Below are 72089 nucleotides of genomic sequence, written 5' to 3' on the forward strand. Positions count from 1 at the left end.
CAACGAATGTGTCACCGCTCCTACAATTGCGTTAACCGTCGCTTCGGCGCTTCTGTTATCACTGTTTGGACATATGCATACTTCCCTGTCTCATACCGTCAATAACACCACCTAATTAGACATTATGAGTGACACATATTATTCTAGGTCTTTTACAGCGTGAACGAGAATTCCGCCGAAAAACTTGAAAATGTGGCAGTATGGAGCGCAACGAGGAAAATGCAAACAGGGGCTTTAAAATGCATACTTTAAGAGCTATAAGCTTTTTTTCGCGACAGTACTGTCACACATATCCATTATCTTGCAGTGTCCGTGCCATCCACACTTTTGGAAGCGCTGGAACGCACGAAAAAAGGTACTAAACTTACACGTAGGATCTAAACTGAATACTGTAAGAGATATGAGCACCTGCTCAGTGAAAGAGAAGTGTTCCCTGGTAGCAAAGATGAAGAAGTGCTTATAGCTAGTAAAGTAGCATTTTTAGGGTCCATGTTCACTATAATTTTTGCTTATTTTCGTCCTTACTACCACTTCTCGGGCACTGAAAAACATAGAGCTTTCAGTGGAAGAGATTTGTCTCACAGTAGCGAAGATGAACAAGCATGCATAGCTCCTAAGGTATGCATTTTAAACCCATGCTCACTAGACGTTTTGCTTGTTTTGTCCTAAACTACCACCTACGAAAGTTTACCGGTGGAGTTCTGGTTCACAATGTGTGTTACATGAAAGTGCAGTATATTCATTCTACTCAGCAAATGCAGTCACCATCAGTGTGTCCCCTCTTTACGCAATGTCACTGCAACTCAACACTAAAATTGAATGCTTTAGTTGACGATATGAAAAAAATAATAGTTGTCCTCAGACAATGATATATCCCTCAGAGTATACTGATGCAATAGAACCCTCTTAAAACTACAAGAAAATCTATCATTAGCTTGCATTCACTTCTATTCAGGTGCTCGGTAGTCGGAAAAATCTATCAGACATCTCTGAAGACAGCAGATAAACGGAAAAAAAGGACCTCAGGCTCTCGTTAATTTAAATGTGTTCATTATTTTCTGTTGTATCAAGAATCTTTCTTCATTTCTTTCATATGTGTTAGCCATCGACGCCATGTGATCCAATAACGATAAGTGTTAGGTTTCATGTAGTAATGATTTTGACTTGGTTTTTAATAATCACGAATTTAACTAACGACTCTAAAGTTTATTTTCACTCCTGAAACGCTTATGAAATTCATGTCAAAAATGCGATTGCTTACGTGCTTCGATATTAAATTTCCAATCTGCTCTAATTCATGCACAAACTTAACTCCGAACTCTGCCTTCAGTTGGTTAATGCGAGGCAGAACTGCCATCATCATAACTTCTCTTTATCTGGAATCAGCATAAACGTTTTACAGCTCCTTACATGCTTTACAGCTCGGAAGTTAAGTGCTGTGGAGACTACGAGACTCTTTGCATCATATCAAGTTACGTTCGACATGACTGGAAAGCGCATTTGAATCTCAAGTTTCGTGTGGATAGCTATTAGGCTATCAGATGGGCCACTCGTGCTCATATCATTTGATATACTTAAAACAGACATCAGTTATACGTTCACAGAATCGGATTCGTGAACTTAATTTTCACTCAGGTATTCGCTTATGTCCCACATCTTTCCGTTGCACATTGTAAGGATTCACTACTCCTGAATATATTTCTCAAATGTGGTCAGATGGCTGTTCAAATTGTTTTTGGGTCAAAATTTTGTCAACAAAGGGACAGATATTCAGGGCATTTTTGAAGACGTGCTTTAAAATCTTCTCAGATCATTACAAAGACAAATGGTTCAAATGGCTCGGGGTACTATGGGACTTAACTTCTGAGGTCATCAGTCCCCTAGAACTTAGAATTACTTAAACCTAACTAACCTATGGACATCACACACATCCATGCCCGAGGAAGGATTCGAACCTGCGACCGTAGCGGTCGCGCGGTTCCAGACTGTAGCGCCTAGAACCGCTCGGCCACCACGGCCGGCCATTACAAAGAAAGTAAAGTGCTTACTAGGTAATTCAGCAGTCATATCTGAAGACGTCTCGAATGGCAAGGGATAAGCTTTCTCCTTCTTTTTCAATCTAATCTACATGTTAAATACAACTGTACGTCTAAATAGGAAAACATCAAACCAAGATATTGTGAAATACTGTCATGTTACGTACTTGTTTAGAAAATTAATTACTTATACTAATAAAATTTATAATTACTTTCCCAGACCCTATTTAAAAATGACACTATTTAGTAGCATTGCAGTACGTTATACAAGTATGTTTCACAATTTGACGAAATGTCATTATGTCCTTGCATGGTTCTGTTGCATTACCATAATGAGGCGTCTAATTGAGCCATCATAGTGGCTCATTGTTATAAACTGCTGCCCGGATCCAACAAAGTTTCTGCGCATCACACTTCACGAAAATGATGCTACGAAGTATTTGCGCGTTATGGAATCCTCTAAGTAGCTCTCTTTTAAAAACTAAAATCTCCGCCCAACCATGCCATGAAGACCCAAAGGTATTGACCGGCTGCTGAGCCATCCTCATCCCTCATGCGTCACTGGGTGCGGATGTGTAGGGGTACGTGGCCACCGACCACTCTCCCGGCCGTATGTCAGTTTACGAGACCAGAGCCGCTACTTGGTCAAGTAGCTCCTCAGTTTGCCTCATAACAGCTGAGTGCATCGCGCTTGCTAACAGCGCTCGGCAGACTTGATGGGATCTGGCGTTACCACTGCTGCAAGGCCGTTGGCAAGTAGCGCTTTGTCGTTGTCCTAAATAATACGTGGTGGGTATTGTTATGAAACAAAGTGTTATACCAAAATTGGATAATTCCCACTAAGTCCTTAAATTATGACGACGGTTCAATCCCGCGTCCGGCCATCCTGATTTAGGTTTTCCGTGATTTCCCTAAATCGCTCCAGGCAAATGCCGGGATGGTTCCTTTGAAAGGGCACGGCCGACTTCCTTCCCCGTCCTTCCTAATCCGATAAGACCGATGACCTCGCTGTTTGGTCTCTTTCCTCAAACAATCCAATCCAATCCTTAAATTGCGCTCAAACAATTTTACTTATCGCACCAGGTAATTTGAAAATTTGAAATACCTGCAATTTTTATGACATTGCAATTTGCCTACAGTTGTAAACGAATATCTTAATCGATCGTATACACAAATATTGTGCGCACACACACACACACACACACACACACACACACACACACACACACACATACATACATACACACACATAGATACATAAGCGCTCTCAAAAGAGAGAGAGAGAATATTTTCTGTTACGTATCTGAATACAGCATAGTGTTTTATTGATTTTCGGATGTAATGTGTATTTGATTAAAGTACCAATTTAATCTACTTTTAACTCATGATGCAACACACCAACGTTTGTGTTACCAGTATCTGGTAAGAGCGCAGGTAAAAGTAAATACAATTACTTATTTCGGCGGTCTCCGTTTTGTCGGTGTTGTGTTTGTATAAGTAGAGCTTTGTTCCACGGTCGCTATTCGTCGTTAGCACATCGACGGCACGCTGGGCATTGGCTCTAGAGGCAACTTTCTCCGGGCTCTAAATTATGCAGGACCGATTACCTGTGGCGCCTCGCCCGAAGGGCGCCCATTGAGGCGTAAACCGATCGAAAGGCGGGAGTGCGTTGTTTGCTTGTTGCTGAGCAACCTCGCAACTTCTTACACGTCCCAAGGAACTTATAATCCAGGCGACCCGGACTGCGCGACAAACCTTCGCATTACGTCAGAGGCGCCGTAATGGAGGCGAGCTACTCGAAGCACTTTGGTGAACAAAGTTTATAGGAGCAGGCAAACGCATACACTTCACATGAGACATACTAGGATGACGAAGCATTCTGTCGCGTCGTTCTTTGCACAAGACTCTCTAACGACTTCGTCATCGACTCGACGTCTCAGTCTAACTTTGCTTTCTTACCTCTTTCTTCTTCATTCAAAAATAATGATGGGGCTCCAAAATAAATACGACCATTCTTAGAAATACAACTTTAGCGTCTGAATTACTACATGATATATGTTTTATTACAGTGTAACAAAGGAGGGGGGACATTCAGATATGGGCTTTCAAACAAAAACAAATATTACAGACGTCATTCAGGACAAATATAAGTAGACTTGTCTTATAAATAATCAAAAACTTCTGTACGGGACGACTTACTCCAGGTTCAATCTCGTTCACATTCTGCTGAGTTACTCGGCACCCTCTACGAAAAGATACAGATAGGCAGCATATTTCACAATGTAAAGGAAAGAGACGAGTTTAATGAGAAAGTAGGAATAGAATGGAAGATGGCTTCTTCAGTAGGACGATACCAGAAGTCATAGACGCCAAACGCTTGCAGAATTCACTGAGACGTGTAATATATATTTCCTTGAAATCAACGGTTAGACTTAAGACCTGAAGAGCAATCGATGGAAATAAATATGAAATTATATTATGTCGTGCATTAAAGAAATTTTGTTTCTAGCAAATCGTGAAAGAAATAATGGAAGACAACTATGGTTTTTAAGATCCTTTCCGGAACAAGCCATCCGACTAACAGATGTTCAAATGTGTGTGAATTGCTAGGGCACCAAACTACTAAGGTCATCTGTACCTAGTGTTACACACTACTTAAATTAACTTACACTAACTTACAGCATAGTGAACGCATTATTCTGGCCAAGATAGACACAAAGCCCATGCCTACTACAGTAGTACAAGTTTATATGCCAACTAGCTCTGCAGATGATGAAGAAATTGATGAAATGTATGACGAGATAAAAGAAACTATTCAGATAGTGAAGGGAGACGAAAATTTAATAGTCATGGGTGACTCGAATTCGTCAGTAGGAAAAGGGAGAGAAGGAAACATAGTAGGTGAATATGGATTGGGGGGAAGAAATGAAAGAGGAAGCCGCCTTGTAGAATTGTGCACAGAGCATATCATAGCTAACAATTGGTTCAAGAATCATGAAAGAAGGTTGTATACCTGGAAGAAAACTGGAGATACTTAAAGGTATCAGATTGATTACGTAATGGTAAGACACAGATTTAGGAACCAGGTTTTAAATTGTAAGACATTTCCAGGGGCAGATGTGGATTCTGACCACAATCTATTGGTTATGAACTGCAGATTGAAACTGAAGAAACTGTAAAAAGGCGGGAATTTAAGGAGATGGGACCTGGATAAACTAAAAGAACCAGAGGTTGTACAGAGTTTCAGGGAGAGCATAAGGGAACAATTGACAGGAATGGGGGAAAGAAATACAGTAGAAGAAGAATGGGTAGCTCTGAGGGATGAAGTAGTGAAGGCAGCAGAGGATCAAGTAGGTAGAAAGACGAGGGCTAATAGAAATCCTTTGGTAACAGAAGAATTATTGAATTTAATTGATGAAAGGAGAAAATATAAAAATGCAATAAATGAAACAGGCAAAAAGGAATACAAACGTCTCAAAAATGAGATCGACAGGAAGTGCAAAATGGCTAAGCAGGGATGGCTAGAGGACAAATGTAAGGATGTAGAGGCTTGTCTATATAGGGGTAAGATAGATACTGCCTACAGGAAAATTAAAGAGACCTTTGAAGAGAAGAGAACCACTTGTATGAATATCAAGAGCTCAGATGGCAACCCAGTTCTAAGCAAAGAAAGGAAGGCAGAAAGGTGGAAGGAGTATATAGAGGGTTTATACAAGGGCGATGTACTTGAGGACAATATTATGGAAATGGAAGAGGATGTAGATGAAGATCAAAGGGGAGATAGGATACTTCGTGAAGAGTTTGACAGAGCACTGAAAGATCTGAGTCGAAACAAGGCCCCGGGAGTAGACAACATTCCATTAGAACTACTGATGGCCTTGGGAGAGCCAGTCCTTACAGAACTCTACCATCTGGTGAGCAAGATGTATGAGACAGGCGAAATACCCACAGACTTCAAGAAGAATATAATAATTCCAATCCCAAAGAAAGCAGGTGCTGACAGATGTGAAAATTACCGAACTATCAGTTTAATAAGTCACAGCTGCAAAATACTAACGCGAATTCTTTAAAGAGGAATGGAAAAACTGGTAGAAGTGGACATCGGGGAAGATCAGTTTGGATTCCGTAGAAATGTTGGAACACGTGAGGCAAAACTAACCTTACGACTTATCTTAGAAGTAAGATTAAGAAAAGGCAAACCTACGTTTCTAGCGTTTGTAGACTTAGAGAAAGCTTTTGACAACGTTAACTGGAATACTCTCTTTCAAATTCTGTAGGTGGCAGGGGTAAAATACAGGGAGCGAAAAGCTATTTACAATTTGTACAGAAACCAGATGGCAGTTATAAGAGTCGAGGGGCATGAAAGGGAAGCAGTGGTTGGGAAAGGAGTGAGACAGGGTTGTAGCCTCTCCCCGATGTTATTCAATCTGTATATTGAGCAAGCAGTAAAGGAAACAAAAGAAAAATTCGGAGTAGGTATTAAAATTCATGGAGAAGAAGTAATAACTTTGAGGTTCGCCGATGACATTGTAATTCTGTCAGAGACAGCAAAGGACTTGGAAGAGCAGTTGAACGGAATGGACAGTGTCTTGAAAGGAGGATATAAGATGAACATCAACAAAAGCAAAACGAGGATAATGGAATGTAGTCAAATTAAATCGGGTGATGCTGAGGGGATTAGATTAGGAAATGAGACACTTAAAGTAGTAAAGGAGCTTTGCTATTTAGGGAGTAAAATAACTGATGATGGTCGAAGTAGAGAGGAGGTAAAATGTAGACTGGCAATGGCAAGGAAATCGTATCTGAAGAAGAGAAATTTGTTAACATCGAGTATAGATTTAAGTGTCAGGAAGTCGTTTCTGAAAGTATTTGTATGGAGTGTAGCCATGTATGGAAGTGAAACATGGACGATAACCAGTTTGGACAAGAAGAGAATAGAAGTTTTCGAAATGTGGTGCTACAGAAGAATGCTGAAAATAAGGTGGGTAGATCACGTAACTAATGAGGAGGTATTGAATAGGATTGAAGAGAAGAGAAGTTTGTGGCACAACTTGACTAGAAGAAGGGATCGGTTGGTAAGACATGTTTTGAGGCATCAAGGGATCACAAATTTAGCATTGGAGAACAGCGTGGAGGGTAAAAAGCGTAGAGGGAGACCAAGAGATCAATACACTAAGCAGATTCAGAAGGATGTAGGTTGCAGTAGGTACTGGGAGATGAAGAAGCTTGCACAGGATAGAGTAGCATGGAGAGCTGCATCAAACCAGTCTCAGGACTGAAGACCACAACAACAACAACAACTTACGCTAAGGACAACACAACACCCATGCCCGTGGGAGGACTCGAACCACCGACGGGAGCAGACGCACGAACCGTGGCAAGACGCCCCAGAACGCGGAGGCTACCCCGCGCGGCTCCGAATAACACCTTTCCATGTACTGAAAATTTAACGGGGGAATTACTTTATTTTAAACATCTAAATACGCGTGAACAACGCATAACTGAGACTCATTGCATTATTGCCAATTAACTGGATGCGCTATTGGCGGTGAGAAAGAAGAAAACCTACTTTTTTAAAGTGAGGAACACACTTCCTAACCGCGTATGCATGTTCTATAAAACAAAATTAATTTTATATTGGAACTATATTTTATTTTCATTAGTTATTTGTTTATTATTATTGTTTTCAAATTGTGCAAAAAAATGATGTGACGTGTAAGGTTATACCCACTGTACCACAGCTCCAAGATGAAGGGCGTAATTGCGTAATGTTTATGTGATTGAATATTTTTTCATATAAAAAATGTTTTATAGCTGAGAGCGCAGTTTACACTATACAATTAAAACATGATTAGTTTCGCTTGCGTATGGCAACCATCTTCAGAAAGTATTGTCTATGCATTGAGAAACATCATCATTAGCAACAGTCATGCAGTGGCGTGCATTCGTATCATGATCCAACAAGACTAAGACACTATACTGTTAAAAGCATCATAGAGAGCGAGTCAGGTTGTAAACTATACTCTCAATAGATGCAAGTAAGAAACAAGGAAAAGGGCCAGCAGCATAGGGGAAAAACTGCATGAAATGCCCATTATATGCAATTGTACGGCAGATATTATAGTGAGACGAATACATACAACGGTAACAAGAGTTGTCAGCTGTTCCACAGTCCGGCTTATATGTGACAGTTGTTGTTAGTGCAACATACATTTTTATCACAATAATAACTGCTGCACAATTTTTACTTATGAAGTTGATCACTTTCCTTCTTTATTACCTGCACGTTGAGAGAGTACAGTTTAAAACCTGGCTCGTTCTCTATGACACTTTTATCTGAATTATATCCTAGTCGTCTTGGTCCATACGAATGCATGTCAATGTATGACTGTTGCTAATGATGGTATTTTTCAGCCCATATTCAGCACTTTTCTTACGATTTTAACGATCTGAAGATTGTTGTTGTGCGTAAGCGAAATCAGTCATTATGTTTCAGCTGTATAATGTAAACTACGAACTAGACCGTAAAACATTTCTTTTGTTTTAAAATACCCTTTTCAATAAACTATGTTGTGTCCCCTGTATCCTGCCTGAGAATGTCAGGCCTTACTAGAGGATTTTTGATTATTAGCCTACTGAGATTTTTTCATTAACTCGAATGAATTAGTATTTTGTTGGTAGACCATTATTATAGTCTGTATTGTTTCAATATCAATATGTAGAAGAGTTACTTTGTTTCCGTTTTTTAGCCTTTGTTATAGAACACTATCACATTTATACTTTCATTAGTATTTTCTGTCGCCATAGGAGTTACGAAATATTTTTGGCAGGTGTTGGTAGTTTCTATAATAAATTTTATAACGTCCTTACTTTATAGTAAATCCGGAAAAAGCACCAGAACTGCTATCACTCTTTCAGAAAAACTTTCTGCAAAGAGGATAGCGGATTGTGCTTCGTTTTACCGCATCCTAAAAAAGTTGGTCACCACTGGAAGCCTACAGCCGAAATAAATAATGAGTTGATACGTGAGGAATCTGAAATGCATAATGTCAACGGCTCGGTAACCATATCAACACTCAAAGTTCACTGCGTAGCATAAATTTCAGTAGTTTGGAAGAAAATGCCTTTTGCATGTTGTACATTACGTTTCCTGTATTTATCGTGTGCTCCCAGACGTGCCTTGCCTTAATTACAAGGCATGTGTCCTGAAATATTACAAGACTTTTTTCACGTGCACATAAAGGTTATCGCTTGGATTTATAGGTTTTAGTATTAAAACTGTTCGCTGAAGTTTTTATAGTAAATGGAAAAGTACTTGTGGATCAGCGTCTAATTCAATATTGCTAAACCAAAAAGCTTTTTCTCAAGTAGCAAACTAAATGTGGAGCATGCTAAAGGCGTTTTTATTTTGAACTAAACATTTAGAAGCTAATTGAGAGAGTAAGTAGCTTACCTGTTGAGCAAGACGTAAAATTAAAATAACAATTTGATGTACAGAGTCGAAGCTCTTCTCGTGAATTTACGACATTAATATCTGAGAAGGATGCAAATATCATGATAAACTGGATTCTGAGTTAAAATGTCCTATACAACTATCTAATACTGGAGCATCATCAGAATGAGATGCTTCAGTACGAGTTGTCAGATTAGAAGCAAACTGACTAGGAATTTCCTTGATTTGCTTAACTATGTTGGTGCACAAATTAATGGTGTAAGGAGCGAGTCGCGAGCTGTTACAGAAATTGTGCATGATATCCCATCGCTTGATTCTAGTGTAGGTGATACTTAAAACATTACTAGTCAGTTTAAAAGGATATAGAGGATGCAGCTCATAACACCCCATCGCCTAACAGTGTATCATACGGGATGGAGGCAGCTATTACGCTTTCATTTGTGCGTTTAGTGGAAAGCCTGCTAATGCATAGGCAGTTCCAAATCTTCCCACCTGATCAAAAGAGCGCACACCCATTCGTTTTCATAAAACCCTTTAGGGCAGTTTGTCCACGAGACTCAGAGGGCCATAGACACAGTTTCACGGGTGGATGCCGTGTTTCTTGACTTCCGCAATGCGTTCGATACAGTTCCCCACAGTCGTTTAATGAAGAAATTAAGGGCATATGGACTATCAGACCAATTGTGTGATTGGATTGAAGAGTTCCTAGATAACAGAACGCCGCATGTCATTCTCAATGGAGAGATGTCTTCCGAAGTAAGAGTGATTTCTGGTGTGCCGCAGGGGAGTGTCATAGGACCGTTGCTATTCACAATATACATAAATGACATTGTGGATGACATCGGAAGTTCACTGAGGCTTTTTGCAGATGATGCTGTGGTGTACCGAGAGGTTGTAACAATGGAAAATTCTACTGAAATGCAGGAGGATCTGCAGCGAATTGACGCATGGTGCAGGGAATGACAATTGAATCTCAATGTAGACAAGTGTAATGAGCTGCGAATACATAGAAAGATAGATCCCTTATCATTTAGCTACAATATAGCAGGTCAGTAACTGGAAGCAGTAAATTCCATAAATTATCTGGGAGTACGCATTAGGAGTGATTTAAAATGGAATGATCATATAAAGTTGATCGTCGGTAATGCAGATGCCGGACTGAAATTCATTGGAAGAATCCTAAGGAAATGCAATCCGAAAACAAAGGAAGTAGGTTACAGTACGCTTGTTCGACCACTACTTGAATACTGCTCAGCAGTGTGGTATCCGTACCAGATAGGGTTGATAGAGCAGATAGAGAACATCCAACGGAGAGCAGCGCGCTTCGTTACAGGATCATTTCGTAATCGCGAAAGCGTTACGGAGATGATAAATAAACTCCAGTGGAAGACTGCAGGAGAGACGCTCAGTAGCTTGGTACGGGCTTTTGTTAATGTTTCGAGAACATACCTTCACCGAAGAGTCAAGCAGTATATTGCTCCCTCCTACGTATGTCTCGTGAAGAGACCATGAGGACAAAATCAGAGAGATTAGAGCCCACACAGAGGCATACCGACAGTCCTTCTTTCCACGAGCAATACGAGACTGGAATAGAAGGGAGAACCGATAGAGGTACTCATGGTACCCTACGCCACACACCGTCAAGTGGCTTGCGGAGTATAGATGTAGATGTAGATGTAGAGTTAGATGTACCTCAGACATGACCTGAGTAGCAAAAAACTACAGTTCACTACAGGATTTATGAAGGGCTAAAGAAAACACCGAGGATTTTCAGTCAGATGAAGAGTTTTTAAAGGCGTCCTAGTCCCAATAGTTGCCTGCCTGTGTACAGGAGAGGCTTAGGCAAGAAGCCAAGTCCATCCATAGCAAGCTAAATAGTTGACATAAATACTTCGAAAAATATTTGAAACCACTAGGGACCGCTGAAAGCCACTGGACAAAATTTGACCGTAATCCGAAGCAGCAACTGGTGTTATGCTTTTCAGTATTCCTGTTTTACGTGTTCCTGTGTCTCGATCACGGGGGGATGCGGCATTAGCACATGCGCCAGTAAAGCAGCAAATGTTCCCTCTGAAGGCACCCCCTCCCCATCCCCTCCCCACCGTTCTACAAAAACCTCTGTGTCACGCGTCCACATTTATTGAGAACTACTTGATAATAATCTGCTTCGCAGGAGTTTTAGTTCCTTGTCAGTAGTTTCATAAATGTTACAATGTACAAAAAAACTGTAGTGAAAGACCTCTTCGTTACGTTTTTTTCCACTGTATCACAATAGCACGACAGCTAATTTCATTGTCCATAATTGCTACGGTCACATCGTCTGACTGAGGTGCGTTGAACCGTCTTTCTTGCTTACCTGTTGGTCTCTTGACAGCTCGAATTATTATTTTGTAGTTATCTTGGACCATTTTCTCGACCTGATTTTTGAACATACGCACCAATTCATTATGTTTGTGTAGGAAGCGTTGTAAGTCCAGAATTATAATTCGATGCAATCCAGTGATGCTCAAAGAGCGCTGACCGGCTTCATCATCTTCGTTTACAACAAAGTAAACTTGTAAAAACTTCGGCGTGTCTTTTGGAAACGATAGCAATGACCCAAATTTGTGACACACTTCTCCTTGGATTGCAAACACCGGATTAAATTTTTTCTCCTACGTTACTGTTGTTGCTCCAAATGATGGAATTTGGAGGCATGCGTTATAGCGTCCTACTTTTTTCAAAAAGTCCTTCGTTATAGTGTTTCGCCTTTCACATATTCGTAGAATTCAGGTGGAGGTAATTATAGTGCTACCAGTGTTACAATTTAAGAAGCATATACTTGTGTTTCTCCTTCAAATTTTTTCGCCTTACAACATTTACACAGTTTATTCATTCTCCCGATTGCTACGCTTGGATGTTCATTATATTTCATAGCTGAATCGTAACGAAATGTTACAGTGACGTCGTTGCCTCTTGTGCATCCAGCATGTGAAGATGTCTTCAATGACTGTGCCGCGACCTGATTTCCTAAGCGAAGGTCATTTATCACTTCTGTATTCTGTTCATCACTTTTATTATTATCTGATCATTTTCCAATTTTTCTATATATGATTGCTTTCTTATCCTCCGATCTCCGTTCTGCCTCCCTAATATTATCACGAGAAAAATTGTGTCACGAAATTTTAACCCTGGATAGATGATACCAGTAGGAACCAAAATTACTAATGTTGTGTAGGTCGACAACACACCATTTTTAAATTTAAATTACGGAAACGTGGCGCCAGGCGTTTCGATTGCCCGTGTGATTGCCCTGTTGCCGTTTGTTGGTTGATAGACAGCGCTATGATTGACGGAGCGCGTGGCGCCAAGTTTCCCTAGTTTAAAAACGGTGCGTTGTCGACCTACACAACACTAGTAATTTTGTTCCTACTGGCGTCGGCTATCCAGGATTAAAATTTCGTGACAATCAGTAGCAGCCTTTACTGCTTCTGATCAAGTTCAAATTTCATCGAATGCTTTCGAATGGTCTCTAGTGTTTCCACCTTGACAACCAGAGCAAAACTTGCGGTCGCATTACACTCCAAAAGGATGAGATCATGTTCAGTAGGGTTTCTAGCCCACGACATCCCTACAGAAGGATTGAAACGTCAGGCATATGTCAGCAGTACAAGCATTGTCAAGAGTCTTTCTTCTGATCTACAAACTGTCGTTTTCGACCTATAATGTGTGGAAATCAGCGCCCCAAAGAGAGTTGTTTCATTGAAGCCCTTTAAGTCACCCCCTGAGACCTTTAGACCTTTTCGTGTCAATTTCAAGCGGCGGTGTGACTGAAATATTTTCCTCGGCCACTCATAAGAAAACCACGTGATATGATAGCTAGGCGAACCCTTTCCGACCTCCATTCAGAGGCACCTAAAGAAGGGGTGCGATGTGGGTAAGAGGTGCTGTGACGACCATCCCATAGTATGACACTTCCACGGAGGTCTTGGACAGTATTGTAGTGAAATTTGGTGCCAGTGGGTTATCATTATCTCACTTTATACGTCAAATGAACTTCTGAGCTCTGGTCTCTTTCCCGCAAGTGTCACCACATTGCTCTCTGAAGTATCGTCGACCCAGAGAGTGACGTCACAGGGCGTCACGTTTTGCACCATTGCAGAGCAAGTGTGTTGGCCCCTTAGGACCAAATATCAAACCCGTTCCTCAGAGTGGGAGACAATAAAGTGGTTGCGAAAAGCGAACCTTTTTCTTCTGTTGACACTGTAGAATAAATGATTGTAATAACAGCTGTGTAGCGTAGCCGGTAGGGCCTCTGATTAACAGTACGCAAGGATATCAGAATCGGAGAAGAAGCCATCACGCTGGCTACTATGCGAGTACGGAAATTAGCGGAATAATAAGTCTTAATCGGTGGAATTCCAACTTAAAAAAATTACTGTCGTTCGAATGTAAATTCACCAGGGCAATAATCAAGTGAAAACCCTCGCTGGCAAAACGAATTGGCACACGTTGAATCCTACGGTTTATGTGGTTGCAGTTGCAGAAGACGGTTGATCCATTACCTCAAATTAAACAAACTGTAAATGATCCCAATATGCACTTACATGTCAGTTGCAGGATTGGATGAGTGCAACGATGCCAGTTCCAGTAACCTGTTGCGATACAAACATGGAACAGATATTTAAGGTAAGTTGTATACTGATGTTAACATGTGTAAACAGCAACTTGAAATCTAGTTCAGGTTACTGATAATTCTGTGGTGAGAAACATACCACCCAAAACTGTACTAGATACTGACTACTGCCATCGTAATGTCCCCTGATTTATTCAGTGGTATTAATGAAATGACGAAAGTTCCTACCTTGCCAGTTAATAGCACTCAAATCGTCAGTGCGAGCAGCATAATTTCAAGGTGCACACACAAGTACTTGTAATCATAGGAAATGGACACATTAAATGCACTTCTTTAATTGTAGAACGTGTAATCGTGAAATACGTCCTTGGTATTGAAATTTTACAGGACAGGGATGCAAAATTATATCTCTTTAATGGCACGTGTTACCTATGTATTGTTGGAGAGAATATTAAAATAGATTTATTGAAAACTAAAGCCAGATTTGGTAGGAAATGTCAAGATCTGTAGGTCACGTTTGTTAAGAGTTTTGCACATCGGCTGTCAGCAATCTCGTTGCATGGATACAACTCCAGTGAAGATCGTACTAGTGATAGGCTGTACAAATACAATTATCTTAATTTGCAGCAACAAGCTGAACTGGTCAAAGATGTTTCAAATTACTCTGAGCACTATGGGACTTAACTTCTGAGGTCATCAGTCCCCTAGAACCTAGAACTACTTCAATCTAACTAGCCTAAGGACATCACACATATACATGGCCGAGGCAGGATTTGAACCTGCGACCGTAGCGGTCGCGCGGTTCCAGACTGTAGCGCCTAGAACCGCTCGGCCACCCGGCCGACCTGAACTGGTCAATTTATTAGTGAAGTATACTGATGTATTTGTAGGGAAACCGGGCATCATATGAGATAATGAATATCTTATTGAGGTAAATCCTCACAAAACCTGTTGTCCTAAGTTCTACCCTATGCTGTAATCAAAGCAAGATATGCTTAGTAAAGAAACACGTAAACGGCTATCCCAGAAGATTACTGAGCAATCGTTAACGCTGTGCAGTGCTCTCTAGTAGCCATGGATAAACCTAGTGACAATTGAAGTATGTAGCTCCATTTAAAATCATTAGGATACCACATGAAGGAAGATGTGTATTAGATCCCCTGACTGAAATGAGATTAATGGGTTGTACCCTCACCAGGACTTAAGGGAATAGGTATAGCAATTTTAAGTTTTCTACACATTCAGGTTTTTATAAATACATAGGACCTCTGAGTCATACATCAGGTCGTTTGCTAATATGGGCATTGACAAAACACCTAATTATATGATTTACGCAACGAAGTACACAGATACAAGGAAGCCACAGTAATAAATACGATCTTTACTCATGTGCACTTTGATTGTATAAGACATGTGTGTTCTGTACTTGTTTCGCATGAAGTTCGAGGGGTATTCAGAAACAAAACTTATCTTCTCTCAATTAAATAACCACACATAAAAATAGTTAAGCTCTGAAGCAGTGTAAATGAGTGACTAGTTAATCTCCTCCATGTCTGCTGTATTTGGCTGTACATGCCCTATATGGTATTGATTAACCCCACGGAATAAAATTGTTTTAACAATACTTCCGGTATAAACAGGAATGTGTTATTAAAAACTACCTAGAGTGCTATTAACACCTGCGTCAATACTGATAATTGACTGTAGTTCACTGAGCTACGGACATTAATAATATTATGAAGTGCTAGTTGGTAGAATGCTCAAATTAACAACATATTCATGTTTTCAGTGACAAACGCACAAATGACTGCTGAGACAAAGGGCTGTACATTTTACTATGTACATTTTCGTATAGTTTTCAGAGTCAGACGTATCTTCCATAAGACAGTGTTCCCACTCAGATGTTAGTGCTGTGAAGAGAAACTAACCATATATAGTGACACAATATAATAGCTGTGCTCCATAAGAAATCATTGGCACACAGTGAAAGAAATATTTCTGCCACCTTGATGGTTATAACACTTAAAAGGAATGTACAGCTGTAACGCAGAATAAGTGCACACTTACAGATTCTTCGTAATTCTATATACGTATCTACGTATGATAAATTAAAACTTTTGTGGACGAAAGGCTTCCAATTCACATCTGTGGATATTCATAAGCTTAAGGGTAGTAATATTAGACCTACGTGGACTTTGAATAATCCCCTTTGGAACTGATACTAATTTGTAACTATTATATATTTTTCACTCATTCTTCAGTTAAGTCTCTTTTTTATGGTATATGAAATTAGTTTTCCCATTCTGATACAGGTATAGTAGATGCAGAGGCATATACTTTTGAAAAAATAATCAGTGATGTCCTGATCCTTCAGTGAACAAAATACGTTTATTATGGTGCGCTTGTCTGCAAGGTTCTGGCCAGAATGTGACTTCAAAATGACTCTGAGTACTATGAGACTTAACATCTGAGGTCATCAGTCCCCTAGAACTTAGAACTACTTAAACCTAACTAACCTAAGAACATCACACACATCCGTGCCCGAGGCAGGATTCGAAGCTGCGACCGCAGCGGTCGCGCGGTTCCGGACTGTAGCACCTAGAACCGCGCGGCCACACCGGACGGCCCAAATGTCACTGTCTTACAAACAAATGTATGTGACAATTTTGGATTAAAATTCTTATTTACTATGAAACATGGAAATACAATGTATATCATTTTGGTTATACTTGGAATCTTAAAAAACTATGATCTGTGGGGAGAATATTAAAACGTCTCTATACAAAAAACGAGGAATGCAAAGCGGTGGTACTAGTATTTAAGTTATGCAAAGTGAACCGTTAAGACGATCCTACGAGTGTTGCTATCAAGTGCTGACATGGGAGCCAGTCTTGTGCATAAGTAAACTATAATTTCTCACGCACCTTATTGAAGTTTATAGTGAGATGTATTTAAGTCCGTGATGCAGTTAGAGACGTCAACTCCAGACGAGGTTGATGAACTGGTTTCGTCAGCTAGCGAACGCAAGGTCACTGTGAGTGAACAATAAACGACCACTGTATCCGAGCTTGCTGTAAGCGACATTATTGTCCGTGCTGCGCCTGACTGTTGAAGCTGAATGCTTGGTACGTAAAAATATTGGCTTAAAACGTGCATCACCGGTTCTTAAACTGAGCCTTGTCATGACACTCATCAGGTGCACGTAGTGGAGATTAAAATTCATACATTCCCCTATGAAATGTACTACACGTAGTGAAAAATAAATAATAATGCAAAGCAATATACAACATGTACAGGTCGATTGACAGTGAACAGACATGGGACTGTTACAGAACAGAATACTGAGTCCCCGATAACACAATGGAGCTACACTACTGGCCATTAAAATTGCTACACCAAGAAGAAATGCAGATGATAAAGCAAGGCTGTGTGGTTTATCACTGGTAGCGTCATCACTTGATAACAGCCACGATCAAATACCGTTTCTTATTGCCAGTTACTTATGTAGTAAAGTAAACGCCAAAACAGGCTATGGGAGAAACCGTGCGCTATTGACACCTCAGGATGAAATTTACGCATTAATAATGTTAGAAGCATAAAGCTCTGTAATCACCCGCAAATGTGGACATGTCTTGTTCGCTGTTAGAGTGTTTAACTATTGTCTTTCGGCTCACAATTTATAGTTTTACACAAGACGGATGGTAGATATTTGGTTTATTCCAAGCTGAATATTGTCAGAGCACTCAGTTTTTGAGTATTTATCGGAAAATTCCTACGTCCCTCAGAGGCCTTTCTTATACATACTCGCGGTGCTTCGACATACTTTATCAAATAATACCAGGGTGATCCTGCCTATTCAAAAGGAAACCTCTGTTCGTCTCCACACAAAAAAATCTACGGTTTAACCTCACAAAGTAGCTTGTAGAACTGAATTACATATTTGAAGCGAAAGAATAGCACGTGGTGAAACCTCATAAAAGTGTCAGGCACCTATCCAACTTTATTTCTTCACGAAATGAAGAAGTCACTGCAGACTGAAGGAGAGGATTATAAAATACCTATTTTCTGAGGCTTATATCGTTTATGTTGTGCATTTTTTGTCGAGAAAATTAAAAGCAAAGACCATTGTTCAAACATTAATGATATAAAGTAAATGTGAACTACGGTTAACTAAACTTGAGGATAGCAGTAATCGGTCTGACTGCATCCAAGGAAAGCCATCATTTTTGCCAAATCTCCCAGGCTAGGTCACCTCTCCCCCTTCCCCTAAACCTCTCTCTCACTTTTCTTGACGAATTGGGTGACGTATAAAGGACGACAAATTTAAATCGACAGCGTCTTATTGATTGTATATATGAGGACAACTTCCATAGTAACTTGATTTCTAATTGTCTTATTGGCTATTATTTATAACGCTGTTTGTCGTAATTACTATAATTTAGCCCTACTGACAAAACAAAACTGCATCTATATATTTCCCTCATCTCGATTACCACGGTTTCTGACCCAAAACTAGAGACAAACATTCTGTTCCTGATGGGTAGCCTTTTCAGCGGTTGCAGGGGTAATGATTGTCTGATCTGGCCTTCTAACATCAACCAAAACGGTCTTGCTCTGCTGGTTCTGTGAACGGTTGATAGCAAGGAAAACCTACAGCCATAATTTTTCCTGAGGGCATGCCCTTCCATTGTATTTTTGAATGATGACAGCCTCGTCTTGGGTAAAGTATTCCTCAGGTACAACCGTTTGTTATTCGGACTCGCAGGTCGGGACTATTCAGTAGGGTATCGTTGTCAGAATAAACAAAACTGGCATTCTACAGATCTCAGCATGGAATGTTAGATCCCTTAACTGGGTAGGTGCATTGCAAAATTGAAAAAGGGAGGCCAGTAGGTTGAAGCTATGTATAATTGTGATAAGTGAAGTTCGGTGGCAGGATGAAGATGTCGAGTGAGTACAGTGTTAGAGGCGCAAAATGAAATACAGGTAATGAATAATAAAATAACACTGCAGATAAGCTCCTAAGAGCAGCATACTTAAGGCGTTATTACAGTCAAGAGAGACAGACAACTATGACGCACCAGAGTAGTACAAGACTATGTGTCAATTACCTCTGTGGATGAAGAAGAGATTGAAAGAATGAATAATGGGTAAAAGAATTAAATCAGTTTGTTAAGGGAGATGGAAATTTTATTGCGATGGGTGACTGAAATTAGGTAGCAGGAAGAAGGAGATAAGTAAAAACTGTAGGAAATTATGGACTGGGGAGATGGAATGAAAGAGGACGCCGCCTGGTAGAATTTCGCCCAGGGCATGATTTAATCTTCGCTAATAGTTGGGTTAAGAATCGTGAAAGAATATTGTATATGTGGAAGAGACTTGGAGGCATTGGAAAATTTTAGATTGATTATATAGTGTCACCACAGATATTTTGGAACCTGGTTTTAAACTACAAGATATTTCCAGGAGCAGACTTAAACTCTGGCCGCGATGTGTTGGTTATGAAGCATTGATTAAATCTGACGAAATTGTAACAACAGACAGGAAGTGAAGGAGATTGGATCTGGAAAAATTGAAAGAACCGGAGGTGGTTGAGAGTTTATAAAGGAGCATTAAGTAACGGTTGGCTGAAACAGAGGAAACCAATACGGTAGAAGACGAATGGGTAGCTGTGAAGGATGAAATAGTGAAGGCTGCAGAGGTTGAAGTAGCTATGATGTGACTAGGCCTGGTAAAGATATTTTGGAGTCATCGGAAATATTGAATTACATTGAAGAAAGGAGAAAATATAAAAATGAAACAATCAAGGGGAATACCAACGTCAAAAAAACTGAGACTGACAGAAAGTACAAAATGGCAAAGCAGAAAGGGATAGAGCACAATTCTAAGTCTATAGATGGATGTGTAACTGGGGAAAGAAAGACAGTACCTACAGGAAAACTGAAGAGGCCTTTGGAGAACAGAGAAGTAGGTACCTGAATATCAAGAAATCAAATGGGAAACCAGTACTAAGGGAAGTAGGGGAACGTAGAGGCAACATATATAGGTTCTTTACTAAGGAAATGGATTTGAAGGCAGTAAAGGAAGAGGAAGTAGATAAAGACGAAACCGGAGATATGATACTGCAAGATGAATTTGACACAGCACTGAAAGACCTAAACCGAAACAATGCCCCTGGCTTAGACGACGTTCTCTTAGTTGATGATATCCTTCGGATCGCCAGCCACGACAGAATTATTCCAGCCGGTGTGTAAAATCTCAGACAATCAAGAAGAATGTAATAATTCCAATTGTATAGGAAGCATGTGCTGACAGGTGGAATATTACCAAACTACAGCTTTAAGAAGTCATGGTTGTAAAATGGTAACACGAATTATTTAAGAAGGAATGGGAAAACTGATAGAAGCAGACCTTGCGTGAGATAATTTTGGCTTCCACAGAAATAATGGAACATGCGAGGCAATACTGGCCCTATGAATTATCTTGGAAGGTGGATTAAATGAAGGCAAACCACCCTTTATGTTTTGTAGACTGAGAGACTGGAATATGCTTATGTAAACTGTGAAGGTAGCACGGGTGGAATACAGGGATTGAAATTTTATATGTAACTTTTACAGAAACTAGACGGATGTTACAAGAGTTGAAAGGCATGAAGAGAAAGCACTGGTTTCTCGAGAATGAGACATGGTTGTAGCTCATCCATGAGTTTATCTATCTGCGCATTGAGCAAGGAGACAGGAAACGAAAGAAAATTTGTAAAAGGAAATAAAATTCAGTCAAAAGAAATAAAAGCTTTGAGATTTGCCGGTGACATGGCAGTTCCGTTAGAACAGTAAGTGAATGCGAAGTGCAGTTAAACAGAATGGTTAGTATCCTGAAATCAGGATATAAGAAGAACATTAACGAGAGCAAAACAAAGGTAATGGAAAATCCTTTAATTGAATCAGTCGAGTCTGCAGGAATTAGACTAGAAAACGAAACACTAAACCGAGCGATGTGGCGCCGTGGTTAGACACTGGACTCGCATTCGGGAGGACGACGGTTCAATCCCGCGTCCGGCCATCCTGATTTAGGTTTTCCGTGATTTCCCTAAATCACTCCAGGCAAATGCCGGGATGGTTCCTCTGAAAGGGCACGGCCGACTTCCTTCCCCTTCCTTCCCTAATCCGATGAGACCGATCACAACGCTGTCTAGGCTCCTTCCCCAAACAACCAACCAACGAAACACTAAAAGCAGTGTATGTGTTTCGCTGTTTTGGCAGTTAAATAACTGATGGTGGCCTACGTATTGCGTACGTGAGATATAGACCGGCAACGACAAGATAAGCGTTTATGAAGAAGATAAATTAGTTAATATCGAATATGTATGGGTTTGTTTCCACAATAGCCCCCACAATGTGCAAGTGCTCTGCCAGTGTCGGAGGAGATATACGCTAGTGTAGCTGAAATCTGGTTATCAGAGGTATTCCATTCTCGAACAGCGTATGAGTTCAACACCAAGACTAATTTGATCATTGTTCTGGGGAAGTATTTATCTGGTTTACCCCATATTCTTGCTATTAACCAATGTTCCACTGATGTTACAGTCTTCGAGACACAGCCTCTGTGCCCCCAGCATTCATCTTCCTGATTTTGAAATGTAGTTTGCTTATTGTCATAAGCATCTCTCATTCTGTAATCATTACTTCCCAATTTGACGATTGGCCAGCAGTCAATCCATTCGTCGTCCTGTTTATGTAGTGGCAATCTCTTTCCGCAATTACAAAACTTGCGGTGCAATTACTTTCGCATACCAGTGGCAGCATTTTATTTTGAGGTTCCACCAATTTGCTCTTTCTGTATTAAATTATAAAAATTAAAGTAATAAAGTGATTTTCTGACCTCTCCATCATCTCCAAGTCAAATATGTTACAGTTGTCAGCACAGCCAGACGTTTACGACAAATTTTGTCAAACGACGAGCATATTGCGTTCAAGAAAAGACTGAAGAACCCTGCTATAACACCCAAACACATAGGCTGCATTGGTGTTTGATAGAAACATACATCACCGATTTCAGAATGTGATGAAATGATCTTCAGCGATGAGATAAATCTTAATTTAAATGGGCCAGAAGAATTTCAATTTTATTGTCATGATCTGAGAACAGAGCGGCAGCTAAGAATGAGAAATTTTGGTGGCAGAAGTGTTATGATTTGGGCAGCTTTCTGCGCTAAAGGTAAATCATGTATTGTGTGGTTGAACATCACCTGAGGAAATAGATAACGAAAGTCAAATGTTTCAACAAGATAATGCCTTTGTGCATGTGTCTGCTACAATCAGAGGTGGCTTGAAGATAAACGATTTCAATGTCTGGCCCTAGCCTGTACGTAGCCTGTATATGAATCCCGTGGAAAATCGTGCGGGAACACTTGGAAGGCCTTTTCATCACAATGGAAGGCATTTGAGGCTGTATGTGATCTGAAAAATGCGATACGGAAAGAGTTGGCGACAATTTCACTGCAAGACTGTAGCTCCTGACAAATTCAACGTCGAAGAGAACTTTTGATGTAATTAGGAAGGCTTAAGGTTGGACGAAGTACTAGCAATGCAAAAACACAACAGGAAAATAAATGTCTTCATACCAGTTTCAACCCAGAGAACGAAAACGACCTTATTTTGTTACTCGTATAATGAAATAAAGTATGCAATTCCTTCACGATTGTTCCTGTTTTATACGTATCTACAACTACCGTAATAAATTCGATACGTTATGCTTCAGACGTTGTACTGTTACTTTTATAGGCCCTCTGCTTTTATATTGATTTCCATTATTGTAAAGACATGTACGCAAAACTTAAATAAAGCTGCCATCCAGCTGAAAGTTAGTGTGAACATCGCAGTGGTTTACTGTGCAAGGTTTTACTGGAGGTGGGTAACTTACGGCTTCGTCCGACCTTTGAACTAACAAAAAACAGGTAGTTGCAGGAGAGTCTTTAGCTTAACATGGAATCCATGCCATGGACCAGCTTTCAATATTCGCATAACAAATCATTACGAGCGTCAAAAAAAAAGGTGCCAAGGGACGGAAAATAATTATTTAACTGACAGAGTACTAAGTCCCGGACCTTTGAATTACTAGTGTGATACTCATAAGTTTTACTCATAACCTCGTAGATGATGTTTGTACATAAATGCGCGAAGAATTCACCAGAGACTGAGTATTATGCGATACAGTCTTCACGATCTTACTTCCCTATTTCAGGTTTTTGTGATGCTACAAAATAATGTTGAAAATTAAGTGGACACGAAAGGTAAATAATGAGGAGGTTTTCTGCACAATCATCGAGGAAAGAACTTATGACAACACTGTCAAGAAGAAGAGACAGGATGATAGAACATCTGTTAAGACATCAGGGATAACTTGCATTGTAATAGAGGAAGCTTTAAAAGGTGGAAACTTCGGAGGAACACAGATATTGGGATACATCCAGGAAATTATTGAGGACGCAGGTTGCAAGTGCCACTCTGTGATTAAAAGGTCGGCACAGGAGAAGAATTCATGACGGGCCGCATCAAACCAATCAAAAGACTGATGACTCGAAAAAAAAAGTTATTTATAAAGAAATGAACGTGAAATATGGAGCGAATGTACACTTTGGTGTACGCCACAGATCAGCCTATCATAATAACGAAGATTTCTGGACGGATACTGTCACACTCTAACCTCTAATCCCCTGAGTCACACATACTGAAGCGATCGGAAACCCGAATCTGGAACGCTTAGCCCGAACCTTCACGTTCATGACTCAAGCATCTTGACCACATATGCCGGCCGGGGTGACCGAGCAGTTCTCGGCGCTTCAGTCTCGAACCGCGCGACCGCTACGGTCGCAGGTTCGAATCCTGCCTCGGGCATGGTTGTGTGTGATGTCCTTAGGTTAGTTAGGTTTAAGTAGTTCTAAGTTCTAGGGGACTGATGAATGGTTCAAATGGCTCTGAGCACTATGGGACTTAACTTCTGACGTCATCAGTCCCCTAGAACTTTAGAACTACTTAAACTTAACAAACTTAGTGACATCACACACATCCATGCCCGAGGCAGGAGTCGAACCTGCGACCGTAGCGGTCGCGCGGTTCCGGACTGTAGCGCCTAGAACCGCTGGGCCACTCAGGCCAGCTAGGACACAGCACTTAGCCATCAAGCGGCCCAGATACCGCTTTGAGAACCGTTGCCCCAGTCGGGCCGAGGTGTTGCAGCGAATTTCTGATATATTGCGCCCCAGTCGTAATGACCTGTGACTCCCAAGTCCGGCAGGAACTGTCAGCGAAGACAGCGACTCGCGTTAACGAGGCATTAGCGCCGGCGCTGATCACCGAATGCGAGCCGGCGCACAACTATGCCTGCGGACCGCAGTACTGAGCGCAGCCGGTGCGGCGTCTAATTTACGGGAACAAATTCGTACAAGTTGGTCCGGAGGTGATTTAAACTTGTAATGGATGTCGGGGCGGGCGGCTTCTTGAGGCCGCAGTCAGCAGCTTCCCGGCTTGCCGGCTGATTACTCGTGCCCCCGGGGCACGGCCTACGCCGGCCTGGCGCTGTTAGCGCCCGCGGGCCCACAATGGGACCTCGGAGCGGCGCTGCGAGAGTTCTGCTCCAGCGAGCAGCTCCTTGTAAGAGAAGTGAATATCCGTGATGAGGTAATTTCTGTGTGTAATGCACGAAACGGGCAAGGATAAGTGGGTGGGGTGAACAGTTCTCCACTAGGCAGTGAAAGGAAAATATTTGATCCGGTGGACATTCGTAACTGAAGAACATATTTATAGAATAAAAATCCGCTTAAGTCGGTAGTAATTTTTATAAAACCGGTTTAGAGGCTTTACGCTTCATCATCAGGTGCTACCAAATAATTATGAAATTATAAATTTGTAGCGGTTGGACCAGTCAGTTATTGTGGATCACACCGACGTCAGACAAACGCATGGGAGCCCAGCGTCCACCTGCGCAGCACTACACTGAAGTGACCAGTAAAGCCTATGCTGTCAGTACTTTTGTGGAAGTAATGTAATGCTACTTCTGTATATTTATAGACTAAAAATCGGCTCCAGTTGACAGTAATTTCTTAATTTATTCCACGACCCGTTTCGAAGCCTAAGGCTTCACCTTTTAGGTGCCACCACGTCATTATGGGAACATAAATGTGTCGGCAGTCAGTCATGGGAGGTCACATCCACGTCAAACAAACGTATGGTAATGTAGGACCGGCAACCACAGCAGAAGATCCGGTGTCGTGTTGTCCGAGTGGCCACTGTGGTGGATAATCCTACGCTTCAATGCGTTTGTTTCATGTGGATATGATCCCCAGTGACTAACGCACGCGATCGTCACACATTAACGTTTCCATAATTATTTTGTGGCACATATAGATGAAGCTCCAGGCCTAGAAATCGGTCGTGGAATATAAATTAAGATAATCACTAACATGTGAAGAAAAATATTTTACAGTCACGAAACCAGGTGGCAGTTACAAGAGTCAGGGGCATGAAAGAAAAGCAGTGGTTGGGAAGGGAGTGAGACAGGGTTGTAGCCTCTCCCCGACGTTATTCAATATTTATATTGAGCAAGCAGTAAAGGAAACAAAAGAAAAATTCGGAGTAGGTATTAAAATTCATGGAGAAGAAATAAAAACTTTGAGGCTCGCCGATGACATTGTAATTCTGTCAGAGGCAGGAAACGGCTTGGAACAGCAGTTGACCGGAATGGACAGTAACTTGAAAGGAGGATATAAGATGAACATCAATAAAAGCAAAACGAGGATAATGGAATGTACTCGAATTGAGTCGGGTGAAGCTGAGGGAATGAGATTAGGAAATAAGACGCTTAAATTGGTAAATGAGTTTTGCTATTTGAGGAGCAAAATAACTGATGATGGTCGAAGTAGAGAGGATGTAAAATGCAGACGGTCAATGGCAAGGAAAGCGTTTCTGAAGAAGAGAAATTGGTAAACATCGAATACAGATTTAGGTGTTCAGGAAGTCTTTTCTGAAAGTATTTGTACGGAGTGTAGCCATGTATGGAAGTGAAACGTTCACGATAAATAGTTTAGACAGGAAGAGAATAGAAGATTTTGAAATGTACTGCTACAGAAGAATGATGAAGATTAGTTGGGTAGATCACATAACTAATGGCGCGGTATTGAATAGAATTGGGGAGAAGAGAAATTTGTGGCACAACTTGACCAGGAGAAGGGATCGCTTCGTAGGATATATTCTCAGGCATCAAGGGATCACCAGTTTGGTATTGGAAGGCAGCGTGGAGGGTAAAAATCGTAGAGGGAGACCAAGAGATGAAATCAGTAATCATAAACAGATTCAGAAGGATGTAGGTTGCAGTAAGTAGTGGGAGATGAAGAAGCTTGCACAGAATGGTGTAGCATGGAGAGATGCATCAAACCAGTCTCTGGACTGAAGACCACAACAACATCAATCACTAACAACTAAAGCGGATTTTTCTTCTAAAAAAGCACTGGAAGTTTTTATTATATTCAAATTTAAGACAAGTTTTAAGTCAGTTTACTATTACCATGGTTTTTCCACAGTACAATAAACTCTAAAGTCTGGTTCTGCAAGATCTACGGAATATGCATTTACAACTTCATAAACTTTTTCATGTGAATAAAAATATCTTCCAGTCACGAACCTCTTTCTAGGTGAATGTAGGTACAGGTCAGACGGTGACATACCTAGTGAATAGATGGAAGAAAAAGAACTTCGTTATAGGCAAAGAATATTTTTGGATTGGGAAGGATGTAGAAGCAACGCGGCTGTGCATTTACAAGGCAACCGGCCAGCCATTCATCTCGCGTGATCAAGGTAAACAGTGGAAAACTTAAATCACGATGATTAATTAAATAAAAATACTAATAATTAAGATTTTAATGCCTAGATCGCATTTTCCTATTACAAATAATGTAATATAACTAGTCTTAGTAGCTATCTGCAACCATCTTCAGATCTGTAGATAAATGGAGAAAAATTAACCTAAGCTGATTTTGTACATTCGAGTAGGATTTGTTTTTGTTGTTGTCGTCTTCAGTCCTGAGACTGGTTTGATGCAGCTCTCCATGCTACTCTATCCTGTGCAAGCTGCTTCATCTCCCAGTACCTACTGCAACCTACATCCTTCTGAATCTGCTAAGTGTATTCATCTCTTGGTCTCCCTTTACGATTTTTACCCTCCACGCTGCCCTCCAATACTAAACTAGTGATCCCTTGATGCCTCAGAATATGTCCTACCAACTGATCCCTTCTTCTAGTCACGTTGAGCCACAAACATCTCTTCTCCCCAATCCGATTCAATACTTCCTCATTAGTTATGTGATCTACCCATCTAATCTTCAGCATTCCTCTGTAGCACCACATTTCGAAAGCTTTCATTCTCTTCTTGTCCAAACTATTTATCGTCCATGTTTCACTTCCATACATGGCTACACTCCATACAAATAATTTCAGAAACCACTTCGTGACACTTAAACCTATACTCGATGTTAACAAATTTCTCTTCTTCAGAAATGCTTTCCTTGCCATTGCCAGTCTACATTTTATATCCTCTCTACTTCGATCATCATCAGTTATTTTGCTCCCCAAATAGCTAAACTCCTTTACTACTTTAAGTTTCTCATTTCCTAATCTAATCCCCTCAGCATCATCCGACTTAATTCGACTACATTCCATTATCCTTATTTTGCTTTTGCCGATGTTCATCTTATACCCTCCTTTCAAGACACTATCCACTCCGTTGAACTGCTCTCCCAAGTCCTTTGCTGTCTCTGACAGAATTACAATGTCATCGGTGAACCTCAAAGTTTGTATTTCTTCTCCATGGATTTTAATACCTACGCCGAATTTTTCTTTGGTTTCCTTCACTGCTTGCTCAATATACAGATTGAGTAACATCGGGGAGAGGCTACAACCCTGTCTCACTTCCTTACCAACCACTGCTTCCCTTTGATGTCCCTTGACTCTTATAACTGCAATCTGGTTTCTGTAGAAATTGTAAATAGCTTTTCGCTCCCTGTATTTTACCCCTGCCACCTTCAGAATTTGAAAGAGAGTATTCCAGTCAACATTGTCAAAAGCTTTCTCTAAGTCTAGAAATTCTAGGAACGTAGGTTTGCCGTTCCTTAATCTAGCTTGTAAGATACGTCGTAGGGTCAGTATTGCCTCACGTGTTCCGATATTTCTACGGAGTCCAAACTGATCTTCCCGACGTCGGCTTCTACGAATTTTTCCATTCGTCTGTAAAGAATTCGCGTTAGTTTTTTGCAGCAGTGACTTATTAAACTGATAGTTCGGTAATTTTCACATCTGTCAACACTTGCTTTCTTTGGGATTGGAATTATTATATCCTTCTTGAAGTCTGAGGGCATTTCGCCTGTGTCATACATCTTGCTCACCAGATGGTAGAGTTCTGTAAGGACTGGCTCTCCCAAGGCTGTCAGTAGTTCTAATGGAATGTTGTCTACTCCCGGAGCTTTGTTTCGACTCAGGTCTTTCAGTGCTCTGCCAAACTCTTAACGCAGTATCATATCTCCCATTTCATCTTCATCTACATCCTCTTCCATTTCCATAATATTGTCCTCAAGTACATCGCCCTTGTATAGACCCTCTATATACTCCTTCCACCTTTCTGCTTTTCCATCTTTGCTTAGAACTGGGTTTCCATCTGAGCTCTTGATACTCATACAAGTTCTTCTCTTTTCTCCAAAGGTCTCTTTAATTTTCCTGTAGCAGTATCTATCTTACCCCTAGTGAGATAAGCCTCTACATCCTTACATTTGTCCTGTAGCCATCCCTGCTTAGCCATTTTCGCTTCCTGTCGATCTCATTTTTGAGACGTTTGTATACCTTTTTGCCTGCTTCATTTACTGCATATTTGTATTTTCTCCTTTCATCAATTAAATTCAGTATCTCTTTTGTTACCCATGGATTTCTACTAGCCTTTTTACCTACTGGATCCTCTGCTGCCTTCACTATTTCATACGTCAATGCCACCCATTCTTCTTCTACTGTATTTCTTTCCCCATTTCTTGTCAATTGCTCCCTTATGCTCTCCCTGATACTCTGTACAACCTCTGGTTTAGTCAGTTTATCCAGATCCCATCTCCTTAAATTCCCACATTATTGGAGTTTCTTCAGTTTTAATCTACAGTTCATAACCAATAGATTGTGGTCAGAGTCCACATCTGCCTCATGAAATGTCTTACAATTTGTAACTGGTTCCTAAATCTCTGTCTTACCATTATATAATATATCTGAAACCTGTCAGTATTTACAAGCTTCTTCCATGTATACAATCTTCTTTTATGATTCTTGAACCAAGTGTTAGCTATGATTAGGTTGTGCTCTGTGCAAAATTCTGCCAGGCGGCTTCCTCTTTCGTTTCTTACCCCCAATCCATATTCACCTACTATGTTTCCTTCTCTCCCTTTTCCTACTGACGAATTCCAGTCACCCATGACTATTAAATTTTCGTCTCCCTTCACTATCTGAATAATTTCTTTCATTTCATCATACATTTCTTCAATTTCTTCGTCATCTGCAGAGCTAGTAGATATACAAACTTGTACTACTGTGGTAGGCGTGGGCTTCTTATATATCTTGGCCACAATAATGCGTTCACTATGCTGTTTGTAGTAGCTTACCTGCATTCCTATTTTCATATTCATTATTAAACCTACTCCTGCACTACCCCTATTTGATTTTGTGTTCATAACCCTGTAGTCACCTGACCAGAAGTCTTGTTCCTCCTGCTACCGAACTTCACTAATTCCCACTATATCTAACTTTAACCTATCCATTTCCCTTTTTAAATTTTCTAACCTACCTGCCCGATTAAGCGATCTGACATTCCACGCTCCAATCCGTAGAACGCCAGTTTTCTTTCTCCTGATAACGACATCCTCTTGAGTAGTCCCCGCCCGGAGTTCCGAATGGGGGACTATTTTACCTCCGGAATGTTTTACCCAAGAGGACGCCATCTTCATTTAACCATACAGTAAAGCTGCATGCCCTCGGGAAAAATTATGGCCGTAGTTACCCCTTGCTTTCAGCCGTTCGCAGTACCAGAACAGCAAGACCGTTTTGGTTAGTGTTACAAGGCCAGATCAGTCAATCATCCAGACTGTTGCCCCTGCAAACTACTGAAAAGGCTGCTGCCCCTCTTCAGGAACCACACGTTTGTCTGGTCTCTCAACAGATACCCCTCCGTTGTGGTTGCACCTACGGTACGGCTATCTGCATCGCTGAGACATTCAAGCCTCCCCACCAACGGCAAGGTCCATGGTTCATGGGCGGGGGGGGGGGGGGGGGGGGGAGTAGGATATAAAAACGCTGAATAAATGCTGACCACAAAACATAATGGGGAGTCATTTCTAACAGTAAAAGTGAACATTTGGCCAATCACTATAACAGCGTAGTGCAAAATATGTTAGTGCTTATCCGATAACTTAACGTTCAAAATGTAAAAAGGTTGTGAATATGCATTAGAAAGCATCAATAGCTGTAGTCACGCAATGACAGCCATCTTCAATACCAAGACAAGAACATTACGTGAGCAAGCCAGGTTGTAAACCTGTCGAAAGGATTTTAGAACAGAATTCTCAAACAGCTTATCTCTACATCAAAGGCTTGAAGTTAAACTTTCAAGGCAGGTATCTTTTTTATATCGTTAATTGGCAACATACCGCATGTAGGAAGCAAATCCTATGTAACTGCCAAATACTTTTAAAGTTATAAAAATAACAGCGAAATTAGGTGAAGAATTACAAGACAGCGAAGCCGCCTTATATAGGTAACTGGCAGCGAACCATATGTAAAAGAGAGATCATATCTGAGAGCCACATTATAAAAAACGTCAAAGTACAGTATAGCGCTAAAATTATGAATATCACGCCGTAATCGCACAGGATGACGATAAGAAAGGGAAATGGCGAATTGAATGAATAAAATTTGAGTCAAAAGCTTTGATTTTTTTTATCATTTTAATCTCACGTTTGTGATGTCTTTTACATTGGGCACGTTGCCAGGTAGCTATATACATCAGCCTCTCTGTCTTTCACTATTTGCCTTAATTTCCCTGTAATTTTTATAGTTTTATTATAATTTGGACTCAGGCTCAAACTTCTTGGATTTTGTTCTTCATTTATTCGCAATCTCCAATTACGGCGAATTTGACTATTACATACTACATGCTGCCAGTTAACGATGTAATACCTGCCCTGTAATTTTAACTTCATATCCATTATTATCTTTTAATTTTAAAAGTCGTATGGATGTAGAGATAAGTTTTTTAACAGTTTTGGTCAAAAATTCTTCCGGGAGGCCTACAACCTGGCTTGCTCACGCTGATGTTTTTAATTATATATTGTCACTGTCTTGGTGTTTACAAATGCATGTCATGGCATGACAACAGCTACTGATTCTTTCCATTACCTATTCATTGCTTTTTTACATTTTGAACAGTTTTCTATCTTATAAGCATTAACATATTTTGTACTACACTGTCAAACCGATTTGTCAAATGAATGAGATTTTCACTCTGCAGCGGAGTGTGCACTGTTATGAAACTTCCTGGCAGATTGAAACTATATACAGGTGCTACAGCACTTGTCCGCGAAAGGCAAAGGCCCGGAGTTCGAGTCTCGGTCCGACACATAGTTTTAATCTGCCAGGAAGTTTGATTTGTCAAATGTTCTCTTACGCAATTACAAATTGCTACCCATTATATATTTAGTATACTTTTGTACGATGTTCTTATATTCTACTCGATAGTAAAAATATTTCTTAGGCTACTTTTCCTCCATTAGTTTACAAATTGAAGGTCGTTGCAGATAGCAACCGAAACTAGTTATGGTACTTTAATTGTACTAGGAAAATTGAGGTCTAGGCATTAAAAGGCTTTTACGTTACATTTTTTTTAACAAACTGTATGAAGACCGCTGGCGTCTCCTTCCAGACAATATCAGGCTTTACTAAATCAAGGTGGTGAGACAGGTATTTGAATCGCTGTTTTCCAGAATGCAGGGCCTACGTCTTACCACTGCACCACCTTACTTTGTAACAGAACGAATCTTCCGACATATTGCAGTTGCCATCTAGATACACTTATAAGCGATCTGACGGACAGCGTAAGCAGCAATCAGAGACTGCTTGCTGATGGCGCTGTATTATACGGAAAAGTGTTGTCGTAGAATGACTGTAGGAGAATATAGAGTGGCTTAAACAAAATTTCTATTTGCTGTGCTTCGTGTTGTTCTAAATGTAGTTGACGCTTATTGGATAAATGTTCACCCGCTACACAAAACACTGTTTTCATTTTTCAATATCTCTGTGCCATCAGAAGTGGGTTTCCTTTATTCAAATACGTGTAGTGTTTAAGTGATAACTAATCTATGAAAAGCTATTCTAAAGGCAGTTTTCGTTTTCTTTTGTCATTCCTTAATTTCATATACTACGGTTAAGCAGGACCACCTGTACGTTATCTGTACTAGTAACTTGTCAACTGCCATCGAATTAAGCTTATGTGAATTTGCCGGGTGACTTAGCACACCACTTGGAGTTTAAAAATAATTTTTAGTGCGTTTTGCTTTGTGAGATCCGTTTCATTCTGCGTTCTCCTACGTTTTTCGGAACCACCCTCAAATACTACACATACATCCTAACAAACACTTTCCACTTTCCCAAACCACATTCTAAACGTTGTTATTGTGTGCCCAGACCCAGTCGGCGTGCACTTACTTTCATGATAGGGTGGCACCAAAACTGGACAATGTCATATCAATCTGCATTTGCATTCCAATGGATGACACGGCCAACATCATCAAAAATGGATTAAAAGAACATGGAAACACGCCAGGCACTGAAATTGATGAAATAGCAACCATAACCATAACACAAACGTACCTCGTGTGCAACAAAAGGATTTTGTCCTTAAGATGGAGGACTGCCAGTGGGATCACCGAATAGTAGCCTCACATGACCTTCGCATGTTGGTCAAGGCTCATGAATTACTGCACTCGGTCCAGTGAACTACTGAACTTCTGGTCGCTGTGAGATTAACTGACACTGGAGTTCAACCGCCTCGGATTCCTTCTTCTCATTGTACTGTTTACTGTCCTGAATGTCATCAGAATATTCGGTTTTCTTCTGTCCTGTAGTCTTGTTCTTCAAAGCTGTGAACAATATTTGCAAGTCAATATGAATATACACTACCTTTTGATCCAATAATTTATCCAATTTTTGCTATGGTCATTGATATTCCGTAACTCTCGTGAAGTTTTTTGAATAAGTCTGTATCCATCTTTTGTAAAAACTGAATTAGTATATCCTCTGTACAGAACCAACACATTTTGGATTCAGTACTAAGACCCGTAGCAACACTGTCCTCATTAACTCTGTCTTCTGTATTAATTATGTCACCATTGACTAGGCAATGTTACTCAAATATATTGCACACGCTATATATAGTCAGATTAGCTGTTCACTGTTGTTATTCATTTTCCTGCCCTACGTTGCTTGAAAATCGAGGCGCCACTAAGAAAATGGTTCAAATGGCTATGAGCACTATGGGACTCAACTGCTGAGGTCATTAGTCCCCTAGAACTTAGAACTAGTTAAACCTAACTAACCTAAGGACATCACAAACATCCATGCCCGAGGTAGGATTCGAACCTGCGACCGTAGCGGTCTTGCGGTTCCAGACTGCAGCGCCTTTAACCGCACGGCCACTTCGGCCGGCCGCCACTAAGACTTCCAAATTAACTCACCACACGCAGACGCTGGAGACCGGATACGAATCCTAAGACTGTTCCAGGATGCGACGTCCGTGTCACAGGTCTTCACGTATAACACGACCGCTGGCCGCGTGCTGCAATACCACGATGCTGCTCAGTGTCTCAGCTGCATTAATTTACTTTCATCTATTTCAGTTACTCCTAATGTCAGGAAGCGGATAATGACGAGTCCTATTAAGAACAGATCTTGTTAGAAGAGTAGGAACAATATGGTTTATTAGTGAAAACACTAATCTAAACAAACGCTTTTAAATATGTACAGTTTCGCAATATTCTGTATGACATGAAACGACACAGATCTTTTCGCACTGAAACTCTAAAGCGAACAAAACAAGGCGCGGCTAAACTCGTCTAGGTTGCCGCGCTAAGTAAGTGCTCGCACCTAGACGTTATTCAAAACATTATTAGTGGACAGGATTCACTTTGGAATTCTACCTCAGCAGAGCCATAGGTAGGTACACCATAAACTCAACAAAAAAGCACACTGATGAATTTACTCTTAAATGATAAACAAAATGATATATTTTGACATGTGACGAGATACGATGCTTACATACATGAGCCAATCGTGTTTTACAATGAGAATGTGAAACAACATTCTGTGTTGTCCAGAATGAACTGTGTTAGTAAGATTGTACAGTCTAAGGATTGCTCGGCCTTGTTTTTTATCCAAAAATTAAGACACTGATAGAGACTCGATAACCCTGCTAAATGATTCGGAAGATAGAACAAAAAACGAGGTCTAATTACTGAGAAAACTTTTTCTGCAGTTTAATCGTCAAATTCAGATTTGTCTTCCTTTTTTACATAACAGAGTCCACCGTACCACTGTACGACAGGGGAATTCAAGTGGTACAATCACTCGTGCTCAGTCAGTGAACATTGCGTGGATCAAAATTGTTTCTTAGAATCCCAAGGGAAGGAAGAACCGTTACAGCTTCCAGAGAATTAAGTGCCATAGGGAAAGCATCGGCGACTAAATCTTCTCACCACTCTTAGTAGCAAGGTTTCAGACAAATTGATGCTTGTGGAGATGAAATTCGTTCTGGCGGATGACGATATTGCTATTTGAGAGCTTTCAGAGATTACACCTCAAGTGTAAGGTGTATAGGAAGTAACGCCCCGTGAGCATCTATGTCAGTTGAGATGGATAGTCAATTTATATGTAAAAGAATGAGCGAGGAACTTGATATTAGTCTTGTTCTATTGGATGATCTACCCCGGAACTTTCCTAAAGTAATTTTAGGAAAGAGCGAAAAAACTAAATTCCGGTGTTAATGTGGAAAATAAAATCACGTCCCTGCATTAAGTTCATTGACTGCGACACCACCTCCAGCACGTGTGTGAGCGTAGGGCCTTCTTAGGACAGAGTGGCTGCTCTTCCAGGGTGTAGATATTGTGAAAATTCTGCAGCAAGGCACTCCAACGGCAATAACAAGAACAGGAGTAGCTTCGCCTCTCAGCAATAGCTAGTGTGTAATGTCAACTAGGTGTTACCTGAATTACGTGCCTTGTGTGATGAATACTCTGTGTGTGGGGTAATTCGCCCGCAGGCGGCTTTGGAACGGCAAGCACAATGCAAGGCAGTTCAGGGGTTAATCTGTTACTGATCCTACACACCTCAGCCTGATAGACCGTTGAACAGTGCTACAACCGGAGCGCTTTTTCATGGAAACTGGTCTTCACTGGTAAGTGCTGTTTTACAGTAGAGGATGCTTCAGTAGTGAAGACGATCTCGAATGAAAGTAACTCTCAAAACGCACACCATTCGGCATCACTACGTGTAATGTTTAAAGTCAGTAATGTTTTTACTTTGACGCGATTAGTTTTTATGCGAAATATCCCGCTGATGAGGGGTACGTAAAATTTCTATCTAACAGAAATCTGAAGATCTTGGGTAATGTACCGTTTGTGTTACATCTTATCAACAGAGTTGCACGGGAGTTAATTCACCGGATTAACATGATGGTCGAGGTGGTCTAATAAGCACCCGTCACGGAATATTTTTACGATAGGAAAGCAGTGAAGGGTTGATTTCTTCTTCGTAGGTGTTTACATACTCCCAGCCACGTTAGAAGATACATTAATTTTAACGAAGGTACGATCTGCCCTAGGTTTTAACAAGTCCTACCTTATCCGTTGGATGCTTTAACAAATAACTTGATCAACAGGATTTACAAGCATAATCATAGTCCTAGAAAGCCACGAATATCTACCTCATACTTAACCCGCTCTTTCTTCGTCCACCAATGAACAGCAGGCATTCTTGGATATTGTCGGTGCACCATCTTCTGTTTCAGATCCTCCGCTATATCGAGAAAATCGCTCAAGACAAATGTCGGAATGATTCAGATTTCATCCCAAAAGAAGAAAAAAACCTGATAAGTGCGAGTAGGACTCACACACCGAGGATTAGTATCGACTTACTTATATATTTAAATAAATAGTTAATCGACCCCGGGAATCGAGAATGGTTGCCTGTTATCAAGATCTACAGGCAAGATAAACGTCTATTCTTCCTGAGGAAAACGGTTCTTAACAGGGCAGACAGCCAGCCTTATAACAAATGACAATTTTTTTCGTATCATATAATTACAAATTAAGAATTTTAGAATTTTTTTCATTGACAGGAGTGGGAAATCTTGCTTAATGCCAAATATCATGGATCTAGGTTAAACGAAGTACGCTAAGTATTTCGAAGAGTGAGTTTGCGAGTAACAAAATATGTGACATAAATGGTCGTATCTTTTAACTGCATTGACTTAGAAGCTTCAGTTTTTTACACTGCCAAGGGACCACAGGCTTTAATACGTGACATGAATGTCAACTTGATACATATACCAGCTTCTGAAAATATGAGTTTTTAATAGTCGGACAAACTGACGGACGACAAAGTGATGGTATATAGATTTAGTTTTTACCGAGTAAGGTGCGGAACACTATAAAATAATCGTAGCTTGTGCTACGCCTCTAATGACCTCTTGTCAACGGGACCACAAATCCTAATACAACTTCCTCCATTCATTCATTCGTTCTTTCTTTCATGTGGAGTAAAGTTCGCTGCACTGTTGTCGTATCAATGACTCCTTTTGATTATCTGACTGGTGAACTGCTCTATTGGAGAATATCAAATGTTTGACAGGCACCGTCAAAGTCTACTTTCACCAAATTTCGCCGGCCGCTGGTGGCCGAGCGGTTCTGGCGCTACAGTCTGGAACCGCGCGACCGCTACGGTCGCAGGTTCGAATCCTGCCTCGGGCATGGATGTGTGTGTTGTCCTTAGGTTAGTTAGGTTTAAGTAGTTCTAAGTTCTAGGGGACTTATGACCTCAGCAGTTGAGTACCATAGTGCTCAGAGCCATTTGAACCATTTTTTTCACCAGATTTATAAGTATTGCCCCAAATGGTGCAAATGATAGCGAGAATCCGTTAATGACAATCTAATAATCTGCATGTCGTATCCATGACTTACAGTGTGATCCTGAACTCTACACTAAATTTTTGGAAGTTGTGCAGGAGAAATTTCTGGGCATAATTTGGCGTGAGGTACCCTTGTTATTCGATGGCTCGTTACAGAGTAGTAAGGTAGTTATGACTTATTTGTTTTCATATCCCATTTACCTTTTTTCTGTGAAAAAGCCTGTAATTGGCAACGAACAAAACGTACATTGCAAAGCAAACAATAGAGCCACCCAACGGCAAACGTATATATTTTCCTCACATAGTGTTCAGTCTGTCCTCTCAGTAGTTTACAGAACATAAGATATGTAGAACTAGTCCCTTGCAGGTATAATGAAAAATGTCGATCACTAGCATCATAGCAGTGTATACAGGGACGCACGATCGCCTATCGTACACGCTTAAGACGAGTTTGACGTACTACTTCCGCGGCTGTGACAACACCAGCATCCAGATGTATGTTAGCATTGTCCAAAGTCTACTTAGCTAGAATCTTCAGACGCCCACAGAAGAAGATACGCATGCGTGACACATTTGGTGATCGAACTCGAGATAGAACTGGAAAACCTCAACCAGTTCATAGTTATTTTCTTGTCCAGTATGTTCGACATAATCGCCGTGAAGACACAGGGCATTTGATTCGGCATTGCGCATGAATAGACGGTCCCAGCTTGATAAATCAACACTTGATGATGGCCTAGAAGCTCAAATCCTATTTAGGTAAATCAATTATTTCCAAATCTTACGTAAGTGTGGTTCCTAAAATCGATTGAAAAAGTGCCAGCGCCACATCACGTAGACACAAATTACTGGGGTGGGACAAAAATATCGAAACACCACAAGAAATGCGTACTTGAACACAAATACAGATTGCGCTGTTGTATTTGAGCACGAACGGCACCTCTGCAATGTCATCAGTACGTTGCAGGCGCCTGTTACCGTCAGAACGCGATCTGTGTAGTCATGAGTCCATGATGTTAGAGGTAAGTGTATCAGAACGTGGGCCAACTGGCGGCGCTTGCATGGTGGGTGCTTCCATAACCAAGGAAGCCGAAATGTTTTGTGTACCAAGAGGCACCGTATGAATGATTGATACCACATACAGGGGAGGCTGAAGATTGTGACGAAAAATAAGAGGTCGACAGCTCCAGAAGTCACTGGAGAACTGAAATTTGCACTCGTCGATTTGGCAGTCGTATCGTGGTATTTCGTAGGCCCCTTGCGTTACTGGAAGGCCACATTACTGCCAAGGATTATGTGACTGTTTTGGCTGATGAGGTTCATCCCAAGCTACAGTGTTTGTTCCCCAGTGGTGATGCTGTGTTCCAAGACGACAGATACCCTGTTTGCACAGCTCGCATCGTCCTGGAGTCGTTTCAGTGAGCACCAGGATGAATTGTCGGATCTCCTCTGGCCACCAGTCACCATGTCTCAACTGGGCCATTCCATTTTTTGTCCATCCTCTGTAACTGTCAGCGACATCTTCTAGGAACAGTGAGACGACATGTTTAAGGAACTTTTTGTACACGACTCCGTACAGTTTATCGAGAAGCACGCAAGGTCCACCCAAATAATCGTTGGCAGTACCACCCCATACATGTTGATAAAATCGATGCACGACTGCATGCGTGTTTCCGTCATCTCATATACGGCTAATATTACTGTTGAACAGGCCCTCTCTTGTAAACATGACGTCATCCAGTAAATAACCCGAAAACAGGAAAATGGTGGTTTTCTGCACATTGCCGCAAGACTCAATTGGCAAATACTCCAAGACGGGAATTTCATTGTTTGCTTTAGCTGCAACTTCCGTGGTACAATTGAGATTCTCAAACCAGCTTTCTGGCTTGCATTCAAAACCCATGCAAGAATTTTCATAAATCACGTGTTACTTATCCTTTCCCAGATCAGCTGCTCCAGTGTACCTCGCATGGCCAGAATCTTTCGTTCTAACACGGAAGTTCCCGATTTCTCTTACCTGTAGGTGCCTACATACAGACGCAAAAGTACCGTGATATGGTCGCATCGGGAACAGCTCAGCAGAACGTCGTTCTACAGCTCTTCTGTTGCATTCTGTGAACCCAAACACCAGCACGAGGTCAAATAGACCAATTGTTCGTCAATAAACCAATACCGATTGATGTACATCACTGATTGCGTTCAGCTAACATCTCTGACAAAGCAAAGTCGAGGCAGAAACGATAAGTAGTGAATTCATATTTAAGGCCGAACAGTAAACAGGGCGTAACTCTTGTGAACAGCAAATAGGGTGAATGGGCGGAACACGTTTCTTACCAAGCAACACATGCAGCGCATACCGCCGACATTTGGACTGTAGTACATTGCACATACAGAAAATAATGGGTGTAAAGACTCAAACGAATTATGGTTGGTGTGTAACGAGCCTACGGGCTCACGGGTTCCCTTACCAAAATAGAAAATAGACCTGAACTAGCTGTTCTGTCTGATGAGTTCTGCTTCACTGTTTATAGAGGATGTTTACACAATGTCGCATCTTCAAAAGTCAAATAGTATTGGATTAAAGGTGCAAACAAACTTCTAAAAACAAATATCTGGAAAAAATACCTTCTGAGTTATAGGCAGTTTTGTGATATGAATATCGCACTACTCTCAGAGTAGGCTGTGTTCCTGTTGAAGTACATAGACCATTTAGTAATGGTTACGTTTGTCTCTACACTCATTTGGCCGACTATCGTGACGATGAAAGTCATAAGTGTATTACATTTCTTGAATGGATGAAGTACTGAAGTTGGGCAGTTCACATCTTGCATTCTGTTGAAGCACGAAGCGAAACTCATTCAGAGCGAAAGAATAAATTATTACAAAATTAACAGTTAGACTCATACAGATTCTCGAGCAATGATGGCAGCATAATATCTGTTGGACTTCTTTATTAGCGTTTGGGCACGAAAACAGAGCGTGTTCCTCGCAAATGACCAAATGCTTAGTAACAACATGAAATTTCAAGTGACAGATGATTGATTTAGGATAAAATAGCACATGTCTCTGCATATTTATATTCCCACAGTTATATTTACAGGATCTTTCCTTAATTTTATCTGATTTTGGCTCCTAAAACATTACAGAACAATTTCTTCTCAAACGCCATGAATACATAGTTATTTCTCCATAGTATATTAAGTGGTTGTTAATTAAGATTCACGATTCATACAACACGTGGAGGAGGAGGTCTTCATACTCTGTATTGACAGTGTAGGCGCCATAAGAACCGAAAGCAAACATAAATGCGCTTTCATCAGGAGCATCTCGATACAGGCTATAGGAATAGCCAAGATAAACAAGATGTATGTTTGTAAAACTTACTCTTCATAACAGCGTTATAGGCTCTGGGTGTAGATTCTATGCGCTATAATGGCATGTCATAATGTATGAATTTCTCGACTCATTTTTTAGTCTATAAATTTCATTTATCATCAGAGTTTTTCAAACCGTGGAAATTAAAACAGGCGCTGTTTGTAGGAAATGAACGTTACAATTTAACATCTCGTCGACAGCGAGTTGGTTGGATGTGGTGAACAAGATGAGAGTTTATTCGTTGACAGTTACCATTGCAAGACCAAATCTGAACGGCCGAAAGGTAACTTAGCCCTCGTATTGAGATTACTTTCTGGGCTACAACTGTTCTCTGGAGAACATCCACATCTAATTTGCCGCTTCATGTGTTATCCGAGAGCTGCGGCTTATAACATGAGAATTAACATAGTACTAAACTTACTCACCAACACAAACTTCTCAATGAAATTACTAACATCACATTGATAGTGTAATTTCGATATAAACGTGAAGCAGCGCACCATAAATATATACTGAATTTGGTTAACAAGACGATCACGTTCTTGATTTACAGCAGTTCCCCTCCCAGCCATCCTGATTTATGTTTTCAATTTTACCCTTAAACTACTACTGGCGAAAACCGGATATTGCCTTTTAAGAGGTCACGGTCAGTTTCTTTCAGTGTTCCTAACGACCCGGCTCCTCTTATCTCTTTATGGACGGGGCATTAATCTTCATTCCTTGCTTTCGGCCTCACCACATCACTCGTATACTGCAAAATGCCCACCCTGCTGGAATTTACACTTAAAACTGTATGGTGTAAGTCACTGGTGAATTTGTATCATACGGTCGTATGGCTGTCACACGTACTAATTATTGTTTGTAATGTTTTATTCCGGAGGCTAGATTCATCATTGCCACCCATACACCTGCTTGGTGTTTCGGAGTTGCCCACTTGAACCATTTTTCCTCTTTGTCTAAGCTCGTTCGGAAAATGCTGGTCAATGAACGTTATATGTGTACACAGTCTCGACTCCAGTAGGACTAATTCCTACAAATAAAATGTTTACTCCTGATTATTCCTTCTTGTTTTCTTTCTTTCCCCTAAAGATTATTTCATTTCCTACTCTAACGTTTTCCCTGGTCGTTAGTGAAGATGCTTCTACATTATCACCTTTATTTGTATACTCCTGAAAAATACCCAATTCATTCGAAGATTTCCTTGATGCCCCAGTTCGCATGTAGTCTGTACAGCGGTAGAGTCTCTTTTACAGAGCCAAATAGTTTGCGTAACCGTACGAAGATCTGTCATTTGCTGACAGCCATCCACATAGAAAAATCTCTGCTATATCTTCATTTAGGCCTTAAATTCAGGGTCTAATTTTAGACATGTGAAACCTCCCTTCGGATATTTATAAACACGAACATGATGTGTCACTATAAACATCTATTACTCACTGGTTTAGCATTAGTTACACATGTGATATTTTGCAATTTTCCTGTTGTGTTAATTGTTTATTATTTTCTTGGTAACTTACAGCTATCCTCAACGCAAGGGTACGTTTGAACAACAGACATAAGCCATCATTTCGTAGGCCTTAGCCTTTACCTTTGAACTGACGGATAGCTACAGAGTGATACACAGTTTAATGTAGATACCGAAGCATGGTGTAACTTAGTATTTTTCACATACAGGAATCATTGCACAAGGCGAGAAAGGAGGCAGGGAACAGAAAAAGCCCTAAGTCCTAGAGAGTATAGGATTTTTAGCACGATGGATATTTATGGCTGATACCGATTAATAATTTCTACGCAGGATATTTTATTATTACTTACAGCGTATTCGGGAAAAATAAGTAGATGGTAACACACACACACACACACACACACACACACACACACACACACACAAAAGGCTAGTAATTTTCCCAAGAAAAATACGCTCTGGGTAAATACATAATAATGAAACACCCCGTATAATGCGGATTCTGAACCAATTATATGGCATTTCAAAATTCAGTACAAGAACGAAACAAAATCAACCAATGATAAACTTTTTAACTGACGCTACCTCCACGAACCCCTGCTTCATTTTCGTGTAACATTATCCCTGTAAATGATGTCTATTGCAGGCAGTCACCAGTGAGAAAAATATAAACTGTATCCAGATTTAAAGAGTAGTGTTTCGTTGAAGTTACATACATATACACTGCACATTCGGGTACGAAATTTATTTTGACTTCGTAGAGCTCTAAAATGAATGCTGAAAACGAAATATCGCGAAGGGCACCTATCTTGATACAGCAGAACACTTCCCACGATAACTACACGGCACAGCAGTCAGTTGACTGTAGACATTGAGGAAAGAATGGCTGCCATTGTTGTATTCTCTCCGTTTGTGTTATAAATGTTTTTCTACAAATCATAAGTTTGCGTATACAGCAGGAGTAAGTCAGTAAATCATCTATAATATACTTCATAAGTGCCTTTCATTATTTACAACTAAACATCTTAAAACCAGATACTGATTTCGTGTGTTCCTGCAGCAATATGTCTTCTTATACGCCATTCGGCTGCCAAAGTGTGTTTCCTGATTTCGCACAGTACACTTTAGGAGACGCTCACAACAGTTAGTGTTTTAGAGTACTTTCAAAATAAGAAATAGACAAAGCTAATGTGTTTAGGTTTTCAAGATGGCAAAAATGGAATACAAAGTAAATGCACAGAAGAGTATTTTAAAGTCGCCTTGGCAATCTATAGGAAGAGTGATTATGGACTTACAAGTGTACATAGTGTATGCGAAGCTACAATATGGAGACGTACTGACAGCAAATACATGTTCTCAAATGAAATTAAGTCATTCGGAAGACAATAATCAACTTTTAGCCAGAGATGGAAACAGCTGTTGCAGAGCACCTCTTCTTACCTGAAGGGAGGATTTCCGGTTTTACCATCAGAGGTGTTCGTAAACAGCTTTCGTAGCAGAGGAATATGAGATACCTCACTGTTCCAAGATAGGGGAGAAAATGACTTGCCGACCGAAGTAGCCGTGCGGTTAAAGGCGCTGCTGTCTGGAACCGCAAGACCGCTACGGTCGCAGGTTCGAATCCTGCCTCGGGCATGGATGTTTGTGATGTCCTTAGGTTAGTTAGGTTTAACTAGTTCTAAGTTCTAGGGGACTAATGACCTCAGCAGTTGAGTCCCATAGTGCTCAGAGCCATTTGAACCATTTTTTTTGAAAATGACGGAGGCAAAGCGGTGTTATTCATTCATGAGACGAAAAATCTACAACTTCCCCTCCGTCAGCCTGTTGGAACATAAATGGCGAAAACTCAGGTGTTCAGTATAGACGATGTGAATCAGTTCCTCGACCTCCTTGAGAAAACTGTTGATGAGAATCAAATTATAGCTTATAGTGAATTCAGCGTCGTCGAGTCTGGATTTACAACGCTTCAAAAAAGACAACTAGAAGTTTTAGCGCAGAAAGGCAAGTGGGACTCATCACAAGCGGGAGGTTAACACCAAAGTTGTTTGTGCTGTGATTGCGCCTGGAAACCACGTTTCACCTTTGGTGATACTTAAACGTTAGAGGAGCCAGCAAGAGTTTGTAAACCAGCATGAAGAGTAGTTGACATCTCAGACACTAGTTACATGATTTCAGAGTTGTGTTTGTCGTGGCTCAAGAACTTCATAGATTTTGTGAACTGTAGCAAGGATTCACTTGAGGTCCTGCTACTTGATGATCACACAACGTACAGTACATATCTAGTCGCTGTTGAGTACGCTCGTGATAATGGTATTTCATGTTGCAGTTACCTAGGCATACTACACAGCGACTGCAGTCACATGATGCTTCGTTTTTTGCATCTCTTGAAACCAATCTCATTCAAACGTAAATCATTCAAAACCCAGATAAACGATAAAACTATAACGTAGTTTCAGGTATCTGGACTGGTGACCCAAGCTTATGGCCGAGCAACAACAGGAACAGCAGAGAAGGTCTTCCGCTCAGGAGGAACTTTGCCTGTTAATAGGTATGTGTTTTCAAATCGTCATGTTACACCAGCAGTTTGCTTGATAGTTGATGATAATTTTCTAGAGAAGCCCACTTCTACATAGAACAGAAGGGAGGAATCTTCTTAAGACGAGATTTCGAGTGATGACAACAGTACTACACCTGCTGAGAATTTCAAGAAGATTGCGAGCATGGTGCAACTCCTTGCAGATTCATGCTATAAGCCTGTTGTTGGAGGTATAGCGAAACCATACAACGTGAGGTTAATAACTAGCAACCCTCTTAAGCTACAATTAGAGAAGTCGAAGGTTCATGTAATGCAGTAAAAATATGACAAGACAGAAAGGATAAGACACTGTTGGCAGTTCAAGCTGATTATCTTTTGTGTACGGAAACAGAGGGAAATGACATCATAGAATGCATCAACTGTAAATTATAGGCTCATACACTCTGTGTCAATAGGGAAATATTTCAATAGGGAAATATTTCTTTTGAGACTGCGGTTAGACTTCACTAAGTTTTTTTTTTTTTTACGTTTCGGTGAGCAACAACTTCCCTAGGTTATTCTTTGTTTTAATTCGAAGCGCTGTATGAGAGCGAAATAGTTTTATCTTAATTTACCAATATAAATATCCTACCGGCAAGATACTCCAAACATATTTGTTTTGTATAATAAGGTACAACTATTTAAATATCGTTTATGTCTAGTAAATAAAGTGATATATGGCTTCTTTAATGTATTACAGCTATTATTTATCTTTTACTCACAGTCCAATTATATCAATGGAAGGTCCAAAGTAAGATACAAAATTCCTAATTCGGACCCTTACATACTTATAAATTTTAAATTAAACTCTTTTAAGCTATACATTTATTCAAACTGCAACAACTGACGTAGTTTGTTTTACTTATGTTTTGTTTCAATTAAATACATGGCAAAGGCTAGGAGTAACAAAGTTTAACAGCGGCCCAATATAGAAAATATTCCTCTATTATGCAATAATTATCAGTAATTATAGTAAAAAGTAATTTGTGGGTAAATGCATAGCAGCGATCTCGAAGGCGACTTGCAACATTTCGCGTGGCTGCCGCCGTCGAAGGTTCGAGTCTTCCTTCATGCATGAGTGTGTGTACTGTCCTTAGAGTAAGGCAGTTTAAGTTATATTAAGTAGTGTATAAGCCTAGGAACTGATGACAGCAGTTTGGTTTCGTAAGATCATACCACCACCACCACCACCACCACCCCCACAGAAATGCGTCAGTAATTATATAAATATGATAGGAGTAACGTTTCATTGTTTCTCACTTTATACACACGAAAACAGACTGTTTTTACCAAGTCTCATCATTAGTAGAGAGCTCTAGAATGAAAGGTATAATAGCAAAGAAAATTTACTTCTGTAACGTTTATCACATGATAACAGATCGTCTTCGATCATGAAAATAAGTTCCATCTTTAATACAAAACGATCAGAAAACCTTTTACGATATGCCCAACCCGGAGATCTTTAATTTCAGTAGAAGATTTAGGGAGTGTTATAATGGCAGTTTTTAAATTTTACCGAGTGCAAACAACTTTCCAATAGACAGCACCTGAACTGCTAATAAAAATATGTACGAGATTCTCAAAATAAATCCTAAGCGTGAAAGAGGAAAATAATGCCAAAAGGACAAGAATAAAACATAAAGTGAGAAAGAGTTTAGGTCAGTTTTAGAAACTTAGATTAGGCTGTAAACACAGTTAGTGAAGTTTTATTTGTCCAGATCAGAGTAACTACATGTTTCGGTAAATTTTAATTGTCATCCATAAATGGTCTACATACATTAAACACTGTGACATTGTATCTAGTGCACTGTCATTAAGTCATGTGAGTTCCTTTATCGTCATGGCTAGATAATTGTGCACTATGTAGAATGGGCAGTGTTCGATGTATATGAATAATCTGAAGATGGCAGTTAAAATTTTCTAAAACACTTAATATATACAGGTAATTAGTCTGATCTTGTTAAATAAAATTTCTCTAACTAGAAGATTACATTTTTCGATTTACGTATTTATTCCATGGGTTGCAAACTTACTACTACTCAGATGGGCAATAAATATGTGACATTTTTCTAAGAATTAAAATAGTTAATATGGAGTAAAAATAATTTGAGAAAAATATTTAATAGTTTCAAGACTGTAAATAATGTCTTTTATTAATGCTGAATTATGCGTGCCATCTTTATGTACTGACATGTTCCTGTCTGTCTTGTAGTAGTCTTACTGGAATGCATTATGTTAGACTCTGTACATTCTTTCATTCCTTTCCCCTGTGTGATAATTTTTGCTTTTATGCGATTATTCAGCTTATAGTGCGTACTACTAATTATAGACTCATAACTCTAATTCCCTGTAAGATAAATTTTATATGTTCTAACAAATTACTAAGTCATACAGTGAGGAATATGTGTTATCCATTGTAAATTCTAAATTTACTTGCCGCTGAATATGAGCTGCTGCACGTGTTTGTCTTTAGTAAATGACATTTCTGCACTCTTGCTGGATTATTTTAAATGAAAATATATTTCAGAATATTAAGTGTTCAGAGTCCAGTACATACGGGAAGTAATGCATGATTTTGAAATGCAAAAATATGACAGAGGGATTTTAAAGGCGGCAAAACGACGAAGAATCTTACGCACAACAAAAATGGTGAGGGTCGTAGTAGTATTACAAGTAGTGCAGAACTCTTACCCACGTTAAAAATGGTACACCGGTGGCTCAGCTAGACCGGCAAAAGGTTTGTGACCGTTGCTTTATTTTTACCGTTAGGTTAACACTACCACGTGGCCAATTTAAGTGACGTTTCATTAGTTCACCTGACTGATAGATTTCGACTAATTTTTTAATGAAGAAGTACCATATAATTTGAAATGTAATTTAAGCTACGCTGTTTATCTGTGATATCTGGATGCCTGTAACACGGACGGAAACAGAATATCCAAAGATTTACATGAGAATATCTGGCACTCACTATAATCAAACGGAACAAAAATTTTTCTTTTCTGGGACAACGTGGAGCATAGAGCCGAGTTCCAGAGTTCCATCTGTTAACGCTTCCAAACGTAATGTTATTACAGGCCTTATAAAGGTATTTTAGTGGTTTTTGCTTATTTCAGGACCGTTTTCAGTGTTTTATAAGAGCTGAAAACGCTCTACGCCAGGTTCTACTTATTCCTTTGTAACAATAGCTTTCCTCAGTCACGTTTATAATGAAAGTAATTGAACAGTAACGGATGTTTCGTAAATCTTCCTAAAATGATTTCTTAAGTTTCTTTTGATAAGGATCCATTATACAGGCAACTGAAGAGTAATTTCATATACTGGAGGCTCGCAGTTGATGTTTTGAACTGAAAGGAAGTAATTACCAAGCGTCATCTACTGATAGGCGAAAGTACAGTACCACCAACGATAGGGTTCTGCCATGAATGACATGACTTGTATAAGTTACTGATGCTTTTGAACAGCAGATACTGTTTAATGCCTCATATTTTTTGGAGGGAGTTTAACCCTTAATATATTGATGAAATGTACTTTCAGCGTCATACGTGTACCATCAAAGAGATTTGTCACAAGTATACTCGCTTTGAAATTAATTTTGTGACGTGTTATAACCTTAAAGGCTACAAGGCGTTTGTCAATTTAATGTTTTTTCCCTTGTAAACTTGCCTTGTAGGTTACATTTTACTGTTTAACAAGTTTTTTTTATTATTTCGCGTTCTTTACTAGCTAAACTTAATTTCTGCATTAGGTTTCGGTAAGAGTATAATTTTCGATGGCAAGAGACTATGAAAAGTACGATCGGAGAATTTGCTTGGGCGATATTGAAGCACTCTAAGAGCATTTAACCGTACCCATTGCAGAAAACAAAATTTTAATTTTGATATAAAAGCAATGGAGTAATCGTGAATGGAAGTGGAAGTCATTTCATGAGTGAACAACCTGTATACCGTCTTTAAAGGAAGTAAAACAGATTAATTTGCAACTGCTTTCCATTACAAAAATGATTCAAATGGCTCTGAGGACAATGGGACTTAACATCTGAGGTCATTAGTCCCCTACCAAATTAGAACTACTTAAACCTAACCAACCTAAGGATATCACACACATCCATGCCCGAGGCAGGATCGAACCTGCGACCGTAGCGGTCGCGCGGTTCCAGACTGAAGCGCCTAGAACCGCTCGACCACTCCGGCCGGCTTTCAATTTCATCCAAGTTGCATATTGCAACTGCTCGTATTTATTTACACACACCAGCTTAAGGTGTAAATCCCCAACGCCTACGTTACGGTAACAAATGCTGGAAACTCGTCCGGATGGGCGATTAGTTTGGACTCATTAATGGTGCATTCCTGTACGACAGCTATTGGTACGACGGACACTTCGTTGTACCTGAACATCGATTCACGGTAACGAAATAAAACGGTGCCTCAGAGATACGTGGCGCGATGAACTGATATGGAAATTCGGGTACTCTTTAGATTTCGTCATGCGGAATGAACTCTTTGATGTAAATAAAAGTGTGCAGTTTGCATTCTCCGTTCACAAAGTGTAAAGAATATCCATTGTTTCCTAGTTTCATTTCTTTTCTTTACCAGCTCTTCCTTTTAACTTTAAGGACTTGGAATAAGCTCTTTTACCCACTCTGCAACATTCAGTATAGTGTGTAAAGCATCTGATCCAGAATTGACGATTTTATGTCACTGAAATCATCAGTCATAGACAGGAAACAAACAAACAGCCTAATTTAGGTTTCTCGTTTGTCTAAAATATTCCATCGTTCACAATTTACAAAAAATGTCTGAATGGGGTAGTAGAATGATACCTGCTGTATCTGTGGTTTGTCGAAAGCTTTTTTTTCCTTTGGGATGGTTTAATCTGATCAAATAACAATTTTATGCACGTTGATGCACTTGTGTGATATATCAAACTATTTTAACAAACAGTTATGCAGCAATTCATTTATAGTTCACATTTATTACTACCATTGTTTATTTCTGACGATAGTGGCTTATTATACACTATTAGGTCGACGAAATAATATGTATTATTAATTATTATTAATTGAGAGTGTCGAAGAAAGATCAAATTCATTTACTTCTATGTGGGCATACAATAGGTGACAAATACAGTTTTAGATAAGAATTAAATCACAATCATAGTTTTCCTTCTAAACTCCTTCATTACCAAAATTGAAGTATGTATTGTTTGAAGATATACTTTATATTCTTTACGTATTTTATACTGTTTTACATACGTACGTTGTGTAGGGGGACCAGATGCATTTTTGTAAAAAGGAGGACAAACAGCTTCAAAATGGAGGACAAAGGAAGAAAAAGAGGACACGCCAAACAAGTCAACTGCAGATGAGGATACCGCCACTGAGCTTTGGACAAGTCACGTGACTGCCAGGATTTACCAGTAAAACTAGTAGTTAATTGTTACTGATGATCAGGTGGTGATTAACTGAGCAATATATAATAAAAGTTAAAAACATTGACTGTGGTGATAGTGTGGCGTCAATTGTTTTGTTTACAAAGCGAAAAACGTAAGACCATTCACCTCCCTTCATTCGATGCACCGCTACCAACATCTACAATTCAAGCAGCAGCTGACGACATGTAAACTGCACTTTAACCTTCCGAATACTAATAAACTGAATGACTATGAAACAATGAAATAAAACCATGACAGTTAATCTGTCGAGTTATTTCTTACCGTTATCGGCCACTGAGACGTCCGTTCCAGCTCCACATATCTTACATTCCGCTTCTAATTCATTCTTCCCTTCCTTAAAGCCGGATATTTGCAGGGAAGGATATCAGAAAATGTAGACTTTCGTTTAGGGATAGCCGAATACACTCCTAGAAATTGAAATAAGAACACCGTGAATTCATTGTCCTAGGAAGGGGAAACTTTATTGACACATTCCTGGAGTCAGATACATCACATGATCACACTGACAGAACCACAGGCACATAGACACAGGCAACAGAGCATGCACAATGTCGGCACTAGTACAGTGTATATCCACCTTTCGCAGCAATGCAGGCTGCTATTCTCCCATGGAGACGATCGTAGAGATGCTGGATGTAGTCCTGTGGAACGGCTTGCCATGCCATTTCCACCTGGCGCCTCAGTTGGACCAGCGTTCGTGCTGGACGTGCAGACCGCGTGAGACGACGCTTCATCCAGTCCCAAACATGCTCAATGGGGGACAGATCCGGAGATCTTGCTGGCCAGGGTAGTTGACTTACACCTTCTAGAGCACGTTGGGTGGCACGGGATACATGCGGACGTGCATTGTCCTGTTGGAACAGCAAGTTCCCTTGCCGGTCTAGTAATGGTAGAACGATGGGTTCGATGACGGTTTGGATGTACCGTGCACTATTCAGTGTCCCCTCGACGATCACCAGTGGTGTACGGCCAGTGTAGGAGATCGCTCCCCACACCATGATGCCGGGTGTTGGCCCTGTGTGCCTCGGTCGTATGCAGTCCTGATTGTGGCGCTCACCTGCAAGGCGCCAAACACGCATACGACCATCATTGGCACCAAGGCAGAAGCGACTCTCATCGCTGAAGACGACACGCCTCCATTCGTCCCTCCATTCACGCCTGTCGCGACACCACTGGAGGCGGGCTGCACGATGTTGGGGCGTGAGCGGAAGACGGCCTAACGGTGTGCGGGACCGTAGCCCAGCTTCATGGAGACGGTTGCGAATGGTCCTCGCCGATACCCCAGGAGCAACAGTGTCCCTAATTTGCTGGGAAGTGGCGGTGCGGTCCCCTACGGCACTGCGTAGGATCCTACGGTCTTGGCGTGCATCCGTGCGTCGCTGCGGTCCGGTCCCAGGTCGACGGGCACGTGCACCTTCCGCCGACCACTGGCGACAACATCGATGTACTGTGGAGACCTCACGCCCCACGTGTTGAGCAATTCGGCGGTACGTCCACCCGGCCTCCCGCATGCCCACTATACACCCTCGCTCAAAGTCCGTCAACTGCACATACGGTTCACGTCCACGCTGTCGCGGCATGCTACCAGTGTTAAAGACTACGATGGAGCTCCGTATGCCACGGCAAACTGGCTGACACTGACGGCGGCGGTGCACAAATGCTGCGCAGCTAGCGCCATTCGACGACCAACACCGCGGTTCCTGGTGTGTCCGCTGTGCCGTGCGTGTGATCATTGCTTGTACAGCCCTCTCGCAGTGTCCGGAGCAAGTATGGTGGGTCTGACACACCGGTGTCAATGTGTTCTTTTTTCCATTTCCAGGAGTGTATTTTACGTAACTCACTCGCTTAAAAATTACACTCACATATCACGCTTGTACTACAGGAAGCCAAGCCAATACAAAGCGAAGATACGAAACGAAAATTTTAAATAATCGATACTTGAATTCGTTATAAGTAGATCAACGATAAAATCGACGATCCTGGTGCCACCTACTAACACTGCCTTCGTGCGTGTTTATCACGAAGGGTGTCCCAATAGTTAAAATATTTAACAAAAGAGCAATAGAACGGGACGAATTGTAAATTTATCTTCATTCCGCTCCATTTTACGAAAAAGCCGGACATTGTAAAAATCCGCACGGACCCCGGACAAAGAGCTGAAAAAGGAGAACATGTCTGGATTAATCCGGAGGTCTGGTCACCCTAACGTTGTGTGAATATCGGCGCGAAACATCAGGCCCCCTGCCACTTATAGGACGACCATTAGATTAAGCAGTTGAGATCAATTATAATTTTCAAAAATTGGTCAGCTGGGTGGATATTTGTTAATGACTATTGTTTCATCTAATCGCAAGATGAAACAGACCACATACTTCAGTGTAGAAGTTTTTTTTAACTTTTAGAGTTGCTGTGAATATAATTTCTTTAATCTGTCAGCATTTACCATTGAGTCAACGTTACAGATCCAAAAAAACAACATCTTCCGCATTATGCAGTTGCAGTAATGAATGAGACAGCTGTTGCTATGCCGACTGCTCCCTCTGTATCTCATCACCAAAGTTCGCGGTGGGACTGAAATTAGACGAGAGGGTTGGCCGGCCAGTGTAGCAATATCAATTCACTGCCAAGTTCTTAGTGTCAGTCCGAGGTAATTCAAGATTTGGGGAGGGCTATGCAGAAAGCCCTTATGGAAACGTAATGTCCGTACGGGATTGTCATCTGCGCCAAGGGCAGTTAACAGTGGTTACGATGACAGTGTGAACGACACTTAGCAGTTTTTGCGTTTAAAGTGTGTCTTCGAATCCATAAACAAATCTCCAGTGAACAGCACGTTAACATTCATTCAGACCCCTTTACATGTTCATAATATTACCAGATTGTTCACAGTTGCTAAGTGTTCATTTTATCGAGTATTTTTTACGCCCAAATTTTCATTCGGAATCTTGGGATCATTTTTCAACAGACATTAAACAGCTGAACCTATCATGTCAAAATAGGTAGATTTTTCATTGAATACTCCTTTGTTATAAACAATTCTTCATGCTAGTGACCTAATGTGATTTACATCGCAATAACGCGATTGTAGTGAATTTCCTTGTACATGGATTCTAGGAAGAGTACGTAGAGAATATACACAGATATTCCTCTTCAGTCTGACAGCAGTCCTCATTACGACAGAGTTAAGCATATAGCAGTAGTTTACCCAGAGAAATTACTGCGGCCACTACATAATGTCCACACCACATTACACGTCAACTTGAAACTTCCTGGGAGATTAAAACTGTGTGCGGACCGAGACTCAAACTCGGGATCTTTGCTATTTACGGGCAAGTGCTCTACCGACTGAGCTACCTAATCACGAGTCCCGGCCCGTCCTCGCAGCTTTAATTCCACCAGTGTTTCGTCTCCTACTTTCCAAAGTTTACAGAACCTCTGCTGCGAAATTTACAAGACTAGCACTCCTGGAAGAAGGAATTTTTCTGAGACAGGGCTTAGCCACAGCGTGGGGGATGTTTGCAGAATGAAATTTTCACTCTGCTGCGGACTGTGCGCTGATATGAAACTTCTTGACAGATTAAAAACTGTGTGCCGGACCGAGACTCAAACTGGGGACCTTTGCCTTTCACGGTTAAGTGCTCCACAGAGTTTTGCTCCGGCACGCAGTTTTAATCTCCCAGGAAGTTTCATATCAGCGCACATATCGCTCCAGGGTGAAAATTTCATTCTGGAAATTTCTACTTACTTGCTACATTTAGAAGATTTGATACATTTAGCTAATACAGTAAACGACTGCTACATCTACATTGTTTGAAAATGTGATGTTCAATGAAACTAATACAGAAGAGATAGTAAGATCTTAATAAAATATTTTAGATTGCGAGATTTTCACCTGGAGTGACTTTACTCCTAGACATTGTTACTACTCAGTGTAGACTCGATTAAGGGCAACACATGTGAGCGATGTCTGAATTCATTTCTCGAATTCCTTTCAAAAAAGTCCAATGTGCACTGTCATACGAATCTTTGAACCGACTTTCATCTAGTATGTATCATCAAAACCGTATGCCTGCCTATTGTCCTTCATTGGACGAGGGGGATGAGACCAGCACGATTAGTGAATCACATTAGGCCTTGCCAATGAGATATACAGTCGCATTTCATCGATTTAAGAATGTAATGAACTCTACTTCGCACTATGTAGTTTTACCGTGTTGATCAGTGGCATTTTAATTTCATTGGCGTTGGAAAAATGTGTGATAGTATTATGCGAACTGATTCTTCGTCTCGAGCCCATAAAGATACATGTTACCCTACCGAAGAAAAAACCATTGTCTTTATGATTTCCAAAACTCCAACAGCAGACTTCCACATTTCGCTCTCGTATAATGGATGTAATTTGTGAAGATCCCCTTTAGCACACACTTTCCATATCTGATATCCAAGAGTTCCACCAGCATCTGAGCGACAATGTAAAGAAAAGATACTGCATTAGGTCCTCACTAGGTGTGCCATATGTGGTGCCGCGAATTCACTTGTCCACACTTCCTGTCACTGTCACAGTTCATGGTCTTACACTATACCGTTTATCACTGATGCTTCTTTCCCTTTCTTTTCTGTATGAGCCTTTGTTGATCTCTTTCGTTGATAGTATCATTTTCGTACAGATTTTATAGCGTATTGTGGACTTGGATAGGTTACATGCTTTCTTTGCCACGAAGGAGTGACTTTATTTTGCTACTACTTCGAAACCAAATTTAAGGTGAAGCAAAGAACATGCGATTTTTAATCGTTTGTATGAATGAGAAAATTAGACTACCTACAGTACATCAGTCAGCAACGTCGCTAGAAATGTGATTTTCGATACTATCATTATAGCTTTCGTATAATCAAACGGCTTCTCCACTTTTGGTGCTGCGCGACTTCGTATAGTAAGAGACTGTAGTATTATTACACTGGTACAACAAATGGAAATTAAATTCCCGTCACCACTGTACCAGAACAGTACAATTTCGGATTAATTATGGTGTTTGTTGCTTCACAAAACTTTAATAATCAATTTCATGTAACGTTTCATTTGCAGGTCACCTGACATGAATATTGATAATACGGCCCTTTTCCGCTGTTACAGTATCATATACGAATCAGAAGATACACTGGGTGTAGTTAGCTTCACACCTTAAAAATCACAAGATATAGAAATATATTTTGACCTTAAGTAATTTCACATAGAGACGCATAAAAATATAGACGCAGCACGATGGAACTATCCGACTGGCACCCCTGACCCTCTACGTTGTCAGACCATATGGCGGGCGACAATCAGGCTGGTATACCACCGCTGCTTGGGGCGCTTCCAGACACGTATTGGGCTTCGAATCTCATCTGCTGGAGTGAAATTGTCTTCAGTGATGAGTCCGGCTTCGAAGGGAACCCCGCTGACCAGCGATGACGTATCTTGTGACCAGTGATGACGCGTCTCGACCGTCATACGACCCGACACTCAGGATTGATGGTCTAGGTTGCCATTCTTTTTCTACCAGGACCCCTTTGGTTGTCGTTCGCGGCACACTTACCACACAGCGTGGCTGTTGTTGTTGTTTTGTTATTGGGGTGGTGGTGGTCTTACATCGAAGACTGGTTTGATGCAGCTGTGCGTTGTACTCTATACTGTGCGAGCCATTTCATCTCCGACTAACTGCTGCAACCTACATCCTTCTGAATCTCTTTACTATATTCACCTCTCGGTTACCCTCTACTATTTTTAACCCGCACGCTTACCTCCAATACTAAACTAGTGATCCCTAGATGTCTTAGAATGTGTCATATCAACAGATGCCTTCTTTTGGTGAAGTTGAGCCACAAATTTCTTGTCTCCCCAGCTATAATCAGTACCTCCTTATCAGTTTCATGACTGATCCATCTAATCTTCAAATTCTTCTGTAGCTCCATATTTCGAAAGCTTCCATTCTCTTATTGTCCAAACTGTTTGCCATCCATGTCTCATTTCCACACGTTGTGGCACTCCATACAAATATTTTTAGAAAGGACTTCCTGACATTTATATCTGTAATTGATGTCAACAGATTTATCTTTCACAGAAATGCTTTTCTTGCCATTGCCAGACTACCTTTAATATCCTCTTTACCTCGGCCGTTATCAGTTACTTTGCTGCCCAAATAACAAAACTCACCTACTAGTCTTGTATCCTAATCAACTTCCTTAGCAACACCTGATTTGATTTGATTATATTCCATTACCCTTGTGTTGCTTTTGTTGATGTCCATCTCATATCCCCCTTCAAGGGACTGTCCATTCCGTTAACTACTGGTTCAAATGGCTCTGAGCACTATGGGGCTTAACATATGAGGTCATCAGTCCCCTAGAACTTAGAACTACTTAAACCTAACTAACCTACGGACATCACACACATCCATGCCCGAGGCAGGATTCTAACCTGAGGCCGTATCAGTGGCGCGGTTCCAGACTGAAGCGCCTAGAACCGCTCGGCCACTCCGGCCGGTGTTAAACTGCTGTTCCAAGCGCTTTGCTATCTCTGACAGAATTACAATGTCAGTGGCAAACCTCAACGTTTACATTTCTTCCTCCTGAACTTCAATTCCTATTCCTTCGGTTTCCCTTACTGTTTTTTAAATGTACATATTGAATAATATCTATGATAGGCTGCAGCCCTTCCTCACTCCCTTTTCAGCCACTGCCTCCCTTTCATGTTCCTCAACTCTTACAACTGCCCCCATGTTTCAGTACAAGTCGTAAACATCGCTTCGCTGCCTGTATTTTCCCCCCGCCACTTTTAGAATTGCAAGGAGAATATTCCAGTCAGTGTTGCCAAAAGCTCTATCTAAGTCTACAAATGCTGTAAATGTGGGTTGGCCTTTCCTTAACCTATCTCCTAAGATAAGTCAGAGGGTCCGTATTGCTTCGCGTGTTCCTACATTTCTCCGTAAACCGAACTGGACTTTCCCGAGGTCGGCTTTTCCTAGTTTTTTTCTTTCTTCTGTAGAGAATTCATGTTAGCATTTTGCAGCCACGACTTATTAGATTGACAGTTCGGTATTAATCACACATATCAGCTACAGCTTACTTTGGAATCGGAATTTAGTCTGTCTCATACAGCTTGCACACAAGAGGGAAGGGTTTTGTTATGGCTGACTCTCCCAAGGCTATGTGTAGTTCAGACGGAATATCGTCTACCCTCGGAGCCTTGTTTTACCTTGGATCTGTCAGAGTTTTGCAGTATTATGTCTGCCCTCTCATTTTCACCTATGTCCTCTTCCCTTTCTATAATTTGCCTTCAAGTTCATCTCCCTTGTATAGGCGCTCCATATACTCCTTTCACCTTTCAGCTTTCCCTTCTTTCCTTAGGACTGGTTCTCTACGTGAGCCCTTGATATCCATGCAGCTGCTTATCTTTTCCCCAAAGGCCTCGTTAATTTTCCTGTATGCGTTATCTATCTTTCACTTAATGAAATCTTTACATTTGTCCTCTAGCCATTTCTGCTTAGATATTTTGCAATTCCTATCAATCCCGTTTTTATACGTTCATATTTAATTTCTTCTGATTAGTTTCCTGTATTTTTAAATTTTGTTCTTTTACCAGATAAATGCAACGTCTCTTGTGTTATCCAAGGATTTATACTAGGCCTTGTGTTTTTACCTATTTCACCTTCCTTCACTATATCACCTCTTAAGGCTGCCCATTGGTCTTCTACTGTATTTATTTCCCCACCAGATGGCATGGATTGCCACATGTTTTTATAGCAGAATCCTTTGGTTGTCATCAGCGGCACACTTACCGCACAGTGGAACGTCGATGATATTCTGCGCCTCTTTTTGCTGCCTTACAGAGCAACATAACCCGTGCTTACATGTCAGCAAGATAACGTCCTTATGCACTCAATGAGAGTTTCTACTGCTTGTCTTCATGCAGACCAAACCCTAACTCAGCCAGCAAGATCGCCGTATCTCTCTCCCACTGAGAACGTTTGGAGCACTGAAACCATCCCGAGATTTTGACGATGTAATGCGCCACCAATTGGACAGAATTTGGCACGAAGATCCTCAAGAGGACATTCAAGAACTTCATCCACAAAAGCCAAGACGAGTAGCTATTTGCATAAGGGCTGGATGTGGACTAACGTGTCACTGACTTTCTTAATTTTTGGAGGTCTTTCTCTTAAATAAATCACCCAATTCTTCTGACTGTAGTTATTTGTTTCTCTGTAAATGCAAGTCAAATCTACCGTTTTCCGTCCCATACATAAATTTCTTCTTTGTGTGCCTCTTGTCTTGGTTCAAATGGCTCTGAGCACTATGGGACTCAACAGCTGTGGTCATTAGTCCCCTAGAACTTAGAACTAGTTAAACCTAACTAATCTAAGGACATCACAAACATCCATGCCCGAGGCAGGATTCTAACCTGCGACCGTAGCGGTCTTGCGGTTCCAGACTGCAGCGCCTTTAACCGCACGGCCACTTCGGCCGGCCCTCTTGTCTTTTTCGTCCTCTTACAGTGTATACATGACATAAGGGTACTCGAGCCAAACCGCGAGGAAAAACTAGTGTAATGATTTCGACGGACCATTCAACACTGACCTGTTTGTCTTCTTTCTTCCTACACCATTTATACGTATTGATTAAGCTTTCCCGTGGGCCTGCTACGGTCGCAGGTTCGAATCCTGCCTCGGGCATGGATGTGTGTGATGTCCTTAGGTTAGTTAGGTTTAAGTAGTTCTAAGTCCTAGGGGACTGATGACCTAAGATGTTAAGTCCCATAGTGCTCAGAGCCATTTTTTTGATTAAGCTTTCAGTGATTGATACACTGTTGATAATCAAATTTCAAAATGAAGTTCCGAGTACTAAAAATGCTGAGGATATTGTGTTACGCTGTATATGTCTACATCTTTCAACGTATTTCTTCAACTTCCTCCGTATCCTTCAATGGGTATGTAGTTTGTACCGTCGAAGGCCGGATAGTTGATATACAGGGTGTTACAAAAAGGTGCGGCCGAACTGTCAGGAAACATTCCTCACACACAAACAAAGAAAACATGTTATGAGGACATGTGTCCGGAAACGCTTAATTTCCATGTTAGAGCTCATTTTAGTTTCGTCAGTATGTACTGTACTTCCTCGATTCACCGCCAGTTCGCCCAATTGAAGGAAGGTAATGTTGACTTCGGTGCTTGTGTTGACATGCGACTCATTGATCTACAGTACTAGCATCAAGCACATCAGTACGTAGCATCAAAACGTTAGTGTTCATCACGAACGTCGTTTTGCAGTCAGTGCAATGTTCACAAATGCGGAGTAGGCAGATGCTCATTTGATGTATGGATTAGCACGGGACAATAGCCGTGGCGCGGTACGTTTGTATCGAGACAGATTTCCAGAACGAAGGTGTCCCGACAGGAAGACATTCGAAGAAATTGATCGGCGTCTTAGGGAGCACGGAACATTCCAGTCTATGACTCGCGACTGGGGAAGACCTAGAACGACGAGGACACCTGCAATGGACGGGGCAGTTCTTCGTGCAGTTGACGATAACCCTAATGTCAGCGTCAGAGAAGTTGCTGCTGTACAAGGTAACGTTGACCGCGTCACTGTATGGAGAGTGCTACGGGAGAACCAGTTGTTTCCGTACCATGTACAGCGTGTGCAGGCACTATCAGCAGCTGATTGGCCTCCACGGGTACACTTCTGCGAATGGTTCGTCCAACAATGTGTCAATCCTCATTTCAGTGCAAGTGTTCTCTTTACGGATGAGGCTTCATTCCAACGTGATCAAATTGTAAATTTTCACAATCAACATGTGTGGGCTGACGAGAATCCGCAAGAAGTTGTGCAATCACGTCATTAACACAGATTTTCTGTGAACGTTTGGGCAGGCATTGTTGGTGATGTCTTGATTGGGCCCCATGTTCTTCCACCTACGCTCAATGGGGCACGTTATCGTGATCTCATACGGGATAATCTACCTGTGCTGCTAGAACATGTGCCTTTACAAGTACTACACAACATGTGGTTCATGCACGATGGAGCTCCTGCACATTTCAGTCGAAGTGTTCGTACGCTTCTCAACAACAGATTCGGTGACCGATGGATTGGTAGAGGTGGACCAATTCCATGGTCTCCACGCTCTCCTGACCTCAACCCTCTTGAATCTCATTTATGAGGGCTTTTGAAAGCTCTTGTCTACGCAACCCCGGTACCAAATATAGAGACTCTTCGTGCCCGTATTGTGGACGGCTGTTATACAATACGCCATTCGCCAGGGCTGTATCAGTGCATCAGGGATTCCATGTTAAGGAGGGTGGATGCATGTATCCTCCGCTAACGGAGGGCATTTTGAACATTTCCCGTAACAAAGTGAAGTCACGCTGGTACGTTCTGTTGCTGTGTGTTTCCATTCCATGATTAATGTGATTTGAAGAGAAGTAATAAAATGAGCTCTAACATGGAAAGTAACCGTTTCCGGACACATGTCCACATAACATATTTTCCTTCTTTGTGGACGGCCGCGGTGGTCTAGCGGTTCTAGGCGCTCAGTCCGGAACCGCGTGATTGCTACGGTCGCAGGTTCGAATCCTGCCTCGGACATGGATGTGTGTGATGTCCTTAGGTTAGTTAGGTTTAAGTAGTTCTAAGTTCTAGGGGCTGATGACCACAGATGTTAAGTCCCATAGTGCTCAGAGCCATTTGAACCATTTGAGCCTTCTTTTTGTGTGAGGAATGTTTCCCGAAAGTTTGGCCGTACCTTTTTGTAACACCCTGTATATCGACGCCTGTTGACAGCGTAGGGTCTTGATTTAACTATCATTTCACAATTACGTAATGTTATTGGCAAGAATTATGGAGCTAAATTAATTTGAAATGTGATATTTTGCCTAGGAAATAGGTTATTCAAAATTACAGCGTCCCAGGCATATAAGTTATATTAGAATCTCTTTTTTTTGTGGAGGTGGGAGGGGAATTTCATGTCATTTTATATATCTTAATTTCCAATAGAAAGGTGAGTACATTTAGTCTTTAGATAGGTTCTTTTGTATGAAGGCCGAGGCTATGATTGCAAGTTTACTCCAATATCCAGCCGCTTCATTAGATATGAACGGAGAATCAGAAGCATCATCTGTGCAGCAGACAGTTCAGCTGACGGTGGGCGCGATTCCAGTGTTCGCGGTGGGAATGGCACGCGGCGACGTCTGTTGGTCCGCCACACATGAAATTATCCAGTGGCATTATTGGCCGGGAGACCTCATCCGCGATTGTTCGGCCCCGTACTACGAGTCATTTTAATTTACGCAGCTTCGGTGACTTGCACGTCGATGATGATGAAATGCTGATGATGACAACACAGCACTTTATCCCCTACTTAATAAAATCTCTGACCCAGCCGGGAAACGATACTAGGCCACCTGCGAGGTAGACCGTCTCGCTGAGCCGGAGCCCCTCTTTCTTGTTTTGGACCCGGATTTTTCACTCTATGCGAGCGGTCGCCTTAACGGCTTTTTGTTTTTAGAAAAAATTCTTCTCTCCGAAGTTAAATCCCTTGTAATTTTTTAAAAATTCGGAACAACATAATTTTTATTGTAAAATAACGATTAAGTGTTTTATATTATAGTTTCTGTTTGACAAAAATATATAATTTAAATGATTGTTGGGGAAGAAAAATTTGCTTTTAAGAATATTCGAACCGGAGACTCTTAAACTGTCAAACTATGGCGTTTTGCATTTTTTGGCGACTGCACTGTATTTTAATAAGAAACAAATACAATCAAACTGAGGTCACCCTTCCGGTAGTGAAATATAAGAACTACGACGACTCGAAAACATCACAAAATAAACGCTGTCTACTCCCAACTCTCCTCAGTGAAGACTGAGGTATGCGTTATCAGGATACAGTCTTCTTCAGTTCACCATTTAGGGACTCAAATCAGTGTCCACAAAAATCAACTTCTCTTATCCGGTGCATCCCAGGTACTGGGGCATCCTTGGATGCACTGTTTAGGTTATCAGCAAAGGACTGACGGTGTCAGGAAATGTTTTGCAATCCATGGTCTCGTTCCTCCAAGAAAGTCTAAAAGTCAGGTACCTCTTTCAGACCGTCTCATAAAAATGGCAGTGCACAGAAAAGGCCTTTATCCAGTTCATCGTGCGTGCCTTCATTGTAGAAAGATGCAGTCATTTGTTTATCTGTAAATGGACGAAGAAGCATTCCAGGCTCAGTAGCGTGCGGCTGGCCCCGGCGGAGATTCGAGTCCTCCCTGGGGCATGGGTGTGTGTGTTCGTCCTTTGGATAATTTACGTTGAGTAGTGTGTAAGCTTAGGGACTGATGACCTTAGCAGTTAAGTCCCATAAGATCTCACACACATTTGAACATATTGATTTTTGGCTCAGTAGTGTGGGACGTACTCGGGGACAGAAGGCAAGTTCCTTCTGAATTAGAAGCCATATATCAGCGGAAGATCCACATTCCAGGCGATGTTCATCTACGTCCATCGCACGACACCGCATGGACAATGGGGAGTGGGCCAGAACAATCTTGTGTAGTCTTTGCCTTGTCGGAAAGATTTCTTCGACGACGAGGTACCAGGTGGCGCAGATCTCCGTTGTAAGATGTCTTCAGTGGATTGCTTGCCACACTGCAGGCCACGTCAATCTTGGTTGTCGTCTGTCAACCACATTTCGAGGATGATTCGTCGTCAGCTGACTGTACACATCACGTGCCACAGTAGCCCTTGTACAGGGAAGATTCTCGTGCACTTAGGTAGAATCGAGGAAAAATGTGTTGACATGGGACAGGCGCGATGTGGAGGAGTGAAATAGGTGGCCGGTGGGATGGAGGCGCCAGTTCATCAATGAGGAGACCGGTGAAACTGTGTCGACGATGGGTCTACATCGTGATCGTGGTGCTGACCTAAACGGCTGTCGCACGTACTCGAACGTTGTTAAGTCCCAGTCTTCCGCTGCGAGGAGGGAGGGTATACCTTGAAGAAGGTTGACGGCTCCGAACAGGAATATACGTAAATACCCTGCCCGGCATCTGGATCGACAACACGAATCTTGTCATGTAAGTCTGCAGGCTTTCGCGAATATTGCCACTAAAGCCAAAATATTTTGGCTCGTTAGACCGCGTCATATTTCCTCTAAAGTAATCAACGTTTTGACTCCTCTGCTGGGATCTTCTTCAGGATTTTGTGGTGTCCATTACTGCTCGAACACGTATCTTGTTGCTGAATCATGCCGACCCACAAGTACAGCAGTTTACTTTGCTTTAAACTGTAGTTCTGAATGTGTGTGATGCATTTTAGACTATTTTACCTTTTGTAACTGGTACTGGTTTGAGCAAGCGTCAACTGCAGTCGTAACGTTAGCTTCCTACTACGTTCCTGGCCGTCGACATTGCGTCGATGTCGGTATCTGCTCGCTGTGTGGTTTGCAACCGTGACCTGCCGCGTTTGTGATGAGTTACGAAACAAAACGTACCTCTGCGGACAGGTAGTTTGTAACCTAACACGCTAGTTCCTTAAGAAAGTGACACCGGTTTTAGGAACATCGCAATACAGTAACAACAGAAAATAGTGCCTTCCAGCCGGCCGGGGTGGGCGTGCGGTTCTAGGCGCTTCAGTCTGGAACCGTGCGACCGCTAAGGTCGCAGGTTCGAATCCTGCCTCGGGCATGGATGTGTGATGTCCTTAGGTTAGTTAGGTTTAAGTATTTCTAAGTTCTAGGGGACTGATGACCTCCGAAGTTAAGTCCCATAGAGCTCAGAGCCATTTGAATCATTTTTTTAGTGCCTTCCACGGAAGTGTGCTCTTCCCCTGTTTGGAATGGGTCTCTAAGTAGGACCGAGGAGCGTCATATCATAATGGAGTGTCAATAGAAGGTAGCGCTTTCCACGAAAGGGTTCTGTTCCTCTTTCAGGAGGAGGAGGAGATTAGTGTTTACCTTCCCGTCGACAACAAGGTCATTAGAGACGGAGCGGAAGCTCGGATTAGGGAAGGATGGGGAAGGAAACCGGTCGTGCCCTTTCAAAGGAACCATCCCGGAATTTGGATGAAGTGATCTGGGGAAATCACGGATAATCTAAATCAGGATGGCCGGACGCGGAATCGAACCGTCGTCCTCCCGAATGCGAGTCCAGTGTGCTAACAACTGCGCCACCTCGTTCGGTCCTCTTTTGGGAGCGAGCCTCCCACTCTCTTCATTATTTAACTCAAACATGATATTACAAGAAACACACACACACACACACACACACACACACACACACACACACACACACACACACATGAGATACACCTAAACATACGACTCTCACACGTCCCTAAAGATTGGGCCCATTGTGCGTGAAAGATAGAGGAACCCTTCCAATTAGGCGGCGCGACCGATCTGTCCTTCCGGATCACATGGTCGACATTGGCACACGCCTTCACTGTAGAGAAGCAGTGAAACGTAACCTCACCAGCAGCAGGTAAGAACCATAGTGACGAAACTGACGTTTATCATACACAAATTGCCTTCCTAAGTTACGCTTTCGAATGCTGAACTGCCGGCCGGTGATTAGCAGCTATACTGCGACCACGCTAGGTAACTGTCAATTATCATGGCTCCTGTTTCTCTCTGTCTCTCGTATCCACCCTATGGCGTGTTTATAAAATTCAGAAGATATTCGTTTGTAACATTTTCTAGATTGATTGCTTTGGTGATTTATGAAACCTGTTGATCAGTACTAGGGCCCTCTATTCCATGGCTGCCAACTATTATGGATTGTCCGTAACTCTTACGTATTTATCACTTCAATAACGGAGCAAGGGGACGTTACTATAAAATTACGGAAATAGATGTTTTATAATTTAATGAAGTTTTCAAAGAATCAAAAAAGAAACTGTTTACACTTCGGTAATTATAGCTAGTACAATATGTTAGAGATTGTAATGATTTCCTTCATGAGTACGCAGTAAACCTTTCTGCAGAAGATTACCCCACTAAAGGCACTTTTACACTGGGTTCAAAACAAGTTCTACAACGTTGTACACTGCAAGTACATGACTACTGATGTTTGTAACTTGTTTTCAACATGTTGACAACACAAAACCACGGCTGCGTCGATACAGATCAAAGGAACATTTTTCCTTACTTGCTACTACAAAATGGCGCTACGCAGCGTTTGTCTTTGCTCCGTCTGCAATGTTGTCTTCACGTGTATTCCTTTAGAGAATCCAGTGCATAAGAAGCAGAATTTAAAAAATTGTCGCTCTGTGAGACAAAGGAGTGCCTCTGGATTATTCGGAACCATAGTTATCAAAATATTAAACAGCAGCAGCAGCAACAGCGGCAGACATAAATAAAAAAAAATATTTCTCTTATTTCCCAAAACCGCAGCAACAACAAGATTCGCTGTCTGACTTTGGAAAAATTTGTCGGCAGTAAGTTACGTGAGCTGTCGACATACGAAACGGCGGTGACTGCAACAAAAAAATTACACTTCCTATGAGGCAGAAATGAGTGTGTCAGTAGTGAACGTAGATGTGCAGGAGATCATCAGCTGCAGATGTGTGAGTGACAGTAAGACTCAAAAAGTTTTACTTTATTGAAAGTAATTTGGATGTATTTTAACATGAAAATAAAAATAAATATATGATCAATTAAATATATCTTCTTTATTTAGGGTCGGAAAATGTTGAAAAAGAATCACATAAAGGGCTAGATCAGGCTTCTAATATTTAATATTTTCCGTCGGTTGTGCGTTTTCGTACTCCCTCACCCCTCTCGATCTTTGCCAGGTAAATAATGACAGCCTCTTATTCGGATTGACAGCTAAGCATTCCCCTTATTCTATTGCAAAAAATTAGTTAGTTGTGAAAAAGTAAATGTAAATCTTCGGCGCAAAATTGTGGAGTTCAACTTTTCTTCAAGTTTTTACGTCATTCCCATTCACCCACATTTCCAGAAATAAATCTGACAGAAGAACGCAAGATTTCACTGCTGGATTCAGGTCAGCAGTAGAGTCGAGTATTCTTGTTGACTGGTTCTCACTTGTTGGAGGTTAATGGATGGACAGGGTCAGGTGTATCGCTACACCTACTATTATTGCTACTATTAAGGTTTTCAGCGAATTCGTCAGCTTTTTATAGTAGACTTCTCAGACCATTATAAAAATAAAACTTAAAGCTAAATCTTTTTGTACACATCAGCATTAAAAACTTGTTTTACGGCATTAAACACTTGTTTACCTAGGTTCACAAGAATTTATGGGGCTTGTATAACGCTTTCGGGTTTAAATTTTTCGGAGGAACATGAGTAATACTGCCTAACGTTTTGTTGTACTATTTATTGAGGTCTTGTCAACAGCCAATGTACACACACTTCGGATCTGCGCGCACAGCAGACGCTATCCGTAAACACCGTTTTAGCTGACATCAGGACCATATCGATCCCTATATCAAACCATTATCTTATTTCCGATTTTTCATTTTTCTGCCATAAAAGCTACGCGTTTTTCCGTAATGAGAGCGACGTTGCGCTCGGTGAGATGAAGGGGGGGGGGGGGGGGGGGTCAAGGTCCCTCTTCACGGCTTTTGGTCATGCAGTCATCAGAGAATGAGGTTTACATTGTCAGCTGTCGAGTGACAGGAGTGTTATTATCAATTTATGTCCCACATTTATGAATTCTTATCCTGTGTAACGAAAATAATGCATGAGAGCATACATTCTTGTTTCAGAATTTAGTTCAGTTTTTTTTCTGAAAGTAATTATGTTTTGATTTTTGTGTCTCTTTTCGTCGGTAAGTATAAGCAATAATAAGTGAAGTTTTTCTTAAGATATGTGATGTGTGGGAAGAATTGTTCAACAGCTCTTTAAAGACCGTAATTGCTGTCGTCATTTATTGTTCTTAAGGCATTTTTCTGCGATATGTTCACACCATCATAAAAAATGTTTCCGTAGCTAAGTACTGACTGTACATACACTGTTAGGTCAGAACTACCCAAGCACCTACTAGTACATATTAATGTGAGATGTAACCACTTCTCACCTTCAAGATGGTTTGGACGTTGCAGGCGACGCTTTCAGTGAGGCGTCTGAATGTCTGTGGCGGGGTGGCAGCTCATACTTCCCCAAGAAACGGTAGTGACGGTGGATGACGAGTTCTGGAGCGAAGTTGGAAAAAAAAATGAAGAAATAAAAGAGATGTTCAAATGTGTGTGAGTTCTTAAGGGACCAAATTGCAGATGTCATCGATCCCTAGACTTACACACTACTTAAACTAACTTAAACTAACCTATGCTAAGAAAACACACACACCCATGCCCGAGCGAGGACTGGAGCCTCCAGCGGGAGGGGCCGCACAGTCAGTGACATGGCGCCTCAAACCACGCGGCCTCTGCGCGCGGCAGCGAAGTTGACATTCTGACTCATCCTAAAGACGTTTCATTTAGTCCAGGTCGGTACTCTGGGCTAGCCAGTCCATCTCGTGGATGTTATTGCTCGCGAACCATTAATTAACAGCTTCTGCTTCATGACTTGGTGCATTGTCAATCTGATACAAGCAATAGCAGTAGCAATAGCTACAGTCACAGCAAGTGATCAAAGAAACAATTAGTAGGTTGTATCAAAAAGGTATGGTCCACTTTGGAAATACTCCTTAGAAGTAGAGGAAGAAAATGTGTTAGAAGGTCATTGGTCCGGAAACGCTTTATTTGCGTATTAGAGCTCAGGTTCTATATTCTTCAGCAAATAAATCGTGGAAAATGTAAGTGTAGTCAAGCAGAGGAAGAGGAAAATAACGTATCAGCACAGTATGAAACACTTTTGTAAGTAAACTGTTCAAATGGCCCTCCATTCGGAAGAATACATGCACCACCTACGCGTTGAATCCCTGATGCGCTGATGTATCTTTGGAAAACTGAATAACGTTTCACAGCGTATCACAATACACGCATGAAGATTCTGTACATCACGTAACGTTGTTCTGTACACGATATCTTTCAAATTCCCCGGCAATAACTCTAGAGAATTTTTGATCTGCAAACCTCGGGGGGCAAGCAATTGGTCGATCCTGAATGTCATCTCTGTCACGGAATCTGTTGTATAGAAGACTACAAACATTAACCCTAAAATGGTGGGTGGAGGTGGGGAGTGGGGAGGGGGGGGGGGAGTGGGGGGTGGGGGAGGGAGCTCTATCGTGCATGAAGTACATGTTTTGTCGCACTCACAAAGGCAAATGTTCTAGGAGAAAAGGGTGATTATTCTCTTAGAATGCATGGTTAGTTTCCGTTGAGCCCAGATGGATGGATATGAAAAATCTTTGCTGATAACGTGATAGCACAACTGCTTGAGGATTCTCGAATCCCATAATAAGGAACAAGTGTGAACAAAGAATTGAACCTTCTGAGCCTCACTTTGTGATTTTTCTCTTGTCATTATTTTTTTCTGTATTCACCATTGTTTGAAATATTCAGCATTACTTTTTGCATTTTATTTGTTAAGTAGTGTGATTCAAACCATTTGTGTTCGTCATGATTCATGTAATTACGAAGAAGAGTAAATTGCAAGCTATAGCATGGAAATAAAGCGTCTCCGAACCCATGTCCACATAATAGATTTTGTTGCTCTCAGTGTGAGGAATGTTACCTGAAAATTTGACAATACCAGTTTGTTCCAAGTGATTGGTAAAATCTTGTGTATGTTACTACATGAAAAACTTTTTACTACCAGAAATATTTGTTACACAACATCGCTAATAATTTAGTAATCTATGTTTCTCCTGTCTTCACCATCGAGAATCACTTGGTGAAAAAATAATTTCTTGATAATATTATTATTCAGGTTGGCCTCCATGGGGAGGAGGCACGCAACGACTGTGGTTATATTTGGTTAGATAGAGCAGCAATCAGTCGTGGAATTAAGTTGCTTTAATAAGACATTTATAGTCACAACGCGTGATCTTTTGAACACTTATTTTGAAAAATGACAGTTTTACGTATTAATTGTTGCTAATAGTTACCCTCATGAGTTTGTGTGTTATTCTAATGCCGTAAGTTATGTAAATATAGTGTTATGAAAGTGGTACTCGTTTAGATCTTATGCAAGTGGCTGCTACATTATGGCGTGAGTTTGCGACTTCACTTCTTTCAAGTAGGCAGTTTTCAAACAATTCCCAGAAATGGGCATTTTTCATTATGATCTGATCATTGATCGGTTTACACTTAGCTTTAGTGTTCAAAAGATCAGGCTTTATCATATTGTTCTTATTTCTCGGCCACTAAGTGCGTCATATTGAAATGATGCTTACAAGCGTTACAAGCGCCAACTAAGTGCATTTTGTAAATGAAGTTAACGTTATCTAATTTGTCATGTAACAACTAATTAAGTTAAGACAGGTCCCAACACGACAAAATATGCAATACTTCCTATAACGTACTTTACATATCCATATCAGTTTTATAATTAATTTTAGCCCATGAGGCGTAACTGGCACTGTTACGTGCTATAGTAAGTTTAAACATCTACCACATTACAGACATGAGAAAAAGTATGAATTGTAATTTTTACATAGTTTTACTCATAATAATTTCATGTTACTACTTAGTTACTGTACAACATAAATATTACAAATATATCGTCAAAACCGTAACTTCAGACGCAGCTCATAGAGGGCGCCACACGCAAAACCGATGTGTACTGTGAAACCAACATATAATTTTACGACAGTAATGGTTGAATTGTGTAAGCATTCACTTGAGCACGAACACCTGCTACAATTCCGCACTGGTATGTAATGTTAACAGTAAAAGACAACGATGAGATGGACTTACAACTTTTCTAAATCACATTGTAATATATACTCTTATATTTGTTTTAGCATTGATAATGACCTGACACAGGTCGAAATTTGATCTGCGTTGTGACTAGAAATGTCATATTAAAGCAACTTAATTCCACGACTGATTGCTGCTCTATCTAACCCAATATTCTTATTGCTCAAATGTTTGCACGCCTTCTAATTAGTATGTAATGTGCTGTCAATGTATAAGAATTTCGTAAATCTGGTATCCCTCTATAGCGGACAACATTGTCCTCTTAAGCACATCATGTCTCACATGGGCTCTAAGATGTATTTTGTTTGTATCATCAAAAATTGTCTGCACTACCTTCACAAAAATAGGTAACTAGAGAGAAATATCTAGTGTTCCGTTCTACATTCTCCGAGTCTCTCCTGTTATAGCTTGCACATTCAGTCAATCTAATTTCTTCTCCGCTACTGCCCCTAAAACTGAATTTTCGCACATTACGTAGCTATAATTCAGTTGGCACTCTACCAAAGCTCACCTGCGTTGCCTGTAAAGGCGGATGGTCGTTACAGGGATGTGGAAAAGGCAATGTACAGTTCCTACAGCCAAACGTTTTCCACAAAGCCGCTTCATGTCTCTCTACTGTTGTGAAGATAATATAACACATTTAACACGTCAAAACATAAGTGTTTCTCGTGAATGAGATGTTGTAAGATTAATTTTCACATTACTAATCAAATCCTTGTGATAAGCACGTACACTGCATTGACCTTTTTCGTGTTCTGTACATACTTAAGAGACCTGACTACAGGGAACTAATTTTGTCGGATGAACTCCACACTTCGTTAGTTCTTCTAAGAAGACGTATACCAGTAGCCTGTTGCTAAAAAACAATGTTGGAAAAGCGCGTAACTGTCTTCACGTACACATGCAGTCCTACTGAATTTTTTTTACCTAAAATACATTTTGATGCATGTGAGACATCAGTGATCCGTTTTCACCAACTCACATCGTCAGAAGATTACACTTATAAGTTAACGACCATATTGCTTGTCCTTAATGAACTTACCTACAGAGAATAATACTCAGCTATATTTATTGAAGGGGAATGCTGCTGTTTCTAGCCTCTTGAATAGAGCATTATTTTAACTATGATAAGAGACATCTGAGACAAAATAAATTTAAGTAATAACTTACTATGTGCCTAGAGATGTGGTGCACAGTTGGGAGAACTTATCAGGTAGCCACCCGTAGCAACGCCGAAGCATAAGAAAGACGAATAAGAAATATTAAAGTGTATACTACCAAACATAATTTTATGCTCCACTCCATTCGTTTATTTAATAACACCGAGGTAATTAATGCGGGTACAAAGTACCCTCCACCATACACTGTTCAGCAGGTACGTGTTTCTACCTGTATTTTTGTAAACACCACATCCCTTTCTGCAGCTCAACAGCTGTAAAAGTAATGTTTTGGTCTATGACTTCCATTACGTAACTACCTGAATTACAAACCGCTTCTACACCTCCAACCTGTGCCTCTACATTTATCAAAGTATTTTTATAATCCATCGTGATAGTTACCTGTAATACCAATACTGAGCTCAGCAACATAAATCAGAGTTGAGCCGTCGACTTTACTCTGCACATGCGGATCACACGAGCACATTAATAATTCAGAGCTGGTATATTAATTGACATACTGTGCTGCGAATACACAGAAAGATAGATCCTTTATCATTTAGCTACAAAATAGCAGGTCAGCAACTGGAAGCAGTTAATACCATAAATTATCCGGGAGTACGCATTAGGAGTGATTTAAAATGGAATGATCATATAATGTTGATCGTCGGTAAAGCAGATGCCAGACTGAGATTCATTGGAAGAATCCTAAGGAAATGCAATCCGAAAACAAAGGAAGTAGGTTACAGTACGCTTGTTCGCCCACTGCTTGAATACTGCTCAGCAGTGTGGGATCCGTACCAGATAGGGTTGATAGAAGATACGGAGAAGATCCAACGGAGAGCAGCGCGCTTCGTTACAGGATCATTT

The sequence above is a fragment of the Schistocerca serialis genome, chromosome 1 (genome assembly GCF_023864345.2).
Source record: "Schistocerca serialis cubense isolate TAMUIC-IGC-003099 chromosome 1, iqSchSeri2.2, whole genome shotgun sequence".
Lineage (NCBI taxonomy): Eukaryota > Metazoa > Arthropoda > Insecta > Orthoptera > Acrididae > Schistocerca > Schistocerca serialis.